This window comes from Pseudophryne corroboree, chromosome 4 (assembly GCF_028390025.1).
Source record: "Pseudophryne corroboree isolate aPseCor3 chromosome 4, aPseCor3.hap2, whole genome shotgun sequence".
NCBI lineage: Eukaryota > Metazoa > Chordata > Amphibia > Anura > Myobatrachidae > Pseudophryne > Pseudophryne corroboree.
In genome coordinates, this window is record NC_086447.1 from 365,181,209 (window position 1) to 365,253,297 (window position 72,089).

At 48.3% G+C, this 72,089-nt stretch overlaps 1 pseudogene; it reads right to left on the minus strand.

The window, feature by feature from the left end:
- Positions 1-32,860: 32,860 nt before the first annotated feature.
- On the minus strand, positions 32,861-32,979 carry LOC134912142 (5S ribosomal RNA; annotated as a pseudogene).
- Positions 32,980-72,089: the final 39,110 nt, after the last annotated feature.

The window sequence follows — 72,089 nt, forward strand, 5'->3', positions numbered from 1 at the left end:
TTGGAGACCTTCATCAAGCACAAAGCATACCTGCTTCGGACTGGTCCAGCTGCTTCACCAAGTGGTTTGAGTGCATGCAACTTTGCATAGACTCCTCTGACGAATACTTTGAAAAAAATAAGAATTTACTCACCGGTAATTCTATTTCTCGTAGTCCGTAGTGGATGCTGGGGACTCCGTAAGGACCATGGGGAATAGACGGCTCCGCAGGAGACTGGGCACATCTAAAGAAAGATTTAGGTCTATCTGGTGTGCACTGGCTCCTCCCCCTATGACCCTCCTCCAAGCCTCAGTTAGGACACTGTGCCCGGAAGAGCTGACACAATAAGGAAGGATTTTGAATCCCGGGTAAGACTCATACCAGCCACACCAATCACACCGTATAACTCGTGATAGGAACCCCGGTTAACAGTATGATAACAACGGAGCCTCTGAACAGATGGCTCGCAATAACAACCCGATTTGTGTAACAATAACTATTTACAAGTATTGCAGACAATCCGCACTTGGGATGGGCGCCCAGCATCCACTACGGACTACGAGAAATAGAATTACCGGTGAGTAAATTCTTATTTTCTCTGACGTCCTAGTGGATGCTGGGGACTCCGTAAGGACCATGGGGATTATACCAAAGCTCCCAAACGGGCGGGAGAGTGCGGACGACTCTGCAACACCGAATGAGAGAACTCCAGGTCCTCCTCAGCCAGGGTATCAAATTTGTAGAATTTTGCAAACGTGTTTGCCCCTGACCAAGTAGCAGCTCGGCAAAGTTGTAAAGCCGAGAACCCTCGGGCAGCCGCCCAAGATGAGCCCACCTTCCTTGTGGAATGGGCTTTTACAGATTGAGGCTGCGGTAGTCCCACCGCAGAATGCGCCAGCTGAATAGTGCTACAAATCCAGCGCGCGATAGTCTGCTTAGAAGCAGGAGCACCCAGTTTGTTGGGTGCATACAGGATAAACAGCGAGTCAGTTTTCCTGACTCCAGCCGTCCTGGAAACATAATTTTTCAGGGCCCTGACTACGTCCAGTAACTTGGAATCCTCCAAGTTCCTAGTAGCCGCAGGCACCACAATAGGCTGGTTGAAGTGAAAACGCTGATACCACCTTCTGGAGAAACTGAGGACGAGTCCTCAACTCTGCCCTATCCATACGGAAAATCAGATAAGGGCTTTTATAGGACAAAGCCGCCAATTCTGACACACGCCTGGCCGAAGCCAGAGCCAACAGCATGACCACTTTCCACGTGAGATATTTCAAATCCACAGTCTTAAGTGGTTCAAACCAATGTGATTTCAGGAACTCCAAAACCACATTGAGATCCCAAGGTGCCACTGGGGGCACAAAAGGAGGCTGAATACGCAGAACTCCTTTGACAAAAGTCTGAACTTCAGGCAGTGAAGCCAGTTCTTTCTGGAAGAAAATCGACAGGGCCGAAATCTGGACCTTAATGGACCCCAATTTGAGGCCCAACGTCACCCCTGCTTGCAGGAAATGCAGGAATCGACCCAGTTGAAATTCCTCCATTGGGGCCTTCCTGGCCTCACACCAAGCAACATATTTCCGCCAAATGCGGTGATAATGTTTTGCAGTGACATCCTTCCTGGCTTTGATCAGGGTAGGGATGACTTCCTCCGGAATGCCCTTTTCTCAGTACCTTGGGAATGAGAGGCAGAGGAGGAAACACATAACCGACTGGTACACCCACGGTGTTACTAGAGCGTCCACAGCGATCGCCTGAGGGTCCCTTGACCTGGCGCAATATCTTTTTAGCTTTTTGTTGAGGCGGGACGCCATCATGTCCACCTGTGGTCTTTCCCACCGGTTTACCAGCATTTGGAAGACTTCTGGATGAAGTCCCCATTCTCCCGGGTGGAGGTCGTGCCTGCTGAGGAAGTCTGCTTCCCAGTTGTCCACTCCCGGAATGAACACTGCTGTCAGTGCTAACACATGATTTTCCGCCCATCGGAGAATCCTTGTGGCTTCTGCCATTGCCCTCTTGCTTCTTGTGCCGCCCTGTCTGTTTACATGGGCGACTGCCGTGATGTTGTCTGATTGGATCAGTACCGGCTGGTTCTGAAGCAGGGGCCTTGCTTGGCTTAGGGCATTGTAAATGGCCCTTAGCTCTAGAATATTTATGTGAAGCGAAATCTCCTGATTTGACCACAGTCCTTGGAAATTTCTTCCCTGTGTGACTGCGCCCCAGCCCCGAAGGCTGGCATCCGTGGTCACCAGGACCCAGTCCTGTATTCCGAATCTGCGGCCCTCTAGTAGATGAGCCCTCTGCAGCCACCACAGCAGCGACACCCTGGTCCTTGCCGACAGGGTTATCCGCTGTTGCATCTGGTGATGGGACCCGGACCATTTGTCCAACAGGTCCCACTGGAAAGTCCTTGCGTGGAACCTTCCGAATGGAATCGCTTCGTACGAAGCTACCATTTTTCCCAGGACTCGTGTGCATTGATGTACCGACACCTGTCCCGGTTTTAGGAGGTCTCTGACTAGAGATGACAACTCCTCGGCTTTTTCCACTGGAAGAAACACTTTTTTCTGGTTTGTGTCCAGAATCATTCCCAGGAACAGAAGACGTGTCGTCTGGACCAGCTGTGACTTTGGAATATTGAGAATCCAGCCGTGCTGTTGTAGCACTTCCCGAGAAAGTGCTACCCCCACTACCAACTGTTCCTTGGACCTCGCCTTTATCAGGAGATCGTCCAAGTACGGGATAATTAAAACTCCCTTCTTGCGAAGGAGTATCATCATTTCGGCCATTACCTTGGTAAAGACCCTCGGTGCCGTGGATAACCCAAACGGCAGCGTCTGGAACTGATAGTGACAGTCCTGTACCACAAATCTGAGGTACTCCTGGTGAGGAGGGTAAATGGGGACATGCAGGTACGCATCCTTGATGTCCAGGGAGACCATGTAATCCCCCTCGTCCAGGCTCGCAATAACCGCCCTGAGCGATTCCATCTTGAACTTGAACCTTTTGATATAAGTGTTCAAGGATTTTAAATTTAAGATGGGTCTCACCGAACCGTCCGGTTTCGGTACCACAAACATTGTGGAATAGTAACCCTTCCCTTGCTGAAGGAGGGGTACCTTGACAATCACTTGCTGTGAATACAGTTTTTGGATAGCCACCAACAATGCCTCCCTGGCAGAGGGAGTTGCTGGTAAGGCAGATTTTAGAAAACGGCGGGGGGGGGGGACGTCTCGAATTCCAGCCTGTACCCCTGAGATACTACTTGAAGGGCCCAGGGATCCACCTGTGAGAGAGCCCACTGTGTGCTGAAATTTCTGAGACGGGCCCCCACCGTACCCGGATCCGCCTGTGAAGCCCCAGCGCCATGCTGTGGACTTACCGGACGCGGGGGAGGACTTTTGCTCTTGGGAACTGGCTGTATGCTGCAGCTTTTTCCCTCTACCTTTGCCTCTCGGCAGAAAGGATGCGCCTCGAGCCCTCTTGTGTTTATGGGTCCGAAAGGACTGTACTTGATAATACGGTGCCTTCTTTTGCTGTGGGGTAGCCTGTGGCAAAAATGTCGATTTCCCAGCCGTATCTGTGGAAACGAGGTCGGAAAGACCATCCCCAAACAGCTCCACCCCCTTATAAGGCAAAACTTCCATGTGCCTTTTTGAATCGGCATCACCTGACCACTGCCGAGTCCATAACCCCCTTCTGGCGGCAATGGACATTGCACTTATTTTTGATGCCAGCCGGCAAATATCCCTCTGTGCATCACGCATGTATAAGACAGCATCCTTTATATGCTCTACTGTCAGCAAAATAGTGTCCCTATCCAGGGTATCAATATTATCCGACAGGGAATCTGACCACGCAGCAGCAGCACTGCACATCCATGCTGATGCAATCGCTGGTCGCAATATAATGCCCGTGTGTGTATTAGAGATGAGCGGGTTCGGTTTCTTTGAATCCGAACCCGCACGAACTTCACTTTTTTTTTCACGGGTCCGAGCGACTCGGATCTTCCCGCCTTGCTCGGTTAACCCGAGCGCGCCCGAACGTCATCATGACGCTGTCGGATTCTCGCGAGACTCGGATTCTATATAAGGAGCCGCGCGTCGCCGCCATTTTCACACGTGCATTGAGATTGATAGGGAGAGGACGTGGCTGGCGTCCTCTCCATTTAGATTAGATTTAGAAGAGAGAGAGAGAGATTGCTGTGATACTGTAGATTAGAAGAGAGTGCAGACAGAGTTTAGTGACTGACGACCACAGTGACCAGTGACCACCAGAGACAGTGCAGTTGTTTGTTTTATTTAATATATCCGTTCTCTGCCTGAAAAAAACGATACACAGTCACACAGTGACTCAGTCTGTGTGCACTGCTCAGCCCAGTGTGCTGCACATCAATGTATTGTATATAAAGCTTATAATTGTGGGGGAGACTGGGGAGCACTGCAGGTTGTTATAGCAGGAGCCAGGAGTACATGATAAATAATATTATATTAAAATTAAACAGTGCACACTTTTGCTGCAGGAGTGCCACTGCCAGTGTGACTAGTGGTGACCAGTGCCTGACCACCAGTATATTAGTAGTATTGTATACTATCTCTTTATCAACCAGTCTATATTAGCAGCAGACACAGTACAGTGCGGTAGTTCACGGCTGTGGCTACCTCTGTGTCGGCACTCGGCAGGCAGTCCGTCCATCCATAATTGTATTATAATATATACCACCTAACCGTGGTTTTTTTTTCATTCTTTATACCGTCGTCATACTAGTTGTTACGAGTATACTACTATCTCTTTATCAACCAGTGTACAGTGCGGTAGTTCACGGCTGTGGCTACCTCTGTGTCGGCACTCGGCAGGCAGTCCGTCCAACCATAATTGTATTATATACCACCTAACCGTGGTTTTTTTTTCATTCTTTATACCGTCGTCATACTAGTTGTTACGAGTATACTACTATCTCTTTATCAACCAGTGTACAGTGCGGTAGTTCACGGCTGTGGCTACCTCTGTGTCGGCACTCGGCAGGCAGTCCGTCCATCCATAATTGTATTATAATATATACCACCTAACCGTGGTTTTTTTTTCATTCTTTATACCGTCGTCATACTAGTTGTTACGAGTATACTACTATCTCTTTATCAACCAGTGTACAGTGCGGTAGTTCACGGCTGTGGCTACCTCTGTGTCGGCACTCGGCAGGCAGTCCGTCCAACCATAATTGTATTATAATATATACCACCTAACCGTGGTTTTTTTTTCATTCTTTATACCGTCGTCATACTAGTTGTTACGAGTATACTACTATCTCTTTATCAACCAGTGTACAGTGCGGTAGTTCACGGCTGTGGCTACCTCTGTGTCGGCACTCGGCAGGCAGTCCGTCCATCCATAATTGTATTATAATATATACCACCTAACCGTGGTTTTTTTTTCATTCTTTATACCGTCGTCATACTAGTTGTTACGAGTATACTACTATCTCTTTATCAACCAGTGTACAGTGCGGTAGTTCACGGCTGTGGCTACCTCTGTGTCGGCACTCGGCAGGCAGTCCGTCCAACCATAATTGTATTATAATATATACCACCTAACCGTGGTTTTTTTTTCATTCTTTATACCGTCGTCATACTAGTTGTTACGAGTATACTACTATCTCTTTATCAACCAGTGTACAGTGCGGTAGTTCACGGCTGTGGCTACCTCTGTGTTGGCACTCGGCAGGCAGTCCGTCCAACCATAATTGTATTATATACCACCTAACCGTGGTTTTTTTTTCATTCTTTATACCGTCGTCATACTAGTTGTTACGAGTATACTACTATCTCTTTATCAACCAGTGTACAGTGCGGTAGTTCACGGCTGTGGCTACCTCTGTGTCGGCACTCGGCAGGCAGTCCGTCCATCCATAATTGTATTATATACCACCTAACCGTGGTTTTTTTATACCACCTAACCGTGGCAGTCCGTCCATGTGCTGATTGGGGAGGGTTTTTTGGAAGGGACATCCTGCGTGACACTGCAGTGCCACTCCTAGATGTGCCCGGTGTTTGTGTCGGCCACTAGGGTCGCTAATCTTACTCACACAGCTACCTCATTGCGCCTCTTTTTTTCTTTGCGTCATGTGCTGTTTGGGGAGGGTTTTTTGGAAGGGACATCCTGCGTGACACTGCAGTGCCACTCCTAGATGTGCCCGGTGTTTGTGTCGGCCACTAGGGTCGCTAATCTTACTCACACAGTCAGCTACCTCATTGCGCCTCTTTTTTTCTTTGCGTCATGTGCTGTTTGGGGAGGGTTTTTTGGAAGGGCCATCCTGCGTGACACTGCAGTGCCACTCCTAGATGGGCCCGGTGTTTGTGTCGGCCACTAGGGTCGCTAATCTTACTCACACAGCTACCTCATTGCGCCTCTTTTTTTCTTTGCGTCATGTGCTGTTTGGGGAGGGTTTTTTGGAAGGGACATCCTGCGTGACACTGCAGTGCCACTCCTAGATGGGCCCGGTGTTTGTGTCGGCCACTAGGGTCGCTTATCTTACTCACACAGCGACCTCGGTGCAAATTTTAGGACTAAAAATAATATTGTGAGGTGTGAGGTATTCAGAATAGACTGAAAATGAGTGTAAATTATGGTTTTTGAGGTTAATAATACTTTGGGATCAAAATGACCCCAAAATTCTATGATTTAAGCTGTTTTTTAGTGTTTTTGGAAAAAAACACCCGAATCCAAAACACACCCGAATCCGACAAAAATAATTCGGTGAGGTTTTGCCAAAACACGTTCGAACCCAAAACACGGCCGCGGAACCGAACCCAAAACCAAAACACAAAACCCGAAAAATTTCAGGCGCTCATCTCTAGTGTGTATATATAGCTTTTAGGGTAGCCTCCTGCTTTCTATCAGCAGGATCCTTTAGGGCGGCCGTATCCGGAGATGGTAGTGCCACCTGTTTTGATAAACGTGTAAGCGCTTTATCTACCCTAGGGGATGTTTCCCAACGTGACCTATCCTCTGGCGGGAAAGGGTACGCTGCCAATAACCGTTTAGAAATTATCAATTTCTTATCGGGGGAAGTCCAGGCTTCCTCACACACCTCGTTTAATTCCTCAGATGCAGGAAAAACACTGGTAGTTTTTTCTCACCGAACATAATACCCTTTTTTGTGGTACCTGGGGTACTATCAGAAATGTGTAATACATTTTTCATTGCCTCAATCATGTAACGGGTGAACCTATTGGAGGGTACACTAGTCTCATCGTCGTCGACACTGGAGTCGGTATCCGTGTCGACATCTGTGTCTGCCATCTGAGGTAGCGGGCGTTTTAAAGCCCCTGATGACATTTGAGACGCTGGAACAGTCACAAGCTGAGTAGCCGGCTGTCCTATGTCGTCCAAACCTTTTATGTAAGGAGCTGACACTGTCACGTAATTCCTTCCATAAGTCCATCCACACAGATGTCGACCCCTCAGGGGGTGACAACACATTTACAGGCATTTGCTCTGCCTCCACATCATTTTCCTCATCATACATGTCGACACAGCGGTACCGACACACAGCACACACACAGGGAATGCTCTGACAGAGGACAGGACCCCACAAAGCCCTTTGGGGAGACAGAGGGAGAGTATGCCAGCACACACCAGAGCGCTATATACCACAGGGATATCACCTATAAAGAGTGTTTTCCCTTATAGCTGCATATATATATATTATACTGCGCCTAAATTTGTGCCCCCCCCCTCTCTTTTTTACCCTTTCTGTAGTGCAGGACTGCAGGGGAGAGCCAGGGAGCGATCCTTCCAGCGGAGCTGTGAGGGAAAATGGCGCCAGTGTGCTGAGGGAGATGGCTCCGCCCCTTTTTCGGCGGGCTTTCTCCCGCTTTTTGTGTTATTCTGGCAGGGGTAATTTACACCTATATAGCCTCTGGGGCTATATATGGTGTCAGTTTTTGCCAGCCAAGGTGTTAATATTGCTGCTCAGGGCGCCCCCCCCAGCGCCCTGCACCCATCAGTGACCGAAGTGTGTGGTGTGCATGAGGAGCAATGGCGCACAGCTGCAGTGCTGTGCGCTACCTTGGAGAAGACAGAAGTCTTCAGCCGCCGATTTTCCGGACCTTCTTGCTTCTGGCTCTGTAAGGGGGACGGCGGCGCGGCTCCGGGAACGGACGACGAGGTCGGGTCCTGTGTGCGATCCCTCTGGAGCTAATGGTGTCCAGTAGCCTAAGAAGCCCAAGCTACCACCACTTAGGTAGGTTCGCTTCTTCTCCCCTTAGTCCCTCGCTGCAGTGAGCCTGTTGCCAGCAGGTCTCACTGTAAAATAAAAAACCTAAACTATACTTTCTTTCTAGGAGCTCAGGAGAGCCCCTAGTGTGCATCCAGCTCGGCCGGGCACAGAAATCTAACTGAGGCTTGGAGGAGGGTCATAGGGGGAGGAGCCAGTGCACACCAGATAGACCTAAATCTTTCTTTAGATGTGCCCAGTCTCCTGCGGAGCCGTCTATTCCCCATGGTCCTTACGGAGTCCCCAGCATCCACTAGGACGTCAGAGAAATTTAATATTCACTTTGTTTGAAAATAAAATACTTTTTGTGCATCTGGAAACTTGTGGCACACCCCTCGTATTAGATGTCTGTTGAATTCATCATAACTGTTCTCGCTGGATAATACTATGATATTTTCTATTAATCGCCAACATTGTTATGATCTGTAAACAGCTCATTAATTCTGCAAGGTGAATCATGTCATTTAATACACCTGTAGTTGATACAGTAAATGTCAGATATAGACATGTCGGCTCCAATGTGCCTATCCTGTCTATTTGGGAGATAAGTGAACATTATTTTCTGTAACTATCAATTCTGAATGCAAATGTATGATGGCTAATTATTTGCATACTTGTTTGCTTTGCAGATTTTATTGCTTTGTTACGGGTGTTACTGCTGCCTAGGGTTTGCCATGATAAACAATACAAATGATAAAAGTTTATTGCATGTAAACTGAATTTGTAGGAATCTATGATCTACAAACTTTATTTGATCCATTTTTGTTTTAAGCAAGATATGAGTTCTTCACGGGTATTTTAACATCTACCACCATTTACCATTATATAGCAATAGAAAATTCAACATTTTCAGTCATAAACTATATGGCAGTATTAATTTAATTGAATTGTGCAATAAAGTTACTGAATTTAATTTTAGAATTATTTTCAGAGAAAATAGTAAAAGTAGGCCCCCATTTATCCAGCCTTAAAGAGTGATAAATAGCGCGGTGATAAAGTACCAACCAATCAGCTCCTATCTGCCATGTTACAGGCTGTTTAAAAAATGACAGTTATGAGCTGATTGGTTGGTACTTTATCACCATGCTATTTATCACTCTCCAAGGCTTGATAAATCTGGGCCCTAGTATTTTAAAAACTATTTCAGTGTACAAGCAGATCACACCTAATTCATATATATATAGTATGGTCTGAGGCAAAGTGAGGCATATGACAGTTTGTATAGTGTATTTTGCCTGAAATAAGGTCTGCACATGCTCAGAAAGTGGGTGCATGCTTATCTAGGCATGCACAATTACTGTATGTCACTCATGCCCTCCTGATGAAGCAGGGAAAATGATACAGAGCAATGAATCCAGAAAGACAGTCTGTATAAATAAAGCAAGTTTTCACCTTACTTCCAATCAATGTTTCATGAAAAATGAAAAATGTGTGTACAGTATCTCTACACTGGTGCTTCTCTGGATAACATGTAATACCAAACAGACCCCCTATGGCATTATGCCTACTCTATGTATCACTTGTAGAAGCACATCAAATAATCTAATGTCTGGGAAACATCAGAGAATCATCAGCAGGCAAGATTTTCTTCAGTCCAAAGAGATGATAGAGTGACTAATCTATGGATCCAGCAGAGGAGCCCAGGGTCAGATGGTCCTGCTTACTGCATTCCGCATACAAGGTCCTATTTCATGCTTTTGATGGTGACTGAGGGGAATTATAGTAGGTGAAGTTTAGTGCCAGGGAGAGGTTTTAGTAAGAGGCATTACAATCAGTGGCGTATTGTGTAAAGGAGTTGTGGTCAGTTAAAAGATTTACAGTGGATGAAGTATGGTGTCATGAAGTGGTGCTGAGTGAGGGGCATGACGGGGTGAGGTATTGGAGTGGTGGTGACTGGTGAGCGAGGGGTGTTACAGAGGGTGAAGTATGAGGTCGGGGATTGATACAAGAGACTGGAATTGCAGGTGGTGAAGTCTGGGGTTGGAGAGTGATGTAAGAGAGAAGATACTGTGGGTGAGATATGAGGCATAATTTTAATTTTTTGAGTAGGGCCCAGCAAAATACAGATCTGCCTCTGTGTGCAACAGATGGCTGGCAGTTGCTGGGTTATCCGTGTAAGAACAGAGCTGCGGGGTGTTTCTGCAATGTGGGGACATACTGTATTTCTCTTGAATATATGAGGGGAATGTTTTTCTGCAGATACCAATGGGGCAGTACAGTATATTGCTCTCCAGTGTGTGGTTCTCAAGAGGAGTTATTTCTCTGTAATATACGTTTGCAAAAATAGTTTATCCCAGGGCAATATAGGTATGTATGAGATGATTACCTATTTGCTGGATACGATTTTGGGTTGGTGAGGTATATAAGCACTTTAGGATTAATAGCACCAATTAATTCAAGTACACCAACATTTTCCTGATATAGTGATATACACTTTATAAATGAGTCTCTGTAATCACACACAGAAAATATAGATCTCAAATAATAAGACTCTGGACACCCATAATTTACGGATATCAGCACAGCAGATTATCAGGGATGAGCAGCTAGAAGAGTTCTGAGTGCTAGATTCACAGCAATGCTGAATGGGTAAATGAACCATATGATAGAACTGTATATATGAGGGTAGGGAAACATATCATCAAACTTGCGTTTGGGTTAACAGACCTGCACTGTATAAAATGTCAGTAATGTAATATGTTTAAAAATAAACCTACAATACAACAAAATAATAATAATTTCAACTTAATAATGTAGTTCTATGTATTTGTGTCTTCAGTAAATAGCCAAATACTGTACTAACACTAACAACAGCTGAGGAAGTGCCCTTTAAAGAAGGCATGTGGGGGCTGTAAATAGTGCCAGTTATTTCACCATTTATTGCTAAAGGCTTTCAGCAACCAATGTATAATGTGTTTGAAAATGTATCAAAATCCCTGGATAGATAGAAATAATTATTATGCATTAGAAATTTGTATCAATATATATAATTTAGTTGAACGTCAGCGCTCTGGATGAGATGGGTATTATGCAGCCATAACATCTTGCTTGTTGTCAACATCAATATTTCTTAATTACATTTTTCCTGTTCTAGAAAGTACCAGTGGCATTTTGAAGGTATACTACTGTGTATTGTTTTATTTTTTTTGCTTTATCAATTATTACTAACACTGTCAGTATGTAAACTCTAATTTGAGTAATAGCAGATTATATAACCATCCCCAATGTATAGTATATTTTCCTGGAAATTGATATAGGTGTAAATATACACCCCTAAAGTGCTTCTAGAACCAACTCTTATAGCATAGGTCTGCAAACTCGTCCTCATTACCCCACACAGTGCATGTTTTGCAGGTAACCCAGCAGGTGCACATGTGTATTAATTATTCACAGACACATTTTAAAAGGTCCGCAGGTGGAGCTAATTATTTCACTTGAGATTCTGTGAGGAGACCTGCAAAACATGCACTGTGTGGGGTCCTGAGGACCGAGTTTGCAGACCTATGCCTTATAGCTTGGACAGCAAGAATGTCTATACAAATACCATGGATTGGTACGTAACTCTAATGGGCCCTACACAGCGCTATGTGCCGCCGAGGTGCCTGACGGACGATACGGCCGACAGACGACCTGGAGGCGGGATGGGGGTGCTGGGGGTAGTGAAGTTTCTTCCTTCCCCTCATCACCCGGCCCCATAGCCCTGCATGCTAATATGGAAGAAATTGTCCATATTGGCTTGCATGTTTAAACGAGCTGGCACCAGAGATGAACGAGCGCAGGGCCGCACATCGTTCATCGTTGGTGCCTACACACTGAAAGATATGAATGATATCTCATTCATTAATGATCAAGATCATTCATATCTTTCTTTTTTTTTTTTTTTTAGATTTTTATTGATTTTTATAAGTATCAAGACAAAAACACAATAAGAAACATCAGGAAGTATACAAAATACACATAAGAAGGGATGTCAAGCAAATATATCAGCATCAAGATACAAAAATCTTAAAGACTTCCCCAGTAAAGAATCATTAGTAATAACCAGAAACTTCCCAAGTTTAGAAATAGATGAGAGTGAGGAAGGTGAAGAGGGGATCAGGGTGAGGAAGAACGAAAAGAATAAGGGGGGGGGGAAGCTTCGGTCGGTCTAGGTTGCTTGTGATAATAAATTAGAGTATAGACAATTAAGGGATCAAAAGATCGTCAATGGTGGCCCTGCGTTAAAGTGTGAAGTCCACGGCGTCCACGTCTTGACAAAAGAATCTGGCGAGTCATGTAATGCAGCTGTAATGCGTTCAAGTTTATACGTAAACCAGACGGCATTAACAGTGGCAGGCAAATTGGGAGGAGTTGTGGATTTCCAGTTTGCCGCTATTTGGCATTTTGCCATGTTCAAAATATGCTTAATCAATCTGAGTTGGAGGCGTGTAGTGCCACGGATAGGGCGGGATAGCAATGAATAGAGGGGTGGATTGGGGATAGTTACTTTCGTGACATCCAAAATTAACTTATGAATTTGTCGCCAGAAGTGGCGGATCAGCGAACAGGACCACCAAACATGCAGCAAGGTTCCCCTGTGCCCACACAGTCTCCAACATCTATCAGAACACGTAGGATAGATAGTGTGTAGTCTAGAAGGCACCAGGTACCATCGATAGTACAATTTATAGGAATTTTCGGCAATACGGACCGATATAGAGCTCTTGGTGATTTCCTGTCTAATATCAGCCCACTCTTCAATGGTTAAAGTTTCCCCAACATCTCTCTCCCAAGCCATTTCATGATTTTCTTTAGGGGGGACATTGTGTGCAATCAGTGCCCGATAAATGCTTGATAACAACCCTTTCGTTGCATAAGGTCCACGACACCAGGATTCAAGGGGAGTTGCTACGGCAAGGTGAGCGGTTTTAGAGACGGAGGAATAGAAATGTCGTATTTGCAGAAACTGGTAGAAAACTGAGTGCGGGAGCGAGAAGCGGGACTGTAGGTCTGCTAAGGAAGGAAATGAAGAAAGAGGAGCTAAATCACGAAAAAAGAGAATATTGTGTATGGTCCAGTGTTTGAATGCCAGATGATCAGTACCCCGGGGGAAATCTAAATTATTCCACAAAGGGGTTAGGTAAGGTGTTTGAGAGCAGAGCTGGTAAAAGCGGGTGCAGTAATCCCAGATCGATAACGAGAAGCGTATCGTAGGTAATAGTGAAGTAGAAGCTGGGCGGGAGCGTGGCGGGCACCACAGAAGGGTAGAAGGTGAGTACACGTTCAGTATGTGGGCTTCAAGGGAAGTCATTATTCTCTGTGTGGGGGGCGAATTCCAGAGAACACAGGTAGCTAAGTGTGTGTCCCGATAATACCGCACAAGATCTGGTACACCTAGACCGCCCGCAGTACGATGTTGCTGGAGTAGTCGCATTTTAACTCTTGGTTTTTTCCCAGACCAAAAGATCGTTCATATCTTTCAGTGTTTTCGCTTAGTGTGTAGGGCCCATAAGTTAACACTCAGTGATATTTAACATTTGCCTGTAGCACTACCAGTGTTGTTTTCAGGGACAGACATCTTCGAAAAAAATTTTTTGAGGCTGGTCTGCTTACAAATGAATGATTCTGCACACCGGTTGGCTCAGTCAGATGGCTTCTTTACTCATCACAAATGTTTTAACAGTACATCTGTTTAAAGCATCAGTTCTGTCGCTCACTGGATCCCAATATTCTTTTATCCTTTCACACACTCCAGAACATTCACACCCAGGTAGTATAGCTGTGTGTAAAACATTTCCTGTACGAACAGCAGGATTCTTAATCCTGTCTACCACTAGACAGTAGATCAATTTAAACATGCATGGGATAGACATAAGGATATCCTTACAAAGTAATAAGGATCAAATAGGGTTTCAGGTAACAATATGGTTAAAAAAGGGACAGACTAGATGACCAAGTGGTTCTTATGTGCCTTCAAATTCTATGTTTCTATGAAGAGAGTGCCCTGATCCATTAGGATTTGCTTTGGAATTCATAGACAAGTTTAGAACAGTAGTAGGTTTTTTGCTATAGTACTTGACTTAATATTCTGAAGAGGGACCGCCTCAGGATATCATATCGCAACGTCAAGAACTACTGAAGATATTGATGTCCTCGTGCCTATTTCTCTAAGGGGCCCACTAGGTCCATAGCAATCTGCTCAAATGGCACTAGGAGGTACAGGAGAATTCAGTAATCTGGTATAGGGGCAATCCACTGACAGACCAGTAAAACCTCTGGAGCACCCGATTCATAGTTTTATCCTCTCCCAAATGCCCTCAGTCCCATAAGGTGTGTATGGGCAGCTACCAATACTAAAGGGACGTGTACCTGTGGCACCAAGTGCTGGTTACCCATTTACTCCTGTACCACCACTACCCCATATAGCAGGTTCCTTTCTCCTATAAATCATGGTTCTCCCTTGGCCAGTCCCACAGCCTTCCAGACTCCATTCAATTTCACTACATATCTCTAGGCATTCTCCAATGCACCATTTAATTGGACTCTAGCAAAGTCTTGCAGTGATACAGTCCTGGACACAGGAGACCAATCTTCTCCAGCTGGCAAAGTTTCTATCTCTCCTCCTCCTTCTCCATCCAGGACTTCTTCCTGTCAGCTCCTGGAATGCAATGCTGGTCTAGTATCAGCCAAAGCCCAATACATATGCTCCAAATATTTCTGCCTCTTTAGCTATCTCCGGTTCTGGGGTATGATTAACAGGATCATGTAGACTTGGACGTTCAGCCAGTAATTTAGTTGCCAGTTTGTCCGGACCGATCTGGTCGAGTATAATTTCCCGGAACAGGGGAAAGACTCATCCCAGAATAAGAGGTTACAGCAACCTTGTTGCTATTACCACTGCCATTTGCTCCATTTGTCCCCTCATGGTAACTGGAAGACAGAAATGGTCATATTCCTTGGTGGTCCTATGAATGCATAGTAATTATACTGGTGGTAGCCGGTCCGTCAGCCCTTCCGGAACTACAGTGCTGGATATCAAAGTGACTTTACTGTCAAAATCCACCAATGTCAACATTACCTGTTGTTGTATCAAGATGGTCACCCGGAATAACAATGGACTACCTGTGGATGAGGACATGGTAAGACAAGCGGGAAACATGGGGCCCAATTGTACCATCAAACAATCCACCGACCTTTGTAATTCTGGACAATTCCTCCAATAGTGAACCGGTGTGCCACACTCAGCACTCTGGAGTCATTTTGTGAATTATTCCAGCATCTGGTCCCGGTTTAGACTGCCTTCCTTCTCTGCTGTCCGAGCCATTTTCTTCAGGGCAAAATACCGATCAATGACAGTCACAAGCTCTTCTGAGGATCTGAGGATCACTTTTCAGGACCTGTTTTTACAGTTCCCAATTTAGGTTTCGCATGCAATGGTCAATTGCCAGGATTTGCAATATTCTGACTGGCAGGTTTTGATTGGGGTCATGCATTATGTGCCCTGGTCTCAATTGCTAGTCCCAAAACCGTTGTGCCTTCCTGGGCTCTGTCACACCTATCAGTGGCAAAATTGCAGTCTTTAGTGGCTGATAATTTGCAGTGTGGTCTTCGGACATATCCACATAGGCATGCTATGCTTCACCCATCAAATAAGGAACCAATTTTGATACCCACTCCTCTGGTGGCCATTTAATCCGAGTTACTGTCCTTTCAAACGACAATAGAAATGTCTCCACATCGTCCCATGGTGTCATCTTTTGATAATGGCAGGACCGTTCTCATCCTGTGTGAGCTCACTGACCTCAGCTCACAACAGCCTATTGTTCTCCACCTGAGCCTAGGTGATGGCTAACATATGGCCCTGCTGTGCCTGCTGCATTAAAGTCCAGAGGATTTTCTACATCCTGCTATCTGAGCCAATGGGTTTGCAAAACTGGACCTCACTTAACATACACCAGCAAGCCAACTTCTGACCCTTGTAAAATCTTAGCTGCCAGTGGCTGCTGCGTGGAACAACAAAACAATAAACCCCCCCCAAAAAATAATTCCTATTTAACTGGATTTACACAGAAACCACTTCTGCCTAGTTGTGTTGTGCACAGGTAATACCCAGACTTAACAAGCAGATGAAAGAGAAGAAGGGAAGAAAGAAAAAACTTTTTATTTTCAATAACCTTTTTTCTGAAAGCTCACAAACAGTTGCTTTTGCTTGCAAATATTCCCATGGTGTAAACACTTATTATCCTTCAAGGACACAGCATAGACTTTACACATTTGTACTTTGCATAACTTTTCCACATGAGCAAACAAACCAATGTTTACTGGCCAGTTAACCCCACTCACCGACCCAGCAACACAGCTGGCAGAAGGATCCTACGAATTGCACCACTTTGTAAGAACCTGCTTTCAAATGAATGACTCTTCACACCAGTTGGCACAGTCAGATGGCTTAATTACTCAACACAAATGTTTTAACAGCATAGTTGTTCACATGAGATGGCTTCCTGACACTGGCTATGAACCAGCAGCCCTACCTGTCATCTGGCTGCTAGTCCACCTCAAAAGCCCCACCCACTGGATCCAACAATCCTTTTATCCTTTCACACACTCCGTAGTAATCATACCAAGGTACGTAGTGAAGCTTTGTGCAAAACCTTTCCTATAATAGTTTGCCAAAAAGTTTGAATCATTCTGATCATTGTTAAACATGTTCATGAACCACAGGGTAAGAGATGGTCCTCCAAGTTGATCCATAACATTTTAACACTTATCTGCGGGTTCAACAATATGTGCTATACATTTTTGGATGTGCAGTGCATAGAGCAGACATAATCTGTGTGGTTGTGAACTGTAATCTCTGACTGCAGTTCTTGTAAATGTCAATGCACAGAATGATATATAAAGAAAAACTGCACACCGAAAAAGTCACCATGTTCACTTCCTTCACAAAATCATTATGGACTCATCAGAGGCTACTGGAGAGCCATGATCTTCTACGACTACAAGAATGCTCTATGACAGCAGGAGAGTTTTCACCAACTGAAAACTGCTTTTGGGGAGGAAGTACCATCCCAAAACACTTTGATTGGTTTGCAGAATTTTTGGCATGCTGTGAGGAAAGCTGCGGTCAACTTGTGTCCACTATCATCGAGGACAATGTTACGGGCAATAGTTGAGTTAAACACCAGGGTGACCATGGCCCAGTTAGAGAAGGAGATAGGCATCTTATCGGGATCTATCTGCATGATACTCCACAAAAAACTTGGCCTGAACAATGTTTCTGCATGCTGGGTACCCCATCAGCTGACTCGTGAGTAGAATAAGGCTCAGGTGACTTAGTTCCGCAACATGCTGGCCAGGTTTGATGGCAGTTGCTCAAACTCTGGGAGATCATTAGTAGTGATGAATCCTGGATCTACAGTTTTTTTTTTTTTTTAAAGAACTGATTTTTATTGAGGTTTTTCATATATATATATAAGAAATATGCGTTTGACAATATGACATCAGCATCATAATGTGACGAACCTTAGAACATAAGGAACGCATGAAAAGTGGATCAATACAAGTATATCTAAGCCAAACATCAATATGCAATAGGAAACAAGAAAATACAGTCAAACATGGGAGGGAAGGGAAGGGGGGATGAAAGATCAGAGCGCTGTCGGCCCATCAAAGGCAGAAACACCACATTATGATGGGGTCATGAACATACAACCAGACATCATTATACTTAGTTCCTAATTAAGTTATTGTAACTAAACTGATATAATATTACATTAATAAAGATGATGACAAGCTAGGCATGTAGAGGATATGAAAAGACAAGAGAGATGATGAAATCTAGAAGATTGACGAGGAGGTAAAGAGAGAGGGATAGGAGTAGGAGAAGAAGGAAGCCAGGTTATCTGGACATTGTCCATTGAGAATTTTCAAAGGCTGCAATTATCGTGGATTGAGTGGTCTGGTCTAGAGTAGCCATATAAGGGCCCCATTTTTTGTAGAACCCCGCAAGGCCAGAGGGACCCGTAAGGAGAGTGGACCTACGATCAAAATACAAATATTGTAACATAGTTTTCAGAATTTCAGCTAAGGAGGGGGTCGATCTAGCAACCCAATGTTTCAGAATTGCTTTTTTGGATACGGTAAATAGCATGGTCAGCATGGGGAAAAGTAGGCTAATCCCTCTCTCCGATCTCCAGATAGAAAAATTAATGCAAAGACAGGCCAGCGGGTCAGGTCTCAATGTCGTATGGAAATGGGTATTTATGAACACAAATAATTTATTCCAAAAGCGTTGGATCCTGGTACAGCTCCAGAGGCAGTGGTAGAAAGAGGCTCTAGCTCCTTTACATTTAGGGCACCTATTAGGGATTGCAGGATCAATGGGTATCTGTTCATAAGGAGGCAAGCATGCTCTATGGATGGATTTTATATGTACCTCCTGTAGGTACGCAGAACTGAGGATTGACATGGTCCGGTGGTGATGGTCTAAGAGGAGGTCACAGGAGGTCACGCTTGGAATGTCTGCTTGCCAGGAGGCAACCAGTCTGGAAATGAATGGCATGGATGGGATATTTACAATGAGTGAGTAAATTTGCTTTAATTTGTAGGGATGGGATTCCCAGTGCTTTAGAATCTTAGCTAGTGGGGAAGAGGGAGACGAGAGGATAGAGTCGAGGCGCAATGAATGGAGATAGTGTCTCACTTGTAGAAACATATAGAAGTGGGAGGACGGAATAGACTACCTGTCTCTTAGTGTTGCAAATTGAGCGATATGGCCACCCGAGTCGAATACTTGTGAAGCAGCGCACAACCCCCTCTCCCGCCATCGGACAAAAAGAGCATTGTGAAGGGAAAGAGGAAAAGAAGGGTTTCCCCAAAGGGATACATAAGAGGAAACAGTGTGGTCAGATTTGAGTTTCCTATGTAATTTCACCCAACTAAAGTAAGTGTCTCGAAATAGGGGGTGTTTCAGGATTGATGGAGGTATGTCAGCTTTTTTGGTGTGTAGAAGGGCGCATGGGGAATAAGGTCGAAAAGCGTCAGTATCTAGAGCCAAGTCAGTATATGTGCTTTTTCCTAAGAGCCAGTCAGCAGCATATCGGAGAAAGATTGTAAGAGAGTAAGAAAGAAAGTCCGGGACTCCCAGTCCACCCATTGACTTGTCCATGACTAGTTTTGCAAAGGCCACTTTTGGTTTCTTCCCATGCCATATAAATCGAGTCATAGACCTGCGCAATGCAGCGCCATCCGCTTCTCTGAGGCTGAATGGAAGAGACTGCATAATATAAAAGATTTTGGGAAATATTACAGATTTAAGGACTGCAATCCTTCCTAGCAATGAGAGCGGTAGGGTAGCCCAACCCTCTAGTTTAGAAAGCACGGCCTTAATGGCCAGGGAGAAATTAATCTCGTAGGTCCGCGAAATATCACGTGTAATATTTACCCCTAGGTATTTAAAGTGAGACTGAGTGATCGTGAAGGGTGATGCCTGGGTAAGAGAAGATAGTGTGAAAGGGGGGACGTATATAGGAAGCAATTCTGATTTTGTGACATTGATCTTATAGCCAGCCTTTTCACCAAAGTCCGAAATCAAACGCAGGATTTCCGGGATTGACGTGAGAGGGTTCGAGACAAATAACAACATGTCGTCAGCGAACAGGGCGACTTTAAGCTCAGTGTTGCCGATAGAGATGCCAGTAAAGGAAGGGGAATGCCTAAGAGCTAATGCTAGGGGTTCTAGAGCGACGGCAAAAAGGAGTGGGGAGAGAAGGCAGCCCTGTCTAGTGCCTTTTTCTATATAGAAGGGGTCTGATAGGAAACCGTTGCAAGAAATTTGAGTGGCCGGGGATGAATATATTGCGCGGATAGCCTCAATAAATGCATCAGGGAATTTAAATCGTGTCAAGGTTGCGTAAAGGTGTGGCCATTCGACGAGGTCGAAGGCCTTTTCCGCGTCCAAGGATATGATGGCATATCCTGAAGAGGACACGTTACCGTGGCAGGAATGCAAGGCCGCTATCACCCTTCTCACGTTGACCACCGAGTGTCTACCTGCAATAAAGCCTGTCTGATCGGGGTGGACAATGTGGGGGAGCATGAGTTTCAGACGATCGGCCAGTATCTTGGCGAGCAACTTGTAATCTAAGTTTAACAAAGATATTGGTCGATAGGAGCCTGGAAGGGATAAATCTCTGCCTGGTTTAGGGAGCAATTTGAGGAGTGCCGAGTTAAAGTGGGGTGGGGGAGTCTTAGCTAGCAATAAGGAGTTGAAAATGTCTACCAGAATGGAGTCGAATTTATGGGAGAGGAGTCTATAGAACTCTCCACTATAGCCGTCAGGACCTGGGGCCTTATTGGGTTTTAATTGTTTGATCGCTGACCGGACTTCAATGATAGTGATCGGGGATAGAAGTTGAGAGGCCATATCATCTGTAAGAGCAGGGTAAGGTAGGGCTTCCCAAAAGAGAGGAGTGTTGGAAGAATTGTCAGCGGGGGTGGGGGGAGGGTGTGTTGGTTGAGAGCAGGATGTCAGGGGATGCGAAGCAGGCGATGGCGGCTGCAAGGTGTTTGGAAGGGTGGATGAGTACAATTGGGAAAAGTAAGACTGCATGATATGTGCAATCTGTTTGTTTGAGGAAGTTAGTGTGCCTTGCTGTGTGCGGAGAGGGTGAACCACTGCAGGTGAAAATGTGCCACGAAGCAAGTTAGAGAGTAAGCGGCCAGACTTGTTCCCGAATTTGTGGAACTTGTAGTGGACAGAAAAAAGGTATTTATTTCCCATTTCGGAAATGTGTTCGTCAAAGTGGGTTTTAGTAAGCAGATATGCTTGCTTAGTGGCTGGTGAAGGTGCTTGAAGGGGGTCAGAAGGGTAATCAAGCTCTGGAAGATGACTTAGAATAGGGAGGGGGGATATATACATTTGCCAGCGTGAGCCTCTTGCCAAGTATATCCACCGAGACCACCACATATCTACCTGTATCGTCAGTAACAACACGGTGAACCTCATGAGCCAGAGTGCGTTTTACCAGGATAACCACTCCTCTTGCCTTGGAACTGTAGGAAGAAGATGCCACTACAGACCAGCCCAGCATTCCTAGTTTTGCAGATTCAGAGGGAGTCAGATGAGTTTCCTGGAGGAATGCCACGTCCACGCCAGACTTTTGTAAGAAAATCAGAATTTTCCTGCATTTCGCCGGAGAGTTGATACCTCCGACGTTCCAGGTTGCGTAGCGTAGACTAGGCATCCCTGCAGGAAACAGGGAGAAAAAGGAACAGCAGCTTAGAGCATAAAGAGACAAAAAGGGGAACTTTTAGTACAACTATGTCAAAGGATATCATACATTCTGGCCAAGCTATACAGGGCAGGACAGCGCCCACAGGAATTTGGGGAGGGTACCAGGCTGTGAGGGAGGGGAGGAGTGTACGGGAGGGGAGGTAGGGAACACAAATAAAAAGAGGCATACAAATGCTAGCATTTGATGCCAGACTTCCAAGCAAAAGCACATAAAGTATCATAACAAAAAGGACATACATCCAGCACAGAGGGGCGTGTCCGCCCCCGATCCTCAAAATGCAGCAAAATACTAACATATAGCTGTATAACTGGGGCCCGTAGGTCCCGGCAGCGCGTTACACATAAGAACATTGAAATATCATGTAATATAGAGAAAATGAGCCACTAAATGCGGAAAAAAGGGTAACGGTATAAACTCAGAAATCCCTAAACAGACATGAAATCATGCAAAACAGGGAGAAAATGAGACAATTTAGAACATGGAGCACAGTCCTTCATTTAGCTGAATCAGAGATGTCTGCATCCTTGGCCTGGGACAGCTCCTGGAGGTAAGCCAAAGCGTCAGGCGGGGTGGAAAAGTCCTTAAATGAGGACCCGTCATAAATGCGAAGCCGGGCAGGATATAGCAGGCCAAATTTGCGCCCTTCAGCGACTAATTGAGAGCAAACAGGGGAAAAGGATTTCCTGGCCCGTGACAATTCAGCGGAGTAGTCTTGAAAAATATGAAGCTTATGTCCTTCCCATGACAAAGATTTAGCTTTGCGAGAGGCCGACCATATCTCCATTTTGTGTAGGTAATTTAAGCAGCGGAACAGGGTAACGCGAGGTCTCGGCCTGTTAGGGGTCGGAGTCGGGCCCACCCTATGGACCCTCTCTATTACCATGTCCTGGCAAACCGCCTCTATGCCTAAAAGCGAGGGTAGAGTGTTGCGGACAAAATGGGCCAAAGCGGGCCCCTTGATAGATTCAGGGAGGCCGACCAGCCTAATATTGTTTCGACGCGATCTGTTCTCAATATCGTCTATCTTGTTCCACAGCTGGTAGGAATCGTTAGTGAGGCGTTTCACGGTGTGTTGCAAATCTCCTATATCATGGGAGGCTACACTGATCTGTTGTTCTGCGTTAGAAACCCTGTGGGTCAGATGTTGCAGCTGACTGGTAATATCAGCCACTGCTTTGGATAGAAGGGGAGTCATGGTAGCTGTAATGGCCGCCACCACCTCTGAGTAAGTCACAGGGGCATCACAGCCTGCACTCATGTGTCCCCCAGGTCCTTCGGCCGCGGTTTTCTTATGCGGGGGGGTGCACTCTCCACTGCAGAGTCTGCCTGCATGGTCCCTGCGGCCCCTTCGCTTCTCCTGGCGTGGAGGCTGCGGCTGCTGCTGCTGCTGGTCCGTCTGGGGCTGCGGGGTCAGCGGCGCTAAAAAGCGGTCCATGTCGGCTGCGGGGGGTGCAAGGTCACTGCGGGAGGGCTCCGGGCGCCAAACGAGGCTTTAAAAGCCTAATAAAAGGTGTCTGTAGAGGAGCGGGGGACGGAGCTCAAAACGGAGCTCAGGTCTCCATGAAGCCGGAACCGGAAGTCGGATCTACAGTTTTGACGCCAAAACTAAACCACAGTCAGCTCAGTGGATCACAGTTGGAGGTGTGCTGACACAGAAGTTCCAACGTGAGCGCATCATGGCCCAGCAGATGGTGGCTGTATTTGAGGCCAAGACTGGTCATGTAGCTACCGTACCACTTGTGCAACAGCGATCTATCACTGGGGACTGGTACACCAACCAATGCCTGCCTCAGGAGCTGGAAAACATTTCCAGGCACCAACCAATAACTTGTGCTCGTGGTGTCCTTCTCCATCGTGACAATGCATCTGCCCACAAGTCCAGGAAAGTGGTGGATTTTCAGGCCCATGAACACATCCAGGAGCTTGGTCATCGGCCGTACAGTCCAGACCTGGCCCAATAAGACTACTCCGTGTTCCAACAACTCATGCTCAAGATGAATGGGATTCATTTTGGAGACCTTCATCAAGCATGTAGAAGACATACCTGCTTTGGACTGGTCCAGTTGCTTCACCAAATGGTTTGAGCGCATGCAACTTTGCATAGACTCCTCTGGCGAATGCTTTGAAAAAATTTAATATTCACTTTGTTTGTAAATAAAATACTTTTTGTGCATCTGGAAACTTGTGGCACACCCCTCGTATTAGATGTCTGTTGAATTCATCATAACTGTTCTTGCTGGATAATACTATGATATTTTCTATTAATTGCCAACATTGTTATGATCTGTAAACAGCTCATTAATTCTGCAAGGTGAATCATGTCATTTAATACACCTGTAGTTGATACAGTAAATGTCAGATATAGACATGTCAACTCCAATGTGCCTATCCTGTCTATTTGGGAGATAAGTGAACATTATTTTCAGTAACTATCAGTTCTGAATGCAAATGTATGATGGCCAATTATTTGCATACTTGTTTGCTTTGCAGATTTTATTGCTTTGTTACGGGTGTTACTGCTGCCTAGGTTTGCCATGATAAACAATACAAATGATAAAAGTTTATTGCATGTAAACTGAGTTTGTAGGAATCTATGATCTACGAACTTTATTTGATCCTCAGAATGACTGCCACCTAGCACCATCTGGTGAGAGATGGCTGATATCCCAGTCTTCTCAGCACAGCATTATGAAATATTTCCATGTTTAGTGGCTCATCTGTAGGGAACGTGGCAATATTACCCTGAATCTGTTCTTTTTAAACCCTCTAAGAAAAACAGGCAATTATAATTTATATGTACAAATAAATGTGCTAAGGATAAGTTTATCCTACCACTTATTCTTGTGTGTAAAAGAGGGCCAAGTTTGTGATTGCTTTTAGTTATCTGGAAGTAATCCAGCAGCTTTTGTTCACTAACCCAAAAGCACTCCTATTTTAGCTTCTAGATTTAAGATGCTCTAAACTAGCAACATTTAGAAAATGAGGCTGCGTAGTGTCTCAAACGTCAGGAGTTCTGCCGTAGTAAAGTTTGCCATCTGATAATATTACAGACATTCAGGTATATCCAATGTTCATGGTGTATCCATAACAGGCATACACCCTGCACCCATTTTGTATACTTACCTCTCCAGAGTCCCACAACAGCGCTGCACACATAGCTGGGAAAATGTTGCAGCCATTTCTCTACTAATTTGCAAATGCGCAGAAATCACCAGGAACATAGCACAAGCACCATATTCCCTGAGACCAATGCATGCGGTTGCTGCACACAGGCCCCTTCCTCTCTTAATTATCCCTGCTCTGAATTGCCCTTCATTTCTCCATCTTGCCCACAGATGGATATCTACACATCAGGTGCCCCCAGAATGCCTGCGCAGACTGAAAAATTGTAGAAGCGGACGCTCTTGTGTAATTTGTGTGCTAATGGGTGGGTTCTTGTGTCTGCAAGTGGAAACTTGTGCTGGATAAGTGTAGAGTAGTATAATATAAAACATAACTTTTATTCCTTACACACACCTCGTGTGAATGGTTTCTCGCTCTGTCCGTCTCATACATTCCCAATTCTTCATAGACAGGCAGCAATCGGAAACTTCCTGATTGTGCTGGATTATAATGAAGCCCCTGGAAAAATTTGTGTTACTCCTCCTGGGACTCTCCATTTATACTCAAACAGGCCCCACTCTCCTCACATGGATGGCTGTCTTGACATTTTTTTTGCAAGGTAATGTTTGTTTCTTATTTCCAAGGTGCTCTCATTGAGTAGAAGTCACTTGAGTGGACTTTGCTCTAATTGCGTTAGGGTCAGTCTTCAGTAAAAGTAGGTCAACAGTAGAAGCCTGATTTTTTTTCTTCTGTTCAGTCATTGATTTGTGTAGTCTTATCAGGTGCTCACTGCATCATTGCACATACATGAACACAGATACGGACCACTTACCAGACTAAATACGTGATTTTCCAATTAATTTCTGTGTACACGGTACTATTAAGTTACTATTCAGTTCAATTAGCTACTATTCACTTCTAATAAAATGATATGATGGCCCCAGGGATCGGAAGCGCTGAGTGTTTCACTGCCGTTTATGCATTCGGGACGCAGCAGCACGCAGCTTCTCCTTCCTGTGTAAGCCTGCCCACATACTCCTGTGTAACTAGCCAGTGGGAGTCTGGGGGCAGGCTTATACAGGTAGGAGAACTGAAGCTGAATGCTAAGTCCTGAGTAGTAGCCATCACACATATAACATGTAATATTAACGGTATGTCTATATGTTATAACCCACTCCCCCGTACTTAATGCTATGTATGGTATGCGCTGAGGGCCAGGGGTAGCAACTGGTAACTACTATCAGCTGGTCAAGTGGAGCTGATGCGCTTACAAAGCTTTGACACTATCTTGCGCGCCACCTCACATATTTCTACTATGTGGGTTATAGAAATTATTCAGATATGATAAAACATGTAGACCTAGGGCCGGATTATATGCAGGGGCGGGTGGGCGGTGGTTCAGGGGCCCCTACACTGTGGCAAACATTGACCTGACCTGGTCCACTCTATAGTGTCTGTCTTCAACCTCCCTAGCGGATTCCGAAGGCCCCCCCCCCCCAGACATAATGCTGGGATTCACAGGTGTATTGGAAAGGTGGGGCGAGGTCTTTTGTATTGAGGTGCCCATCCCAAGCAGAGATCTCTGCTGTAACAGGTAATCCAGTCACTATATCACATCAGCAGGACTTGGAAGAGGAGAGCAGAAGGCCACGCAATGCAGCACCAACGGAGGAAAGGGACGCCAAAATGCCATGGTAAATCCGACAAGCCCAGGAGATGTGTAGAGTCAGATAGGCGACAGTGGCCTCCATGTGCTACCTGGGTATGGGAAACTCACATGGAGAGTCTGCCCTGCAGTGCTGAAAGTGTTGATATCCTGCTGCCTAACCACTGTTAGGCCAGCTCCCGCCGTCGGGCTGGCTACCTACAGTTATTTTTAGATAATAATAAAGTTAATGGAAAGTGATATAATGGGTGAGATCCCCATATTGTCATAATGGCAGCCATATTTTACTTTCATTGATATATTTTACGATAGCTGGGAGCCAGGGTGAGTGTGGAAGAAGGGTGGAGAGCTGTAGTAGGGGCCTCTGATTCACATAGGTGGAGTGTATAGCTCGCTGCCCTTTTCTTTCTCTCTATCACTCTTCCCTGATACTACCTCTCTGTCTCCTGCTCAATCCTCTCTCTCTCTAGCTCCTCTCTCTGCCTCTCTTTCTCTCTCCCTGACACATTTCTTCTATCTCTCTTCCTGACACCCTATCTCTCTCCTGCTCGCTTTCCCAACACCTCTCTCTCTGACCACCTCTCTCTCTCTCTCTCCCCTCTCTTTACTCTTCCTCTCTCTGACACCCCTCTCTCTCTTTTACTCTTCTCTCTCTCTGTCACCTCTCTCGGTTTGTCACCTCTCTTTCCCTCCTCCTCTCTCTCACTGGCACCCCCCCTCTCTCTCTCTCTCTCTCCCTGACACCCTCACCCTCTCTTTCTCTTGCTCCTCTCCCTCTTTCTCGCCTTGACACCCTCTCCCTCTTTCTCTCCCTGACGCCCTCTCATTAGAGAAAGATTTTGCTGTTGCAATCAGGTCTGAATTAAGCCCTTAGTTGCACCGGGCCAAGACTAGCCTTAATCCAGCCCTATGTAGACCTAAGGGTTTATAGAAACCAAATAGGAGATCCTCCTTGGGAGTTTGTCAGGGGCCTCCAATCCTCTACTTACGCCACTGGGCCAATGCCAAATACAACTTTCCGCTATCGGTCCCAATGTTTCCCTAATTATGTAAAAGTAGAAAAAATGCATAATTTTGTTTGGAAAATAGAAGTACAATTTTAGTACTTATGCTCTATGTGGAGAGCTAGAGCTGGAGCGCCATCAACCCCATTGTTGGTCTGGTCCTGGCTGGAGTAGCTGCAGCCATCAGGAGCAGGTAAGTCATCACTGGGCCACTAGGGTGAAAGGTTGACATTCTAACATGTTGACTTTCCCTCACTGTCTTCACAATGATTGTTGATATTATGACTGTTGACATTTTGCACCCAATCACTTACTCTCAACACTAAAATCGTGATCTTGATTTCTGCATTCTGAAAATGCACAGTGGTTTAAAGTTATTATTTTAAATAGCCATTAACCTTAATGTCTGTATGACTATGTTCTTTTGCTGCATTTGTAAAATCTTAGAACACAGATAAAACAATCATTGTGTATCAGAATGGATAAAATATAATTCCCATTAGGCAATTAAACCGTTTGTAAAGAAAGAGCAAATTGTTCCATTGTCATTTTAGAAATTAAAAACTTCTTACTTGTGGTTTAACTCATTGCTGCTGATTTGTACTGGGAAAGACATAGTAAAACTTAAGTGCAATGAAGGCTACAAACTTCATGTAAACACAGTACATTTTTTAGCGTCATAATGAGATTCTCAACCTATGGTACTGCGCATGTACTGTAGTAACCCTTTTTTGCCAGATGGGTGGTTGTGGTGTATTTCTCCATTACACCTTTATCTGTAACAGAGGCAGATCACCTCACAGACTGTAAATGCATGCTGTGCATCATGGGAGATGATGTCATGCTGAGCTGACTCACTTCCTGTTTGTCTCCTGTTACTTCCACTTGGTGTCTATCTCATGCTGAGTAAAGGGTGTGAATCAGTGCGCATGACAGTTTGTGATAGTGTAGACCACTTGGATGAAAAGGGCAAAATATTTATCAAACTGAGAACAAAACATACGAACAAGGTGGCCATAGTCAAAATAGACTCAGGAGCTAAGTGCAATTTCATATCCTACAAACAACTACGTGAAATAGATCCAACTGCATAGATAAACCCACGAGACAAGATCAACTTGATAGCTTATGGTGATCAGATCATCACCACACTGGGTACCACAAAGCTAAAGTTTACCCGTGCTGATTTGCTATTCCACATTGTGGGTCAAACAGTTAAACCACTGCTAGGCCTCCCTGACAGTATGAAGCTAGGCCTTCTCAAATTGGGGCCTGAGGTACACGCAATACAGATGACTATCCCAGAGATAAAAAACTTTCAGGATTTATTTGATTGCAGTACACTTGGCAAGCTTCCTGTTGTGTACCATAGAAGGCTGGATGACTCCATTGTACCTAATGTCTGTGCCCCCAGAGGGTTCCTATTGCAATGAAAGACAAAATCATTAAAGAGATCCACAGAATGACTCAATTGGGTGTCATTGCCCCCATAGAGGAAGCAACACAGTGGGTGTCCGCCATCGTGGCCGCATCAAAAAAGGATGGGACTGTATGTCTTTGTATTGATCCAGTACACTTGAACAAAGCACTGCTGTGTCCATATCACCCTCTCCTCTTCGTCCCTGCTCACCGCTTTCATGACCCTGATAGGGTGGTATGTCTTCCTTCACATGCCCTATGGAATCACTACGGGCAGTGAAGTCTTCCAGCGTTGCATGGAGCAACTGTTTGCAGGCTATCCCTGCAAAATCATCGTCGATGACATCCTGGTGTGGGGCCGTACCAAGGAAGAACATGACCAGCGACTGCACCAGGTACATGAACGGGCCTGTGCTTTGAACCTCAAGCTCAACCCAGACAAGTGAAAGTTTAGAGTTACAGAAGTGGTTTACATGGGCCACATGCTCAAGGCGTCAAACCAAATCCGAATAAAATAACTGCCATCCAGCAAATGCTGGAATGGCTGACCAACAGGCACTGCAGTGCTTCCTGGGGATGACCAACTACCTGTCTAAATTTGTTCCGCAATACAGTGAAACCACAGCGGCTGCTGTTGATCGATTGAAGACCATGCTGACAAATCCACCGGTCCTGCAATACTTCAACGTGCATGATCTGGTAGTCCTCTCTGCTGATGCTTCACAGAGTGGTCTAGGGGCCGTGTGCCTCCAACACCGCAGACCGGTGGCTTTTGCTTCCAGGGCTCTCACTGACACTGAAACCAGGTATTCACAAATTGAGAAAGAACTGATGGCACTGCTGTTCGCCTGCAACCGTTTCCATGACTTCATCTATAGCCGACCATCAGACTCTCATCACCATACTGAAGAAGCCCATCCACTCTGCTTCTTCCTGTATTTAGGGCATGATGCTCAAGCTGCAGCAGTACAACCTGGATGTCATATATAAGCGAGGCAAAGAAATGTACGTTTCTGATGCTCTGTCTCGAGCCTTCCTTTCGACTACTGACATGAACACTGCTGAGGATGACTATGAGGTCATGGCTGTGGAGGTGCTCCCTACCAAGCGGCTGGAAGAGCTGCGTGTTGCTACACTTGTGGATGATCTTTGTCAGCGTCTCTCTGCTGTAATTCTCAATGGCTGGCCACCCTTTGCCAAGGAACTGCTGCACTGCCTTCGCTGCTTCTACTGTATGAGAGATGAGCTCACCGTGTCTGATGGTGTCATCCTGCAGGGTCATCGCTTCATGATTCCGGCTGCCCTTCAGACGTTCTACACCCAGCAGATGCACCAGGGCCATTCCGGCCTGGAGGCTTAGCTTGTGAAACCATGTTCTAGCCCTCCATATACGGTGACATTGACCGTGCTGTCTCATTTTGTGCACCCTGCAATGCCTTGTGTCCACACCTGCCATGGGAGCCCATGCTGCTCCATGACATTCCTGATCTTCTGTGGTCCATTCTTGCGGCTGATCTATTCTAATGGAGGGGGAAGTAGTACCTGGTACTAGTTGACTCCTATTCAGGATGGTTCGAGATAAACTACTTGCCCAGCACCACAAGTCACATGGTCATTGCATAGCTGAAGATACACTTTGCAGCACATGGCACCCCACAGCAGCTGATCACTGATAATGCCATGCAATTCAAGAGTAGAGAGTTCAAGGACTTTGTGAATGCATGGGACTTCCAGCACATCACTAGTAGTCCACACTACCCAAAGTCAAATGGATTGGCAGAGCGTGCAGTCCGCTCTGCAAAGCACCTAATGGAGAAGTGTGCACGAGATGGATCGGACATATACTTGGCACTGTTAAACTTGAGAAACACGCCCCGAGATGGACTTACATCCCCTGCACAGTGCCTATTAGCACGGCGCACCCGCACAGGCATCACAATAGCAAAGCAGCTCCTGCAACCCAGAGTAGAGCCACAGGTATGGGAGAACATCAGCAAGCACTGAATGGCTGCCAAAGTTTCTTATGACAGATCAGCATACCGCCTGCCGCCACTATCTCCAGGCCAGCCTGTCCACATGCAAAGCGAGCAAGGATTTGAAAGAATGGCAGTGGTTCAGCATCCTGCAAGTCATCCAAATAGCTACGTGGTACAGTCTGATAATGCCCTCTATGAACGCAACCGCTGCCATCTGTTAAGAGTACCTGAAGAAAGCTCTACACAGCCTGACTCATCGGTTGCTACCACAGCTGCAACCAATGTCAGTGATGATTCGCATTGCAAGGACAGTCCTTCCTCAGAGACCACTTCTGAAGTAATTTAGCTCTCTGGTGTCACAGCGGACATGCCTATAGGTTCCCAGTGTACCATTACCAATTTGGGCCATGTGTCCAAACCCAACCCAAAGTTCTAAAACTTTATTATATAATGTATTTTCTTTTGTTCACGCCTAACATTGTCAAGTTGTTGCACTTGTTTCATCTATGTTCTGCATCCTTCCAGTTTGAAATGGGGGATGTAAATGCATGCTGTGCATCATGGGAGATGACGTCATGCCGAGGTCACTCACTTCCTGTTTGTCTCCTGTTACTTCCACTTGGTGTCTGGCTCACGCTGAGTAAAGAACTGTATTACATTGATGCTGCAAGTGTCGTCCAGATTTTGTTGTTACACATCTACACAGACAACCTCTGCTCCTGCCTAAAGCACAATGGTTACTGTGGGCCTAGATTACCCCTAACCTCTTTTTGTTTGTACTTGTTGAGCCCGAATTGCTCTGCCATTAAGGGGGAGATGTACTAAGGAGTGAAAAGAGTGGAGACGTGAGCCAGTGGAGAAGTTGTCCATGGCAACCAATCAGCCTCCCTGTATAATTCACTGCTTAGTACATCTCCCCCATGGGCATATCCAGAACTTTGTGGGCCACATAGCAATATTTTGAAGGGGCCCCCATCCCAATGCTTCTATAGAGAGACTTCTCTGTAGCAGTTGTTAATTTTCTGCCCTATAATAGTGCCCTAGTTCATTTTCTGAACCATAGTAGAGCCTAATTTAATGTTATGCCCCATAGTAGTGAAAGAAAGTAGAGTTGATTCTACACAGTATAAATCAAAATGTAATTTCATGGGTAAATTTGAAAATAACATGATTGGGACCAACATATGTATAATGCTTCCTTTTTCAAGGCAATAACTGTGGTTTGTGGTGCACCCTAGAGTCAAAGAAATTATGTATACCTGTATGTACAGAGAGAAATGAAGACTCTTGTGTTGGGGCACTCTTGAATAAATTGTATGAATATAAAATATTGAAACTTTATTGATATTCATTAAAAACCTTTCCTATTGATGGCCGTCTCTTTCATCCAGTTTATAAACTATGGGATATGTCACAGCTGGTCATTGAGTGATTGTAATGTCCTGCAAATCACTGTAGTAGTCAGCTGTAGTTTGTTAGTTCACAAAGTGAAGAAGAAATAATAATAACAATAATAATAATAATAATGATGATGATAATACATCAACTATATTATAGCTAATATATAAAGTAATCACAATCTGGCAAAATATGTATGCAGTTCAAGGGGAGCCTGTATATATAATCGATAAGGTACAAATGACCATCAAAGGCTTATACTGATCTGCATTGATCAAATAATAAATTTTTCACACTCAACATATATAGTACCTGGTAAAGGAAATGTGTATTGTGGTGATGATAACCATAAATACACTGTTGTGTCTTCTAGCCTTTACAAAGTATTAGGTAGAGAAAAAATGAAAGGAAGGAGAGGTGATGAATTCCCTTGGTGCCTACTGTCCCCTATGGCTTCTACTTACCAGCCAGAAGGAAGACAGATTGATTCTGCTTTTACTCTGGAATTTCCTTCATGACCCCTGATGATGTAAACCAGTGCAGGGGGAAAAAATGGGGAGTCCTTTGTGATGAGAGTTCAATGAAAGGAAGGTGTAAGTTAGAATTAATACACTGAGCATGGCACAGAAAATTTACAATGTTATGATGAAATGTATAGATGTGCCCAAAGAACCAGCAGATAATAGTAATAGTAGCTCGCTAAAATAAGAGAATTAGTCCTGACACCTGGCACGGCAAATGACCATGTGATGGGTCCCTATTGATTCTACAGCACCATGTATTCCCTGGTGGTCTCCCAAACAGGTACTGGCAAGGCCCAACACTGTATTGATTCCAAGATTGGATGGGATCAGGCACAACCAGTGTGGTATGGCTGTAGAATTGTGGGAATCCTCTTTAACAGATGTAACATAGAAAGATAGTAGTCTTAAAGCGAGCTAATTAGGCTGGATTAAATGTCTGCCAGAAATAGTAAACAGTAATAATACTGAAATTGAGAAAATAGAGAGTGGGAAGGAGAACCCCAAAATAGTAGCTATACTGCTTTTAGTAATTCAAAGGTGCCCTGGATATGGGGCAATATATGATAGTATCACATAAGGTTATCAATCAAACACAAAATTACACAGTTTAGGTAAATGAAGAAAATTGATAATAATTGAAAAAATTCATGATTTTACCAGCAGTTGAGATTATGAGGAAGTCCACAGATGGACTAGGACCTGAACGCGCGTTTCACCAGTGTGTGGGTTTGTTCACTTGCTACCCATAGTAGTGCCCTAGTTTCTATTATTAATCGTATTAGTGCTTAACTTCACCCTATGTCACATTTCAGAGCTGCCAGTACACATTATGCCGCACAGTACCCCCAATTCACATTATGATATAAAGTGCTCCCCGTTCATATTGTGCCTTATTACAGTGCCCCGGTTCATATTATATAACATTAAAATGCCCTCCAGTTCATTTTATACCACACTACAATGAGCAGGTCCAGGGGCATACCTAGATATACTGCAAGCCCCAAGGAAAAAGTTTGAAAGGACCCCTATGTACTACCCAATGGTGAAAAATGTATATAATACATGTAACTGTGACAGGAAAGGTGGGCCCCTTTCATCTCTGGGCCCCATAGAAGCTGCACTGCCTGCACTTATGGTAGCTACGCTCTTGATATCCCCCTTAATTACAGTTTCTACTACTGCTGCGACTGGCTTTTAGTTTCTAACACTGCCACTTCACCTGCACTGTTCCATTTTGTGACTAGATTGTATTCGAGAAGCTGGATCCTCTCACACACTTGTTAAACATACCTCTTAAGGCTGTAGTACACTACTTACATATCACAAAAAAATATACAGTAATATTCGCTCATTCCCCCTCAATACTGACATACTTTTCCATCCATAACATCTACTTCACCTCAATGAGAAATACGTGACTAAGGGCCTAATTCAAGGTTGATTGCAAAACAACATTTTCCTCTAATGGGCAAAACCATGTGCACTGCAGGTGGTGCAGATATAACAAGTGCAGAGAGAGTTAGGTTTGGGTGGGTTATTTTGTTTCTGTGCAGGCTAAATATTGGCTGCTTTATTTTTACACTGCAATTTAGATTTCAGTTTGAACACACCCCACCCAAATCTAACTCTCTCTGCACATGTTATATCTGCCCCACCTGTAGTGCACACTGCACATGGTTTTGCCCATTGGAGGAAAATGTTGTTTTGCAATCAACCTTGAATTAGGCCCTAAGTACATGTAGTTCAGTCCAGTTTACCTTACTTTCTCCAGAAAGCAGGCTATTTTAAAAAGTAACCAGTCACACGTGAAAATAAAGGAATGGACAACAGAATAGAATCCGTACTTGCCAAAAACTTGCTGTGTTACTGGGCTGGGATCTTGCGGGTGCTCCCTCTTAACGCTAAAACCAGTGGGGGAGCCAGCTTTTGACATGAAGGGGAGCGAAGTTGGAAAGTAGACTCCTCAGGCACAGGTGTTTAAAAATTCAATATCAGCATCTAACTACATTATTTGCATCCAAATAACATAAGTAACTTCCCCTAATATTATATTAATGCCCTCGCAGACACTCGCACTAAAGAAACAGTGTAAAGCAACACAGCCAGAACTCAGGGTTCACCACACAGTAAATAGAGCCTCCACTGATCCCCGTACAGTACACACAGCATCATAGTGGCCACCATACAATACAGAGAGAATTTGTGACTGCAAGTGTGATATGTAGTAAAGCGTACCTGCCGTCTCACGCCTGTCCAGTTGCGGCCTCTCTGGTCGTTCGGTACTTGCTTGTCGCGACGTCGGGCGGAATCTGCGTGGAAAGGCTGCGTAGGACCTGGGCAGAAGGACGGAGATACCCCAGTGCGAACAACCCCCCCCCAGCGTACAAGAATAACTATGGTGGGACACGGTAACAAAGGTTTATTGTGTCAGCTACGTGGCGTGAGTTACTGGGAAGTACGTTCAGCACATTTCGGTAAGACACATTACGTCATAATACATTAGTACTGTATTGAACACTTTTTTGATAGGCACGGTACATTAGAAATAACTACTGCAAGAGATCACATTTGACATATGAATGTAAGAGAATTTCAACATTAAATTAATAAGCCACTGGGTGGCGCTATGAACTCCTATCAGAGTCTCTGACCCTATCTAATGTCCTGAACGGTATGAGTCCACGTAAGGTACGTGATAGCTCCAAAGGATATAGGGGTTGGGGATGATACGGGGTTAAATGTTTAGTAACCAGGCATCAGCAGTCACTGGGAGGGCTGCCCAGTGGATGGGTTGGTGCCGCACATCCGGGTCTAAATGTGGTTTCCCCAGGGGTGAGTGGACGTTATCCCGTAGTGCTGGATGCAGTACGCACAGTATACAAGGTCCCACATGCAACTGTCATAGGGCACCATTACATGGGGGGTCGTTGACGGAGCTTGCTTTAAGCTAGGGGCGTCCCCCTTTTCTCAGATAGTAGGGTAGTGAGCGATGGCCTTCCACTATGGGTGAGAGTGTACAGTCTATACTGGTGGCTGCAGCAACAGCCTCTCTTGCAGAACAGCGAGTTTAGAATAGTGGGGGATATGTGAGTGTACCTGCAGTGTCCTGCCGTCTGCAGCCGTACTCCCGATCACTGCAGCCTCCTCCGTTCTGAGCTGGCGACCTTGGGCTTTCCACAGCGGCTTCTCCTATCCGTCTGGCGGTGCGCTCTGCTTCTCCCGCGCACGCCGTGGCTCTGCTCCCTCAGCGGCGTCGGCTCCCTGCTTTGGCTGGCGGCTTCTGGATCGGCCGCGGCTCTCTTCTCCCTCGCTCACCGGCAGCAGCGGCTCTCGTCCTCTTCAAAGGCGCCTCACGTTGCCGTCGTTCCCTGGCAACCACACCCCTGCACGGGGGGCACAAGACGGCTCTCTCCTTCCGCAGCAGCAGCTGTCCTCCGACCGGCTCTGTCCACGTCCGTCCCCCTTCACCGCGGCTCTGCGCGGGCTCTCAGTCTCCCGCCTTCTCTCTTCGGCGCCAGTCCCGCCTCTCTACTCAGCCTGATCCAACCAGCCAATGCCTGGGGTCTGTCTTTCCGCTCTGTAGAACCCGTCCTTCCTGCCACTGGGTCCTAGTGTCCTCCATGCGGCCGTGGTTGCCTAGCAACCAGGCAGTCCATTAACCCTGTGGGGACCATCGGCCACAATCATCTTTAGCAGGGGCTGGGGGAAGCAGATGCCGGGCATCACATGTTCCCCTTGTGGAAGATTGCGTGTCCTCACGCATTAGGCAACATGTCAAAAGTCAATGTCGCAGTCTTTCAAGGTGCACACAGTAGTAAACAGGAGAACATAACCAAGTTGGATACCAACATACATATCCATTTCTGAACAAACGTATTTACATATCAAATATTAGCTCATTCCCTGTACCTAGAGGGCGGGACGCCCTTTGTGCTGCGTCCCGACCTTCTAATTTCAACCGTGGGGGCTCTGTGCTCACTATAGGTAGTGACTGGGTTGGGTCGACTCTGACCCTCTAAGAGCCCAGTAACCCCGAGGTCTAGGGTGTCATGAGGTGCTGGGCTCAATGCGGGTGGACCACACATAAAGAGTAAGAGCTCCATGGGGTCAAGTAGGGGTACGCCGCCCAGGGATCCCCGCCCCTCTGCCGCTGTTTCTGGTGATACTTCGGAGGTGTACAGTTTGAGTTGTTCTCTGGATACAACACTGACAGGCCCATCTTGACCTCGGCGGATCTCATATGTGAACTGTTCCCCCTCCGGGACGCTGACGACGACATAGGGTGCGTTTTCCCACATAGTGTCCAACTTACTGGTGCGGTGGTTCCGTTTCTTCCAAACGAGGTCGCCCACGTACAGAGGCGTAGAATGGATGGTTGCATTGTAATTCTTCTCTTGGCGATGTCAGACGGTTCCCATCCGCATCTCCACCAGTTCTCTGGCCGCTTCAATTCTCCGCTGATGCTCGCGGACCCAGTCGGTTTGTGGAGTGGCAGGAGACGTTAGCGTGGGGGCAAGTTCTAGGTCTTGAGGCAGTTTACCTTGTCGACCGAACATAAGATAGTATGGTGTGAAACCGGTGGAGGAATGTTCCGCATTATTGTAAAGGTAGACGAGTTCGGGCAGTAAGGTCGGCCAACGGGCGCGGTCTCCGGCTGGTAGGCTTCTGAGCATCCCAATGAGGGTCTGGTTCGCTCTCTCGCACAAACCTTTCCCCTGTGGGTGGTACGCTGTCGTCCTTGCTTTCCGGCAGCCATAATTGGAGCACAGTTCATAAAATAGCTGCGACTCAAAGGCAGGCCCTTGGTCAGTTAGTATGCACTCGGGGTACCCATAGGGTCTGGCAAAGTGTTTCAGGAATAGTTCGGCCGTAGACTTAGCAGTCAAATCTTTTGCAGGAACCGCCACTAAGAGTTTGCTATAGTGGTCGGTCATGGTTAAGGCATAGTTGTGTCCACTGGTGCTGGGCTCTAGTTTTACGTGGTCGAGAGCGACGATTTGCAGCGGGCGGTGACTCTTGATGGGGTGCAAATGGTCCTTCTGATGTGCATCTGGGTGTCTCTTCAGGTTGCAGGGGACACAGTCCCGACACCATCGTTCTACGTCATAATGTAGACCTATCCAGAAGTACCGGGTACGCAAGATGGCTTCTGTTTTTTGTGTACCGAAATGCCCTGACTTGTCGTGGTAGGCGGTGAGTAGGAAATTGGCCTGTTCCCTGGGAACAACTACTTGGTTCACTGTCTGGTGAGTACCGGGTCAATACTAGTACGTACTAAGATGCCCTGTTTCAGGTGAAATTTTCTTAGATGTCGCAGTAGCTTTACCAGTTCCGGATCCGCTTCGGCACGTTGTGCCCAGGTCAGTTGGTAGTTTCTTCGTAGTAGCGTTGTGAGTTCCTTCAGCACTGGATTCTGTCGCTGGATCGCTTCCCAGTCTACAGCAGGGGCTTCGGATAAATCCGATCGCTGTTGGTCCGTGACGACTAATGGGTCTGAGGTGACCGTCCATCTTTTCTTCGAGGCTTTGAAGACAGGGGCTTCTATTTCTTCCTCGACATCCCTTCCTTCCTCCACCACATCGGTGGTGGGTAACCGGGACAGAGCGTCGTTGCCGTTGGACTTCCCACTCCGGTAGGACACAGTGTATTGGAAATTGGCGAGCCGTGATACCCATCGCTGTTCAAGGGCGCCGAGTCGGGCAGTGGACAAGTGCGCCAAGGGGTTGTTGTCTGTCATGATGATAAATGGCGTCGCAGCGAGATAGTGTTTGAATTTTTTTGTGACGGCCCTGACTAAGGCGAGCAGTTCCAATTTGAAAGCACTGTAATTTTCGCAATTCCGTTCTGTCTTGCGTAATCCTCTACTGGCATATGCGATTACTCTCTCGCGCCCATTCTGCACCTGAGACAATACGGCTCCCAATCCACGGTGGCTGGCGTCTGTGCAGACTTGGAACGGCTGCTCGTAATTAGGATAGGCCAATAGCGGGGCTTCCGTCAAGGAGGTCTTCAACTGGTGGAAGGCTCGTTGCTGTTCTTCACCCCACTGCACTGGTGATGATCCCCTCCTTTCGCGGCCAGACTGGCCTCTCAGCAGTTCATGCAACGGAGCTGCCACTTTGGCAAAGTGTTCCACGAAACGTCTGTAATAGCCCACGAACCCGAGCACTTCGGACATCTCTAACGGTCTTCGGCACTGGCCAGTCCCGAACAACTCGGACCTTCTCGGGGTCGGGCATCACGCCTTTTGCGCTGACGACATGGCCTAAGTTCTGGACCTTGGGTTTGAGCAGGTGGCATTTCGTGGGTTTAAGTTTCAGACCACATTTTGTCAGTTGTTGGAACACTTCTTCGAGATGTTGCAAGTGGTCCTCGTAACTCTTCGAGAAAATTATTACGTCATCGAGGTATAGCAAGACCATTTCGAAGTTGTGTTGTCCAAGACAGTGTTCCATGACACGTTGGAATGTGGCAGGCGCGTTACAAAGCCCGAAAGGCATCCTTTCGAATTCGAACAGACCCATCGGTGTCGTGAAGGCCATCTTCGGGGGCCATCTGAATCTGCCAGTATCCACTGGTGAGGTCAAGGGTCGAAAAGTATGCGGCAGTCTTCAGTGCCGTCAAGGACTCTTCTATCCGAGGCAGCGGGTAGGCATCCTTATGAGTAGCCGCATTGAGCTTGCGGTAATCGGCGCAGAAGCGTAGGCTGCCGTCCTTCTTCTTAACGATCACTAACGGAGCTGCCCAGGGACTGTGACTTTCTTTGATAACTCCCGCGTCTTTCATTTCTGCTATCATTTTTCTCACAGGTTGGTACAAGGCTGGGGGAAGGGGTCGGTGTCTCTCCTTAATAGGAGGGGTCGTCCCTGTAGGAATGTGGTGGTACACGTTGTCGGCTACTCAGAAATCAGAAGGGTGTTGGCTAAAAGCTGCTGCATTCTGCTGCACCACTCGTAATACTCCCGCTTTCTGTTCGTTGGGGGTATCTGCTTCGCCGACCTGGATATCGACCCACCATGGGGGTTCTTGACCAGTTGTCGACGGCCCCTCGGTCGCCGTCTCTTGGGCAGCTGTGGTCATACTCTGGCCCACGATGTCTTGGAAGTCAACTGAGCTTATTTTCGCCACCAGGCAGCGCTTGTGCAGTCTAATAGCATAGGGATGCGGGTTCAAGATGCGTACTGGTACTCTCCCGTGTACCACCTTTGCTAGCGTTCTTGCCACCGCGAAGGGTTGTTGACCCTCCGAGTCACAGGGTTCCACCAATCTCGTCCTCCTGGACTGATTCTCGCCCTACACCAAATTACATGTTCGGAGTTTGGCCTCAAGAGGATGGACCGGTGGTCGGCGACTCTGGCCTTCCCCACCTCCCCTCGATGGTTGGTGAATTTCTTCTCCTTCTCCAGCAGGTGCACCGTCTGCTGCAAGGCTCTCCGCTCCACTGGGGCTGCTATCTGCATCTCCTGCCAAAGGGCTTCCACCAGCTCGTCGGGGCAGTTCTTCAAGATATTCATCCCCAGAATGACGGGAGGTAGGTGCATGTTAGGAGCTGTGGTGACAAGGTACCCTTGCCGGGGCAATGTCGCATTTCCAATTTTTGTGTCCGCTTCCCAGTAACCCTGATACGTTATGGGTTGTCCATTGCTGGCCAGCAGATGGAGCCAGGTGGTTGGTGGGGACACAATGGCGGCTTCGTCCCAGTGCTGGAGGAACTCGGTGATCCGGATGGTGGAGACTTGTGACCCAGTATCCAATAGAGCTGGAATTTCAATTCCATTGATGCAGATCTTCAGGTGCGGGCACTCCCCGACGTATCTGGACTATTCTTGGGGCAGTGGCCCACTTACTGGTTCCTCTCCCGAAGGTCGGTCCGTTGCCTCGGGAGTTCTTCGTTTAAAGCGGCCGCAGGGCAGTTCCTTTCAATATGGCCACTCTGTCGACACCTTCTGCATATCGGGCTCCCCTGAGAGTCGAACTGGTCGGTGGGTCTTCGGCCAGATTCTTTTACCACATCCCAGCGAGGACGACTCCGCCCACTTCGTTCTTGACGCCATTCTCGGCGCCTATTTCTATCTTGGTCCCTGTCGAACTCATCCATCCTTCGGTTCATTCGGGAGAGATTCGCCGTCATCTTCGCCAGCTTTTGGTTGAGCATTTCCATAGAATCTGGACTCGGTGAGGCTTGCGCTTGTTGGAGGGCCGTTCCTACTTGAGTTGGTCCGTCAGATTTCCTGAGCGGTGTGGTTTCTATGTAGCTGTCCTCTCGTTCATCTAGAGCCCATATAGTCTTTGCAGCTTCTTGTAGGGCCAGCGCGAAGTCACGCAGTGATTCATCGGGTCTTTGTTTCCTCGCATAAAGGCGGCTCTTCAATTCCGCTATAGTCTGGCAGTCGAATATGGTCACTAGCTTCTTGAAGATGCATTCGACGGTCTTCTTTTCACTGTTTTCCCATGCCTTCACTTCCCGTAGTGCCGAATCTGTCAATTGACCCATCACGATCTCTATTTTCTGTTCTTCATTTAGTGAGTACAGGCGGAACATGGAGTACATCTTGTCTTTAAATTCTTTGAATGTACTCGAACCCGGCACTTGTTTTCCTGCAAACGTTGGTAACCATGGTGCTCCAAAATAGTATGGCATAGTCAACGGTGATGCCGCCATGGTGGTCGTGTTTCCTTGTCCGGGTGACGGTGGTAGCGTCGGATCAGCGGGTACCTGTGGATCCGTCATCTTGCTCGTATCCTGTTCGCGGACGCCAAGTGTGATATGTAGTAAAGCATACCTGCCGTCTCACGCCTGTCCAGTTGCGGCCTCTCTGGTCGTTCGGTTCTTGCTTGTCATGACGTCGGGCAGAATCTGCGTGGAAAGGCTGCGTAGGACCTGGGCAGAAGGACGGAGATACCCCAGTGCGAACAACACCCCCCCCCCCCAAGCGTACAAGAATAACTATGGTGGGACACGGTAACAAAGGTTTATTGTGTCAGCTACGTGGCGTGAGTTACTGGGAAGTATGTTCAGCACATTTCGGTAAGACACATTACGTCATAATACATTAGTACTGTATTGAACACTTTTTTGATAGGCACGGTACATTAGAAATAACTACTGCAAGAGATCACATTTGACATATGAATGTAAGAGAATTTCAACATTAAATTAATAAGCCACTGGGTGGCGCTATGAACTCCTATCAGAGTCTCTGACCCTATCTAACGTCCTGAACGGTATGAGTCCACGTAAGGTACGTGATAGCTCAAAAGGATATAGGGGTTGGGGATGATGCGGGGTTAAATGTTTAGTAACCAGGCATCAGCAGTCACTGGGAGGGATGCCCAGTGGATGGGTTGGTGCCGCACATCCGGGTCTAAATGTGGTTTCCCCAGGGGTGAGTGGATGTTATCCCGTAGTGCTGGATGCAGTACGCACAGTATACAAGGTCCCACATGCAACTGTCATAGGGCACCATTACATGGGGAGTCGTTGACGGAGCTGGCTTGAAGCTAGGGGCGTCCCCCTTTTCTCAGATAGTAGGGTAGTGAGCGATGGCCTTCCACTATGGGTGAGAGTGTACAGTCTATACTGGTGGCTGCAGCAACAGCCTCTCTTGCAGAACAGCGAGTTTAGAATAGTGGGGGATATGTGAGTGTACCTGCAGTGTCCTGCCGTCTGCAGCCGTACTCCCGATCACTGCAGCCTCCTCCGTTCTGAGCTGGCGACCTCAGGCTTTCCACAGCGGCTTCTCCTATCCATCTGGCGGTGCGCTTTGCATCTCCCGCGCACGCCGTGGCTCTGCTCCCTCAGCAGCGTCGGCTCCCTGCTTTGGCTGGCGGCTTCTGGATCGGCCGCGGCTCTCTTCTCCCTCGCTCACCGGCAGCAGCGGCTCTCGTCCTCTTCAAAGGCGCCTCACGTTGCCGTCGTTCCCTGGCAACCACACCCCTGCACGGGGGCACAAGACGGCTCTCTCCTTCCGCAGCAGCAGCTGTCCTCCGACCGGCTCTGTCCACGTCCGTCCCCCTTCACCGCGGCTCTGCGCGGGCTCTCAGTCTCCCGCCTTCTCTCTTCGGCGCCAGTCCCGCCTCTCTACTCAGCCTGATCCAACCAGCCAATGCCAGGGGTCTGTCTTCCCGCTCTGTAGGACCCGTCCTTCCTGCCACTGGGTCCTAGTGTCCTCCATGCGGCCGTGGTTGCCTAGCAACCAGGCAGTCCATTACCCCTGTGGGGACCATCGGCCACAATCATCTTTAGCAGGGGCTGGGGGAAGCAGATGCCAAGCATCAGACAATTTTAAAACCGCCATTCACTATGGAGAGAATTACCACCATGCAAAAAAGAGAGCATTTTTTGCCAGTAACATAAATCATCCCCTCAGTAATAATGGACCCCTCCTCAAGAGTCATTAACTTTTTTAGCATCATCGTAACAACCCATTCAGCATAATTACTTCCTCATTACCCTACTCAGACTAATTTAGAAAAAAATATTCACCTTAATTAGCCCCAATAAAAGCATTTACTCATTCATCTTAACGCCATTGAAGAGTTAACCCATTAACCCATTCAACGTCATAATAAAACCCATACTCATTAACTTCCCTAAACTATGCACATTATTCCTCCTATCCCCACCAGTGTCACATTCTCAGACTGGTACCCAGCACTAAAAAACATATTAGGCAGCTGCTGGACTGTCCTACACTGACTGGTTACCAGGGGAGTTTTAATAAATTAGTGGGCCAGCGATCCCGCTCCTCTTACTGGCAACCCCTCTCATCTCACCAGAACCTCCCTCCTCTCACCAGCAACTCCCTCCTCTCTTAAGTACCCCCTTCTCTTACCAGCACCTCCTTTCAGCAGCATCTTCCCTCCTCTCACCAGCATCCTCATTCTCTCTATTGGCACTGGCGGTCTTAATATTGACAGACAACATCATTATAATGTTGCTTGATTGGATGTCACAACGTTGAGGGTGTCGACCTCTCCAGGGGATGTCACACCTTTCCAGTTTAGACTCAAGTTTAGTGATGTCTATCGAAGGCTGTACCATAGATCGTTGATGGTTCTAAACCATCGGTAGAAAACCATTGATGATTTAGCTAATGATGGCTGAGTGTTGCGCTTGAGCAGAGCTCTACCATTGACCAGTGCTACTGATGTTTTTCTAACATCGGATGCTGTCATTGATGGTACTGCATCAGTGCTACACCATCTATGGCAAACCACTTGCCTTTACCATCAATGGTAAAACCACAATTTCTTGCCACCAAGATAACAGCTATAATTCCTCCAATATCTGCAGTATAATGGATTTTAAAAAGTACAAGTTTTATTTTCCAAAAAGGATAGATTCCTGATAGATTCCTCCATCACTGCTGCTACGCTTAGTTCTGTACACACTTTAATGTCATGCAGACTCTACATGTTTCTTCTCAGGGTAGACCAGCCTTTTGTAGACTGACTTTGAAAAACTTCTTCATACTCTCTCATTTAGGTTTGTAGTTGGACTCATTCCACTCTGTAGACACAGTATCTCCAAAATTGGTGTGGGCAAAGTTTTCTATCTGCATAATTTATTGGGTTTTTGGCTGGCCAGTCTCCCCATAAGCTCAGCATCATGTGGACTTTGGGGAGCTCTGCACTGGCTCCACTCTCTTTTACCTAAATTTGTTTTCACCTTTACTGAGACATAGGAAATATACCCATGTTTGTAAGAGAGGATGCAGTTCTGAGTGTTTGTTACCACCAACTCTCGTGACTGGCACACAGTCTTTCTCAGGGTGATTCTCTGTTTTACTCCTTAATAATAATTTGAAGAAAGTGGTATACTCAATGTTGTCCAATTATAGTGAACTGGAACTTGGGTCTTGATGAAATTAGGTACTTTAACAACAACTGTCTCTATTTTGCTTCCAGACTGACCTGTTTGGGCAAACTTCACAAAAAAACTGTCACAAAAATATAATCCATAGCGTCTCCTAGTTTTGCTCTACCTCTACCACTATAGAGAAGTACTTGATCACTGTCCCTTTTTTAGGGTGACTTTCATTCTTTCATCCCTGAAACTTTTAATGCAAAGTAGTACTCAGATTTTAATGGGGGAATCCCTGCAAGGTACCTTTGTGCGCAGTGTCGGACTGGGGCATAAAGGGAAATGCAGTGATAGGAGCCCATGCTTAGAGGCTTGGCTAACCAGTAGTGCATGTTCTGGGCCCCTTGGTACACACACACACACATATATATATATATATATATATTGTGACAGAACGGTCCCGTACGAAAGCACTCGCCGCTTTCGCGTCCCGTTGGCTGCGCACAGAATGGAAGGTCAAGTCACACGAGGCCTGACCACATAGGGGATTCCCGCTTACCGTCAGTAACCGCTTGTTACTGACTCCACCCACTGCATTGTGGGCGGGTTTATGCTGCCACCACCAAACTCCTAACCTGCCGTGGCGTTTGGAACCACGGTTCTGCTCTGTATGTGCCGACGCACTGCCTTACTACACCTGTGTGGTGCTGACGAATCCCCACTAGCCACTTGCTAGGCCTCTACCGGTAGCTGGCGGAAGGCGGAACTTGGAGACGTTAGGTGCTTCCCTGGACAGCCGGAGGACGGGGCTAGGTTTGGCCTAACCCTGTAGGTCACAAGATGAAGCAATCTTCTTGAGGCAATGATGTTTTATTTGCTCAATAGTTCTAAAGAGAACTCTTCCCTATTGCTAGGGGCAACAGCATACAGTAAGATGTTCCAGCAGAATAAGATGGTACTACTACAACCTGGAGGCTCACAGGCATCCTCTTTTTATCTCAGTTCTACACACAGTACCACAGGGGGGTAAGCCCTCCCTGTCTTCTCCAACCAATCAGGTTATCGCTTAAAATATAAAGAAATACAAGTTACATTTCAAAAGTTAAGAATTAGATAAAGCACATTCCTGCTCCTCTTTATATATAACCAAACCAGTGTGCTTTCCCAAACACAATCTGATTATCATGTTCCTGTCTCTTTCACAAATGTAAATGTAACTTGCATTTCAATTGCATTCACCCTCTCACACATAGACAACGTTCTTATACTGTAAATTAAACATAATCTGCATCACACATAATGCAGCCTAAGAAATGTTACATCAAACTGTTGTTGAATGAAACCCACTAGTTTGCATTTGTAAAACACAATCTGATTAACATGTTCCTGTCTCTCTAACATCTCCATGCAAACCCAGTTCCCACAATATTCAGAGAAGACAGCAACAAATCCTTTCACCTGCATGTGTCTATAAAGTTACACAGAGACACATCTCAATCTCAAAGAAATGGCTTGTCTATACTAGAGATGAGCGGGTTCGGTTTCTCTGAATCCGAACCCGCACGAACTTCATGTTTTTTTTCACGGGTCCGAGCGACTCGGATCTTCCCGCCTTGCTCGGTTAACCCGAGCGCGCCCGAACGTCATCATGACGCTGTCGGATTCTCGCGAGACTCGGATTCTATATAAGGAGCCGCGCGTCGCCGCCATTTTCACACGTGCATTGAGATTGATAGGGAGAGGACGTGGCTGGCGTCCTCTCCATTTAGATTAGAAGAGAGAGAGAGAGAGATTGACCTGATTTACTGGAGCTTAGGAGTACTGTAGAACTGTAGAGAGTGCAGAGTTTACTAGTGACTGACCACAGTGACCACCAGACAGTGCAGTTTTATTTAATATATCCGTTCTCTGCCTGAAAAAAACGATACACAGTGACTCAGTCACATACCATATCTGTGTGCACTGCTCAGCCCAGTGTGCTGCATCATCTATGTATATATCTGACTGTGCTCAGCTCACACATCTTATAATTGTGGGGGAGACTGGGGAGCACTGCAGTGCCAGTTATAGGTTATAGCAGGAGCCAGGAGTACATATTATTATTAAAATTAAACAGTGCACACTTTTGCTGCAGGAGTGCCACTGCCAGTGTGACTGACCAGTGACCTGACCACACTGACCACCAGTATAGTTAGTAGTATAGTATACTATATTGTGATTGCCTGAAAAAGTTAAACACTCGTATCTGACTGTGCTCAGCTCACACATCTTATAATTGTGGGGGAGACTGGGGAGCACTGCAGTGCCAGTTATAGGTTATAGCAGGAGCCAGGAGTACATATTATTATTAAAATTAAACAGTGCACACTTTTGCTGCAGGAGTGCCACTGCCAGTGTGACTGACCAGTGACCTGACCACACTGACCACCAGTATAGTTAGTAGTATAGTATACTATATTGTGATTGCCTGAAAAAGTTAAACACTCGTCGTGTGACTTCACTTGTGTGGTGTTTTTTTTTTTATTCTATAAAAAACTAATTCTGCTGACAGACAGTGTCCAGCAGGTCCGTCATTATATAATATATACCTGTCCGGCTGCAGTAGTGATATATATATATTTTTTATATCATTATTTATCATCCAGTCGCAGCAGACACAGTACGGTAGTTCACGGCTGTAGCTACCTCTGTGTCGGCACTCGGCAGTCCGTCCATAATTGTATACCACCTACCCGTGGTTTTTTTTCTTTCTTCTTTATACATACATACTACTACTACATCTCTTTATCAACCAGTCTATATTAGCAGCAGACACAGTACAGTACGGTAGTCCACGGCTGTAGCTACCTCTGTGTCGGCACTCGGCAGTCCGTCCATAATTGTATACCACCTACCCGTGTTTTTTTTTTCTTTCTTCTTTATACATACATACTACTACTACTACATCTCTTTATCAACCAGTCTATATTAGCAGCAGACACAGTACAGTACGGTAGTCCACGGCTGTAGCTACCTCTGTGTCGGCACTGGGCAGTCCGTCCATAATTGTATACCACCTACCCGTGGTTTTTTTTTCTTTCTTCTTTATACATACATACTACTACTACTACATCTCTTTATCAACCAGTCTATATTAGCAGCAGACACAGTACAGTACGGTAGTCCACGGCTGTAGCTACCTCTGTGTCGGCACTCGGCAGTCCGTCCATAATTGTATACCACCTACCCGTGGTTTTTTTTTCTTTCTTCTTTATACATACATACTACTACTACATCTCTTTATCAACCAGTCTATATTAGCAGCAGACACAGTACAGTACGGTAGTCCACGGCTGTAGCTACCTCTGTGTCGGCACTGGGCAGTCCGTCCATAATTGTATACCACCTACCCGTGGTTTTTTTTCTTTCTTCTTTATACATACATACTACTACTACATCTCTTTATCAACCAGTCTATATTAGCAGCAGACACAGTACAGTACGGTAGTCCATGGCTGTAGCTACCTCTGTGTCGGCACTCGGCAGTCCGTCCATAATTGTATACCACCTACCCGTGGTTTTTTTTTCTTTCTTCTTTATACATACATACTACTACTACATCTCTTTATCAACCAGTCTATATTAGCAGCAGACACAGTACAGTACGGTAGTCCACGGCTGTAGCTACCTCTGTGTCGGCACTCGGCAGTCCATCCATAATTGTATACTAGTATCCATCCATCTCCATTGTTTACCTGAGGTGCCTTTTAGTTGTGCCTATTAAAATATGGAGAACAAAAATGTTGAGGTTCCAAAATTAGGGAAAGATCAAGATCCACTTCCACCTCGTGCTGAAGCTGCTGCCACTAGTCATGGCCGAGACGATGAAATGCCAGCAACGTCGTCTGCCAAGGCCGATGCCCAATGTCATAGTACAGAGCATGTCAAATCCAAAACACCAAATATCAGTAAAAAAAGGACTCCAAAACCTAAAATAAAATTGTCGGAGGAGAAGCGTAAACTTGCCAATATGCCATTTACCACACGGAGTGGCAAGGAACGGCTGAGGCCCTGGCCTATGTTCATGGCTAGTGGTTCAGCTTCACATGAGGATGGAGGCACTCAGCCTCTCGCTAGAAAAATGAAAAGACTCAAGCTGGCAAAAGCAGTAGCACCGCAAAGAACTGTGCGTTCTTCAAAATCCCAAATCCACAAGGAGAGTCCAATTGTGTCGGTTGCGATGCCTGACCTTCCCAACACTGGACGTGAAGAGCATGCGCCTTCCACCATTTGCACGCCCCCTGCAAGTGCTGGAAGGAGCACCCGCAGTCCAGTTCCTGATAGTCAGATTGAAGATGTCAGTGTTGAAGTACACCAGGATGAGGAGGATATGGGTGTTGCTGGCGCTGGGGAGGAAATTGACCAGGAGGATTCTGATGGTGAGGTGGTTTGTTTAAGTCAGGCACCCGGGGAGACACCTGTTGTCCGTGGGAGGAATAGGGCCGTTGACATGCCTGGTGAAAATACCAAAAAAATCAGCTCTTCGGTGTGGAAGTATTTCACCAGAAATGCGGACAACAGGTGTCAAGCCGTGTGTTCCCTTTGTCAAGCTGTAATAAGTAGGGGTAAGGACGTTAACCACCTCGGAACATCCTCCCTTATACGTCACCTGCAGCGCATTCATAATAAGTCAGTGACAAGTTCAAAAACTTGGTCCGACAGCGGAAGCAGTCCACTGACCAGTAAATCCCTTCCTCTTGTAACCAAGCTCACGCAAACCACCCCACCAACTCCCTCAGTGTCAATTTCCTCCTTCCCCAGGAATGCCAATAGTCCTGCAGGCCATGTCACTGGCAATTCTGACGAGTCCTCTCCTGCCTGGGATTCCACCGATGCATCCTTGCATGTAACGCCTACTGCTGCTGGCGCTGCTGTTGTTGCTGCTGGGAGTCGATGGTCATCCCAGAGGGGAAGTCGTAAGCCCACTTGTACTACTTCCAGTAAGCAATTGGCTGTCCAACAGTCCATTGCGAGGAAGATGAAATATCACAGCAGTCATCCTGTTGCAAAGCGGATAACTGAGTCCTTGACAACTATGTTGGTGTTAGACGTGCGTCCGGTATCCGCCGTTAGTTCACAGGGAACTAGACAATTTATTGAGGCAGTGTGCCCCCGTTACCAAATACCATCTAGGTTCCACTTCTGTAGGCAGGCGATACCGAGAATGTACACGGACGTCAGAAAAAGACTCACCAGTGTCTTAAAAAATGCAGTTGTACCCAATGTCCACTTAACCACGGACATGTGGACAAGTGGAGCAGGGCAGGGTCAGGACTATATGACTGTGACAGCCCACTGGGTAGATGTATGGACTCCCGCCGCAAGAACAGCAGCGGCGGCACCAGTAGCAGCATCTCGCAAACGCCAACTCTTTCCTAGGCAGGCTACGCTTTGTATCACCGCTTTCCAGAATACGCACACAGCTGAAAACCTCTTACGACAACTGAGGAAGATCATCGCAGAATGGCTTACCCCAATTGGACTCTCCTGTGGATTTGTGGCATCGGACAACGCCAGCAATATTGTGTGTGCATTAAATATGGGCAAATTCCAGCACGTCCCATGTTTTGCACATACCTTGAATTTGGTGGTGCAGAATTTTTTAAAAAACGACAGGGGCGTGCAAGAGATGCTGTCGGTGGCCAGAAGAATTGCGGGACACTTTCGGCGTACAGGCACCACGTACAGAAGACTGGAGCACCACCAAAAACTACTGAACCTGCCCTGCCATCATCTGAAGCAAGAAGTGGTAACGAGGTGGAATTCAACCCTCTATATGCTTCAGAGGTTGGAGGAGCAGCAAAAGGCCATTCAAGCCTATACAATTGAGCACGATATAGGAGGTGGAATGCACCTGTCTCAAGTGCAGTGGAGAATGATTTCAACGTTGTGCAAGGTTCTGATGCCCTTTGAACTTGCCACACGTGAAGTCAGTTCAGACACTGCCAGCCTGAGTCAGGTCATTCCCCTCATCAGGCTTTTGCAGAAGAAGCTGGAGGCATTGAAGAAGGAGCTAAAAGGGAGCGATTCCGCTAGGCATGTGGGACTTGTGGATGCAGCCCTTAATTCGCTTAACAAGGATTCACGGGTGGTCAATCTGTTGAAATCAGAGCACTACATTTTGGCCACCGTGCTCGATCCTAGATTTAAAACCTACCTTGGATCTCTCTTTCCGGCAGACACAAGTCTGCTGGGGTGCAAAGACCTGCTGGTGACAAAATTGTCAAGTCAAGCGGAACGCGACCTGTCAACATCTCCTCCTTCACATTCTCCCGCAACTGGGGGTGCGAGGAAAAGGCTCAGAATTCCGAGCCCACCCGCTGGCGGTGATGCAGGGCAGTCTGGAGCGACTGCTGATGCTGACATCTGGTCCGGACTGAAGGACCTGACAACGATTACGGACATGTCGTCTACTGTCACTGCATATGATTCTCTCAACATTGAAAGAATGGTGGAGGATTATATGAGTGACCGCATCCAAGTAGGCACGTCACACAGTCCGTACTTATACTGGCAGGAAAAAGAGGCAATTTGGAGGCCCTTGCACAAACTGGCTTTATTCTACCTAAGTTGCCCTCCCACAAGTGTGTACTCCGAAAGAGTGTTTAGTGCCGCCGCTCACCTTGTCAGCAATCGGCGTACGAGGTTACATCCAGAAAATGTGGAGAAGATGATGTTCATTAAAATGAATTATAATCAATTCCTCCGCGGAGACATTGACCAGCAGCAATTGCCTCCACAAAGTACACAGGGAGCTGAGATGGTGGATTCCAGTGGGGACGAATTGATAATCTGTGAGGAGGGGGATGTACACGGTGATATATCGGAGGATGATGATGAGGTGGACATCTTGCCTCTGTAGAGCCAGTTTGTGCAAGGAGAGATTAATTGCTTCTTTTTTGGTGGGGGTCCAAACCAACCCGTCATATCAGTCACAGTCGTGTGGCAGACCCTGTCACTGAAATGATGGGTTGGTTAAAGTGTGCATGTCCTGTTTATACAACATAAGGGTGGGTGGGAGGGCCCAAGGACAATTCCATCTTGCACCTCTTTTTTCTTTTATTTTTCTTTGCGTCATGTGCTGTTTGGGGAGGGTTTTTTGGAAGGGACATCCTGCGTGACACTGCAGTGCCACTCCTAGATGGGCCCGGTGTTTGTGTCGGCCACTAGGGTCGCTAATCTTACTCACACAGCTACCTCATTGCGCCTCTTTTTTTCTTTGCGTCATGTGCTGTTTGGGGAGGGTTTTTTGGAAGGGACATCCTGCGTGACACTGCAGTGCCACTCCTAGATGGGCCAGGTGTTTGTGTCGGGCACTTGGGTCGCTGAGCTTAGTCACACAGCTACCTCATTGCACCTCTTTTTTTCTTTGCGTCATGTGCTGTTTGGGGAGTGTTTTTTGGAAGGGCCATCCTGCGTGACACTGCAGTGCCACTCCTAGATGGGCCAGGTGTTTGTGTCGGCCACTAGGGTCGCTTAGCTTAGTCATCCAGCGACCTCGGTGCAAATTTTAGGACTAAAAATAATATTGTGAGGTGTGAGGTTTTCAGAATAGACTGAAAATGAGTGGAAATTATGGTTTTTGAGGTTAATAATAATATGGGATCAAAATGACCCCCAAATTCTATGATTTAAGCTGTTTTTTAGGGTTTTTTGAAAAAAACACCCGAATCCAAAACACACCCGAATCCGACAAAAAAAATTCGGTGAGGTTTTGCCAAAACGCGGTCGAACCCAAAACACGGCCGCGGAACCGAACCCAAAACCAAAACACAAAACCCGAAAAATTTCAGGCGCTCATCTCTAGTCTATACACCCCTTTCCAGGTGCCAGGGTCATCAGCATCTCAATTCCTAGGTGAGAAGCTTCCAAGCCATTTGTCCACAAACGTAAATGCATTTTAAAACCAACACAGCTTACACATTCCTTCTAAGTGCTGGCATTTGCATGCAATGTAAATGTGCAATCTTACAACTGTGCCTATTGCCTTAAATATAACATTGGTGAAAACACAGTATTAAACATATTTTAAATACCCGGTGCCTAGCACCCACACTACATTTAAAGATGGCAACTAGCGCCAGTGCACAGTTTAAAAGTGGCGCCAAGAGCCCATTGTCCTCCTAATGGCGCCGGGCACTAGGGGTTAACCCCTTCAGTGCCTCGGCGGCCATTTCACGTGTGGCTGGTTAGTCTCTCCGGTCACACTACTCCCCCCCCATTCAAGCGGGTCAACCAGGGACCCATGTCCCAACGATTTGGGTCCTGGTCCCGCAGTCCGTTGGGGTGAAGGGGACGCTACCTGGGGGGTGTAGGCTCCGGCCTAGACAGTTCATCCCTAGTGTAGTGGGCCTCTCTTCGTGGGTGCACAATGTGCAAATAGTCCACCTGAAGTCCAAGTTCAAGGCTCCACCACAAAAGTCTGTCCAATTTCCCCAAGGTAGGTTGCCGCCACCTAACGGGTGGGTGGTAAGTCACCACGGTGGGGGGCTGGTTACAAACAAGTGCCACCCAAGGTGTCCCAATTGTGGCATACCCCACCTCCCACCATAGCAGTTTTCTGCTCAAACAGGCCACAGGGTGCTCCTGCCCATATGGCTCTTTCTGGCTCGGTACTGCTCCCAGTCCGTGCAGTGGCGCAGTAGTTCGTAACACACAGTCCTGGTCAAGAATGTGCGCCATCAGCACTGGAGCGGGTACCAGAGCCTCCTTCAATGACTGGAATGCCAACTCGCAAGCGGGTGCAAAGTCCAGTGACTTGGGAATGCCCTTCCTAGCCATCTCTGTCAAGGGGTTCACTACAGGACTAAAGTCAACGACAACGTGTCCGTAGGGCCTTACAGGTTCTAAGGTCAGTACCGGTCTGGGTCATGTGGGTCGGGGACAGCCTCTGGTTGCCTCCACCCCCTCTGGTTTGGGCCTACCCCTGTCTCCTCCCACATGGTGCCCCAGGCACTGCACCTCCGTCATACCTATCTGGCAACTGTCTGCCCTAACTGTCAGACCTGCCCTCCAATCCTCCGTCGACCTATGACTCGGGAAACCTACCCTGTCACCTAGGCCTACTTCTGCCTCCTCGTCCGCTACCTGTGCCACAGTGATGGCGGCCAGACCACCAGCCTCTGGATCCTGTGTGGCATCCACTACAGGGAGGCTGCGTGTCTTCCCCGATCTACTGCGCACAGGCAGGGGACCTGCTATGTCCACAGCAACTTGCTGCAAGGGTTCTCCTATGGGCAGAGGCCCAGAGACAACACAACCGCTGGAGTGCCCCAGCTGCCAACGCATGGCACCAGCCTTACAGTTGGTCTGGGCGTCATCCGACATTCCAGACCAGGGTAAGCACTGTGTCAGGCACTTCAGGGTACGGTCTATCTCAGGGTTACTGCCCAAAGGGGTTTCGCTGGCAACCGACACTGGTTGCGCAGGAAAGTTCCCTGGGGGACCAGTTGGACACATTCCCTATCTGGTCTATCCCCTCCCACTTTCCTGTCTACCCTGTACCTTAACCCTTCCCGCCAGGTCAAACTTCCTGCCCCAACCCTGTCAAGGCCGCTGCCAGAGTGGCGCCTCATGCCTTTTGGGGATGGGTCAGAGAGTTGAGCCTCCCTAAACTCCTGCCTGTGGCCCTCAATCTCTCCTAAATTGGGACACTCTACAGGGGGATCTAGGTGGGGACTACTAGGGTCAGTCTGGTAGGGGTCAGTCATGGAAAAGTCAGTGTGGTTTCTCATACTCACCGCCGGAGTTGGCAAACCACTTGGGTCAGGAGCATCATTGGGCACCCCCACAGGATCAAACGAGCTGGAACCGACATCCTCTGCATTGCTAGTGGACGTAGGCATACCAGAGGCAAAAGGCATGCTGGGTCGATGTACTGATCTAGCCGCTGTAATCTTTTCCTCTGGGCTGGTTGATGCTGTGATTGGCTGTGCTGGCAGTTGTCTAGCAGCTGTAGTCTTTTCCTCTGGGCTGGGCTGTGCAGGAGTAGCTGATGTCAACGGTGGTTTTGGAACTTGACTCCGGGGAATGGCGCCAACAAACGTAGTGACGATCCCACCACCCAGATCATTTCCTAGGACCACATCAGTTGGGAGACCATCCATGACGGCAACTTCTCGCAACTCTGGTCCAGCTCCCCAGTCCAGGTAGACTCTTGCCATGGGAACCGCTTTCTCTGTTCCTTCAGCCAGGGTGACCGTGGCAGTGCGACCCTGCACTACTGCAGCAGGATCTATAAGGTGGGGGCTCACCACAGTGATTGAGGCCCCAGAGTCTCTTAGGCCTTCCCCCTGCAGGGGTCCCACATGGACCGGCTGCAGGTGCCTCCACATGTTGTGTAGGGGCTGTTTGGCCATGCAGGTGACTCTCTCCGCAGAGTGCACCTGTCTCTCGCCACACTCCATCGGACTGACTGGAGGGGGAACAGTCTCTGTAGGCTCATCTCCTCTCGTCAAACAAGCGATCCGGGCTCCAGCACTCGGATTTGGGGCACGAGTCTGGGGTGCTTGGGATGCAGGACAGTGTTACGCACACCAGTGCTAACAGGAGTATACCGGTGTATGAACAGAGAGGAAAGCAAAGCAAACAAACTCACAGACAGTATAACATAACATACACAGGAGGTGATGGAATAACTAATAAACACAAAGTGAACGGGGAAGCCCAAAGGCTCAGGAATTGGGTGTCTCCCTAGTGTCAGGAATGCTCAGATGTAATAGAGCGGACAATGAAGCGATGTGTAGTGATTTCACATGTGGAGCACCTGAAATGATGTTGCTAAGAGCAACAGAAAAAACCCCAAAGGGTTACCAACTGGTGTGGGAATAAACTCCTTGGTCAGAGATAGAAATATAGACACAAGGAGAGTATCCACAATCCTAACCCCCACTTGCAGGGCACAGGTTCAGCTTACTGCCACTAAACTGACACCTGGACGCCCTGCACAGTGAGGGAGGATTAAGCAAGCAGGTCTGAGAGTACAGCCGCAAACCTGCTGGGTTCACAGAATAGCAAAAGAACCCCAGCAGGTCAAACAACTGACTCCAGTCTTACTGCTAGGTCCGGATTGGCAGAATGAAGTACCGAATCCCAAGGCCTATTCGCAGTAAGCAACAAGTAAATACAAAGTCACACAGTACTAGCTAACTCTCTGGAACTGACTAACAAACAAAGATTCAGCAGCATTTGCCTAGCCTGAGAGGATGGTTTATATAGCAGGTGCTGTCCACGCCCCACTCAGACCTCACAGACTGTGAGCACAAAACCAGCGCCGGATTCCCTGCCGTGCACAGAGCCTGTAACCACTACACAGTAAAAACCCGGACCGGAGTATCAGCTGCGCTCAGGTTAATTCGCTAACACTTGCCTCCCGGTTGCCATGGCGACGTGGCAGCACAGAGCAGGAGATCCTAACAGTACCCCCCCTCTGACGAGGGGTCAAAGAACCCCTACCACCGGGTTTATCGGGGAACTGCGAGAAGAAAGAGCGTATCGGTCTGGGGGCATGAAGATCACAACTGCGCACCCACGACCGCTCCTCCGGGCCATACCCCTTCCAGTGCACCAAAAATGACAGCCGACCCTGAACCATCTTGGAGTCAAGAACCCTTTCAACCACAAACTCCCTCTGACCCCGTATCAGAAGAGGAGAAGGTCTTCCACTGGAAGAAGGATTACTAACCGCCAGTTTTAAAAGGGAACAATGAAATGTTTTATTGATACCCAATGAACGGGGCAGATCTAACTGAAATGCCACCGGATTGATAACCCTGGTGATCTTATAAGGGCCGATGAACCGGGGGCCTAACTTATGAGATGGCTGTCTCAACTTCAAATTCTTGGTGGACAACCAGACGAAGTCTCCTAATTTGAAGCTGCAGGGTCTTCTCCGCTTATCAAAAACCCTTTTGGTCACTAATGACACAGACACAAGGGCTTTCTTCACTTTCCTCCAAATACCCCTAAGGACCGAAACAACAGAGGAACCACCAGGCGTGGAATCCAGGGGGTCAAAAGAATTGGCCTTAGGATGATGCCCATACACACAAAGGAAGGGAGAGATCCCTGTAGCAGAGTGAGCCGCGTTGTTATAGGCAAACTCCACCATGGACAGATGAGCAACCCAGTCAGTATGACACTTGGAGACATAACACCTGAGGAACTGCTCCAAGGACTGGTTCACCCTCTCAGTCTGCCCATTAGACTGTGGATGGTAGCCTGACGACAAGCTCACAGAAATCTGGAGATCAGAACAAAATGCCCTCCAGAATTTGGCCACAAACTGGGATCCACGGTCAGAGACCACATCAAGTGGCAACCCGTGGAGGCGCACAACATGCTGCATAAATAACTCAGACAGGCGTCTGGCCGATGGCAACCCAACCAGTGGAACGAAATGCGCCATCTTCGAAAACCTGTCAACGACAACCCAAATGGCTGTCATCCCCGAGGATTTGGGCAAGTCCACCACAAAATCCATTTAAATGTGGGTCCATGGCTTAGACGGAATAGAGAGTGGATGTAATGGGCCGACAGGAACCCCTCTAGGAGTTTTATTTCGGGCACAAACGTCACATGCCCGAACCCACTGATCCACATCCCTAGCCACCGAGGGCCACCACACCGCTCTAGACAGCAACTCCCGAGTTCTGGCAATACCCGGATGCCCTGCCGACCTCTTGGCATGGAATTCCAGGAACACTCGCTGTCTTAACCTAGGAGGCACAAACAAAAGACCTACCGGAAGGTCTGGAGGAGCCTGCTCCTGTGCTCTAAGGACTAATGACAAGAGGTCCTGGGTAATGCCCACTTTAATACATGATGGGGACACAATGGGCAATGGCTCCTCAGTGGTCTCTTGAACTGGAGCAAAACTCTGCGAGAGCGCATCAGCCTTGATGTTTTTTGACCCAGGGCGATATGTTATCAAAAAATTAAAGCGAGCAAAAAACAAAGCCCATCGTGCCTGCCTGGCATTGAGCCGCTTCGCTGACTCTAAATATGCCAGATTCTTATGGTTGGTGAGAATTGAGACCACAAACTTAGCCCCCTCAAGCCAGTGTCTCCACTCCCCGAGTGCATCCTTTATAGCCAACAATTCCCGGTTACCCACATCATAATTCATCTCGGCAGACGAAAATTTACGGGAAAAGTAAGCACAGGGATGAAGGCGATTATCAGACACCCCCATCTGAGAGAGCACTGCCCCAATACCTATCTCAGAGGCATCCACTTCTAAAACAAAAGGACGCTCTGGATCTGGGTGTCGCAGCACCTTGGCCGAGACAAATGCCCTTTTGAGACGGGCAAAGGCCGCTTTGGCCTCACAAGACCAGTGAGCAACATCCGCCCCTTTCTTAGTGAGTGCCACCAAGGGGGCCACTATAGACGAAAATCCAGCGATAAACTGTCTATAAAAATTCGCAAAGCCCAGAAAACGCTGAAGCGCCTTCAAACTAGTGGGCTGCACCCAATCCAGGACTGCCTGTACCTTAGAACCCTCCATTTGGAAACCTTCTGAGGAGATAATCTACCCTAGAAATGCGATTTGCTGGACTTCAAACTCGCACTTCTCCAGCTTCACCCCAAGCTGGTGGTCTCTGAGTTTCTGGAGGACTAAGCGTACATGCTTCCGATGTTCCTCCAGGGAATGAGAGAAGATTAGGATGTCATCTAGATAAACAACTAAGAATCTATCCAAATATTCCCTGAGCACATCGTTCATGAATTCCTGGAAGACTGCCGGGGCATTAGAGAGCCCAAAAGGCATCACCAAATATTCATAATGCCCTGAGTGGGTATTAAAGGCAGTCTTCCATTCATCCCCCTCTCTTATTCGGATTAGATTGTAAGCACCGCGTAGGTCAATCTTAGAAAAAATGGTGGCAGTACGAAGCTGGTCAAACAAAACCGAAATGAGAGGCAGTGGGTACGAGTTTTTAATCGTGATACGGTTCAATTCCCTGAAGTCGATGCAGGGTCGCAACGAACCGTCCTTTTTACCCACGAAAAAGAACCCCGACCCAACTGGGGACTGTGAGGGTCTGATAAATCCCTTAGCCAAGTTCTCCTGAATGTACTCTGCCATAGCCTGAGTCTCAGGACGTGACAGGGAGTACAACCTGCTCTTGGGAAGCTTAGCATCCGGCAACAAATCAATGGCACAGTCATAGGGGCGATGGGGAGGTAGTACCTCCGCAACTTTTTTGGAGAACACATCCGCAAAATCTGCATAACATCCTGGCAATCCTGGCAAACTTAGCTGCGAGAGCCTGACTGGAAGGCTCAAGCAACTCCTGAAACAATCACTACCCCAACTAAGAATCTCCCCAGAGACCCAGTCAAATTGAGGGTTATGGGCCCTTAACCAGGGTAACCCCAAAACCAATGGGGCAAAAGTACAGACAGTCACATAAAAAGACAATTTTTCAGAGTGTGTGGCTTCAATAAACAAAGGAATTTGGCTGGTGCAGGAGGTGATTTTACCCTGGGACAATGGTTCCCCGTTTAACCCACAGATCTCAATCTCTGATGCCAAAGGTACTGAGGGAACAGAGTGTTCCAGGGCGAATTGATGGTCCATGAAAACCCCATCGACCCCACTGTCAACAAAGGCCTCAGTCTTGACAGTTTGACCGAGGATCTCCAAAGTCACCGGAATGAGAAAAGTCTTTTTGGGAAATTCTGACTTCTGGCCTGACAGGATATTTCCCATCACCCTCAGGCCCTGAAGTTTTCCGGTTTTTCTGGGCATGATACTACAACATGACCTTTATTCCCACAGTACAAACACAAACTCTGCTGTCTCCTCCGTGTCTTCTCACGCGAGGAGAGGCGGGTAGCCCCAATCTGCATAGGCTCCTCGGAATATTCCTCAGAGTCTGAGGTTCCCTTGGGAAAAAAGGAAACTGCGGTCTCCCTTTCAAGCCTACACTCTCTCAGCCGTCTATCCACCCGGATGGATAACTGCATGAGCTGATCTAAGCTATCAGGCGAGGGATATTGTACCAGTTGGTCCTTTATCTGGTCAGAAAGGCCCCTTCGGTACTGGTTTCTCAGGGCTGGGTCATTCCACAGGGTATCATAAGTCAACCTCCGAAACTCCGTACTATAAACCTCAGCTGGCCGTCGACCTTGCTTAAGAACCGTAATCTGAGCCTCGGCTGAAGCCATCTTGTCAGGGTCATCATGCAAAATGCCCAGTGCCGTAAAAAAAGCATCAACACTTTTAAGCGACGGACAGTCAGGCTGTAACCCATATGCCCAGACCTGTGGGTCTCCTTGTAGCAAGGAAATCACCATGCCCACCCGCTGAATCTCCGACCCAGAAGACTGGGGCCTAAGCCTGAAATATAGCTTACAGCTCTCCTTGAAACAAAAGAACTGCGAGCGATCTCCAGAAAAACGATCCGGGAGATTTACTTTCGGCTCCTTAACCCCTGAACTTGCTGCTGCTGCTGCGGGAGCTCCGCTAGCGTCCTGCGGGGTTTTCATTTTAATGGACATCTCATTAAATTGTCGAGTCAGGACCTGCACCTGATCGACCACCTGTTGCAAAGTATTTTGAGGGGTATGCTCCATATTCCCACAAAATTTCAACAGGAGTAGGGCTGCTGAATATGTTACGCACACCAGTGCTAACAGGAGTATACCGGTGTATGAACAGAGAGGGAAGCAAAGCAAATGAACTCACAGACAGTATAACATAACATACACAGGAGGTGATGGAATAACTAATAAACACAAAGTGAACGGGGAAGCCCAAAGGCTCAGGAATTGGGTGTCTCCCTAGTGTCAGGAATGCTCAGATGTAATAGAGCGGACAATGAAGCGATGTGTAGTGATTTCACATGTGGAGCACCTGAAATGATGTTGCTAAGAGCAACAGAAAAAACCCCAAAGGGTTACCAACGGGTGTGGGAATAAACTCCTTGGTCAGAGATAGAAATATAGACACAAGGAGAGTATCCACAATCCTAACCCCCACTTGCAGGGCACAGGTTCAGCTTACTGCCACTAAACTGACACCTGGACGCCCTGCACAGTGAGGGAGGATTAAGCAAGCAGGTCTGAGAGTACAGCCGCAAACCTGCTGGGTTCACAGAATAGCAAAAGAACCCCAGCAGGTCAAACAACTGACTCCAGTCTTACTGCTAGGTCCGGATTGGCAGAATGAAGTACCGAATCCCAAGGCCTATTCGCAGTAAGCAACAAGTAAATACAAAGTCACACAGTACTAGCTAACTCTCTGGAACTGACTAACAAACAAAGATTCAGCAGCATTTGCCTAGCCTGAGAGGATGGTTTATATAGCAGGTGCTGTCCACGCCCCACTCAGACCTCACAGACTGTGAGCACAAAACCAGCGCCGGATTCACTGCCGTGCACAGAGCCTGTAACCACTACACAGTAAAAACCCGGACCGGAGTATCAGCTGCGCTCAGGTTACTTCGCTAACACTTGCCTCCCGGTTGCCATGGAGACGTGGCAGCACAGAGCAGGAGATCCTAACAGACAGTTCATCCTCAGATGTCCGATTTTCCCACAGCCGTAGCACTTCTTCTCCAGTCGTGGCACTGATGATCTCTGATCAGTTGCAGGGACGCTGCGGAGCGGTTGCTGGCCAAGAGCACCCGGGTTGGAAGATGCTTGTCTTTGGGGGTGATGAGCTGAAGAGGGGGGTCCCCTTGGTGGTGCAGTCTTCTGGAGCTGGCTGCTGGCTGGGCGCTTCTGCCCCTGTGGCCGAATTGCCACATATTTGTCGGCTAACTGGGCAGCCATCTTTATGCTGGGTGGCTCCCGATCTAGCACCCACTCCTTCACTTCTGGTGCGCACAGATCAGGTCGATCAGTGCGTCCCATGTAGTGGCTTCAGAATCTTTCACCCACTTCACCACGTACTGCCGCAGCTGGGTGGCGAACTGCCCATGGGTGCTGCTAGGATTCTTGGGCAAGTCTCTGAACTTCTTCCTGTAAGACTCTGGAGTGATGAAGAATCGCTGGAGGAGGGCCTTCGCAACTTCGTCGTAGTTCCCATAGTCCTCCGTGGCCACTCCTCGATAGGCCTCCAAGGCCTCTCCATGCAGAGTGGGCACAAGGTGTCTCACCCACCCTGACTTGGGTAGATCGTGTAGTTTACAAGTCCTTTCAAAAACTTGCAAATGTCCATCAATGTCCCCATCACTGTCTGCAAACTTGGCAAACTGAACTCGTCCTGATCTGTGTACAACAGCTGACAACGGCTCCCGGGGTACCACGGCTGGTGATGCCCGCTCCGCATGCCACATCTGGATGACAAGCATGCGTTCTTGCTCCGTTGCCCTTTCCCCCAATTCCACTAGCCGATCCGCTAGGGTATCCGGGCCGCCCCCCCCTGGGACGTTGGGATCCTGGCCCTGCTAGGGATTGCTGGGAAACATTGCTGCTGTGAGAGAGGGCGGGGCTTGTGGGTCTCACCGGTTCCTTACGAAGGTCCACTGTTGGGCCGTCCTCTGCGATGCTGACGCTGTCAGTGCTTTCCACCTCCGCCCGATGGGACTCCTCCAAGCTCTTGAGCGCCGCCTTCATGACGCTTCTGGACGCGTTGGAAGGGATATCCACACCCTTCTCCTGGCACACGATCTCCAGATCATCCTTGGACATTCCGCTGAATTCCGCCATCTTGTGCGTTCTCCTGCGCTGCAGTTACTCCTCTCCTGAGTAACTCGGCTTCTCCAATCGGGTGATGAAAAGCCGCCTGGGAATATCCCACCGCTATGCCACCAATTTCTGTGACAGGACGGTCCCGTACGAAAGCACTCGCCGCTTTCGCGTCCCGTTGGCTGCGCACAGAATGAAAGGTCAAGTCACACGAGGCCTGACCACATAGGGGATTCCCGCTTACCGTCAGTAACCGCTTGTTACTGACTCCACCCACTGCATTGTGAGCGGGTTTATGCTGCCATCACCAAACTCCTAACCTGCCGTGGCGTTTGGAACCACGGTTCTGCTCTGTATGTGCCGACGCACTGCCTTACCACACCTGTGTGGTGCTGACGAATCCCCACTAGCCACTTGCTAGGCCTCTACCGGTAGCTGGCGAAAGGCGGAACTTGGAGACGTTAGGTGCTTCCCTGGACAGCCGGAGGACGGGGCTAGGTTTGGCCTAACCCTGTAGGTCACAAGATGAAGCAATCTTCTTGAGGCAATGATGTTTTATTTGCTCAATAGTTCTAAAGAGAACTCTTCCCTATTGCTAGGGGCAACAGCATACAGTAAGATGTTCCAGCAGAATAAGATGGTACTACTACAACCTGGAGGCTCACAGGCATCCTCTTTTTATCTCAGTTCTACACACAGTACCACAGGGGGGTAAGCCCTCCCTGTCTTCTCCAACCAATCAGGTTATCGCAGAAAATATAAAGAAATACAAGTTACATTTCAAAAGTTAAGAATTAGATAAAGCACATTCCTGCTCCTCTTCATATATAACCAAACCAGTGTGCTTTCCCAAACACAATCTGATTATCATGTTCCTGTCTCTTTCACAAATGTAAATGTAACTTGCATTTCAATTGCATTCACCCTCTCACACATAGACAACGTTCTTATACTGTAAATTAAACATAATCTGCATCACACATAATGCAGCCTAAGAAATGTTACATCAAACTGTTGTTGAATGAAACCCACTAGTTTGCATTTGTAAAACACAGGCCCTCATTCCGAGTTGTTCGCTCGGTAAAAATCTTCGCATCGCAGCGATTTTCCGCTTAATGCGCATGCGCAATGTTCGCACTGCGACTGCGCCAAGTAAATTTGCTATGCACTTAGTAATTTTACTCACGGCTTTTTCATCGTTCTGGCGATCGTAATGTGATTGACAGGAAATGGGTGTTACTAGGCGGAAACAGGCCGTTTCATGGGCGTGTGGGAAAAAACGCTACCGTTTCCGGAAAAAACGCTGGAGTGGCCGGAGAAACGGAGGAGTGTCTGGGCGAACGCTGGGTGTGTTTGTGACGTCAAACCAGGAACGACAAGCACTGAACTGATCGCAGATGCCGAGTAAGTCTGGAGCTACTCAGAAACTGCTACGAGGTGTGTAATCGCAATATTGCGAATACATCGTTCGCAATTTTAAGATGCTAAGATTCACTCCCAGTAGGCGGCGGCTTAGCATGAGCAAATCTGCTAAAATCCGCTTGCGAGCGAACAACTCGGAATGACCTCCACAATCTGATTAACATGTTCCTGTCTCTCTAACATCTCCATGCAAACCCAGTTCACACAATGGGGGTCATTCCGAGTTGTTCGCTCGGTAAAAATCTTCGCATCGCAGCGATTTTCCGCTTAGTGCGCATGCGCAATGTTCGCACTGCGACTGCGCCAAGTAAATTTGCTATGCAGTTAGGAATTTTACTCACGGCTTTTTCATCGTTCTGGCGATCGTAATGTGATTGACAGGAAGTGGGTGTTACTGGGCGGAAACAGGCCGTTTTATGGGCGTGTGGGAAAAAACGCTACCGTTTCCGGAAAAAACGCAGGAGTGGCTGGAGAAACGGGGGAGTGTCTGGGCGAACGCTGGGTGTGTTTGTGACGTCAAACCAGGAAGGACAAGCACTGAACTGATCGCAGATGCCGAGTAAGTCTGGAGCTACTCAGAAACTGCTACGAGGTGTGTAATCGCAATATTGCGAATACATCGTTCGCAATTTTAAGAAACTAAGATTCACTCCCAGTAGGCGGCGGCTTAGCGTGAGCAAATCTGCAAAAATCAGCTTGCGAGCGAACAACTCGGAATGACCCCCAATATTCAGAGAAGACAGCAACAAATCCTTTCACCTGCATGTGTCTATAAAGTTACACAGAGACACATCTCAATCTCAAAGAAATGGCTTGTCTATACACCCCTTTCCAGGTGCCAGGGTCATCAGCATCTCAATTCCTAGGTGAGAAGCTTCCAAGCCATTTGTCCACAAACGTAAATGCATTTTAAAACCAACACAGCTTACACATTCCTTCTAAGTGCTGGCATTTGCATGCAATGTAAATGTGCAATCTTACAACTGTGCCTATTGCCTTAAATATAACATTGGTGAAAACACAGTATTAAACATATTTTAAATACCCGGTGCCTAGCACCCACACTACATTTAAAGATGGCAACTAGCGCCAGTGCACAGTTTAAAAGTGGCGCCAAGAGCCCATTGTCCTCCTAATGGCGCCGGGCACTAGGGGTTAACCCCTTCAGTGCCGCGGCGGCCATTTCACGTGTGGCTGGTTAGTCTCTCCGGTCACATCTCCTATATATTTGCCCAACTCTGTGAGTCTGTGCCTGGCCGTAACGCTGGGCGGAGTCACAGGCACAGATCTGGCCAGGAACAGTCCCCTCCCCATCTCCGCCCAGTCCCCTCCCTATCTCCGCCCAGTCCCCTGTCTCCCATCTCCCCGTACACTTTCTGGTGACAGAGCAGCCGCTGACTGTGAGCGGAACTCACACTACCCGCCCCACAGACTAGCGGCTGCTGCAGAGTTCAGGGGGACATGCTTACACGGACAGCCGCACTCGCTCCCCCTCCCACCCGCGGCAACCACCCGCATCTGCCCCCCACCCGCGGCACTCCCGCCCTCTCCCCCTCCCGCAGCACCAACATCCGCGGCACTCCCGCTCAGAGGCGTCACTTACTGTTATAACACCCGCTGCGGTCGCGGGTGAAAAGGGGGCGTGGCTTCGCGGCAGGGGGCGTGGCTTCGCGTCCCTACCCCCGTTTTCGGCACATTGTGGGTCGGGGGATACGGCCTTCACCCGGACACTGCTGAATCTGCAGTGCTGGCTTCTGCGCTGTGACAGGAGCCGGGTTGCAGCATCCAGTTACTGTCACTGAGCAGGAGCCGGCACTTTGGTGTCACCCCTCAGAGTGTAACCCCCGGGTGCGGGCCGCACCCACGTTTTGGCGCCACTGCTCCTACCCCCTCCCCCACCCGTAGCACAAACACCCGCCGCATCCACCCACCACCCGCGGCACTCACGCCCCCTCCCCCGCCCAGAGCACCAACACCCGCGGCAACCAACCGCATTCGCCCCCCACCCGCGGCACTCCCACCCTCTCCCCCACCCGCAGCACCAACACCCGCGCCACCTACCCGCGGCACCCACCGTATCCACCCACCACCCGTGGCACTCCACCCCCTCCCCCACCCGCAGCACCAACACCCGCTGTCCCCCCTGCGGCACCCAACGCATCCCCCACATCCGCTCCCACCCGCGGCACCTACCCGCGGCACCCACTGCATCCACCCACCACCCGTGGCACTCCACCCCCACCCGCAGCACCAACACCCGCACCACCCATGGCACTCTGCCCCCTCCCCCACCCACAGCACCAACACCCGCTGCCCCCCCCTGCGGCACCCAACGCATCCCCCACATCTGCTCCCACCCGCGGCACTCCCGCCCACACCCGTAGCTCCCACACCTGCAGCACCCTCCGCACCTACTCCACCCGCTGCAACCCTGCCCCTCCCCCATACCCACCTCTCCCCCCCGCTGCACCCTTCACCCAACCCGCACCACCACCGCATCTGCCCCTCCTGCACCCTCCCCAACCCTCGGAAACCCAGCAGCTGCTTCCCACCACCCAACTGCACCACCACTGCTCCAGCCCCTGCCCCCCCTCCGCACTTGTCCCCCCACCCATGGCACCACGCCCCCACCCCCAGCACCCCCCCTCCCCCATCCACGGTATTCCCACACCAGCTTCTCCCACACCCACATCACCCCTGCTCCCAACCCCCCACCCATGGCACCCCCGCCCCTCTCCTACGCACAGCACTCCTGCTCCCGCACCCCCACCCCTCTCCTACCTGTAGCACCCGCCCCTGCAACCGTGGCACACTCAAACCCCCCCCCCCCAAATGCACCACACCGGCAAACCGCCCCCTCCTCCACCCTTGGCACCCCCCCACTCCACCCCCATACCCACCTCTCCCCCCGCTACACCCCTGCATACTCCACCCCGCACCACCAACGCATCTGCCCCTCCTGCACCCACCCCTCCCCCATCCGCAACACCCCTGCTCCTGCACCCCCTCCCCCACCCACGCCACACCCCCAACCCTCGGAACCCCCGCAGCCGCCTTCCTCCCCCCGTCCGCACCACCACTGCACCCGCTACAGCCCCCCCACACCTGTCCCCCACCCATGGCACAACGCCCCCATGCCCAGAACCCCCCCCCCCCCTCCCCTACCCACGGCACTCCTACACCAGCTTCTCCCACAGCCCCCCCAACCCTCCCAAACCCACATCACCCCTGCTCCCAACTCCCTACCCATGGCACCCCGACCCTCCACTACGCACAGCACCCCTGCTCCCGCACCCCCACCCCTCCCCTCCCCTACCTGCAGCACCACCCCACCCACCCCTGCAACCATAGCACCCTCACCCCCACCCACCCCCAACCGCACCACCCCGGCTAACTGCCTCCTCCCCCACCCGCGGCACCCCGCCCCTTCCCCACTCCACCCCCATACCCACCTCTCCCCCGCTACACCCCTCCACCAAACCCGCACCACCACCACCGCATTTGCCCCTCCTGCACCCGCTCCTCCCCCATCCGCAACACCCCTGCTCCCGCACCCACTCCCCCACCTGCGCCAACCCTCGGAAACCCCCGCAGCCGCCTCCCACACCCCAACCGCAGCACTACTGCACCCGTCCCTGCCCCCGCACCTGTCCCCACACCCATGGCACCACACTCCCACCCGCAGCCCCCCACTCCCCCACCCACGGCACTCCCACACCAGCTTCTTCCACAACCCCTCCCACACCCATATCACCCCTGCTCCCAACCCTCCACCCATGGCACCCCGCCCCTCCCCTACGCACAGGACCCCTGCTCCCCCACCCCCATCCCTCCCCTTCCTGCAGCACCACCCGCCCCCGCAACCGTGGCACCCTCACACCCACTCAACCGCACCACCCCACCAAATAGCCCCCTCCCCCACTCACAGCACCCCTGCACCCGCCCCTCCCCCCCCCAACACCCACGCACCTGCCCCTCCACCACCCGCAACACCACCACAGCCGGCCCTCCCCAACTGCATTAACCCCGCACCAGCCCATTGTGTATAAGTGGCGCTGCTACCTGTGCACACTGTGTGTATAAGCGGCTCTGCTACCTGTGGGCACTGTGTGTATAAGCGGCTTTGCTACCTGTGGGTATTGTGTGTATACGCCGCTCTGCTACCTGTGGGCATTGTGTATACACGTGGCTCTGCTACCTGTGCCCATTGTGTGTATAAGCACCTCTGCTACCTGTGGGCACTGTGTATAAGCGCCTCTGCTACCTGGGGGTATTGTGTGTATAAGCGGCTCTGCTAGCTGTGGGCACTGTGTGTATAAGCGGCTCTGCCCCCTGTGGGTATTGTGTGTATAAGCGGTTCTGCTACCTGTGGGTCATGTGTGTACATGTGGCTCTGCTACCTGTGCCCATTGTGTGTATAAGCGCCTCTGCTACCTGTGGGCACTGTGTGTATAAGCGCCTCTGCTACCTGGGGGTATTGTGTGTATAAGCGGCTCTGCTACCTGTGGGCACTGTGTGTATAAGCGCTTCTGCCCCCTGTGGGTATTGTGTGTATAAGCGGTTCTGCTACCTGTGGGTAATGTGTGTATAAGCGGCTCTGCTACCTGTGGGTATTGTGTGTATAAGCGGTTCTGCTACCTGTGGGTATTGTGTGTATAAGCGGCTCTGCTACCTGTGGCCACTGTGTGTATAAACGGCTCTGCTACCTGTGGGTATTGAGTGTATAAGCGGCTCTGCTACCTGTGGCCATTGTGTGTATAAGCGGCTCTGCTACCTGTGGGTATTGTGTGAATAAGCGGCTCTGCTACCTGTGGCCACTGTGTGTATAAGCGGCTCTGCTACCTGTAGGTATTGAGTGTATAAGCGGCTCTGCTACCTGTGGCCATTGTGTGTATAAGCGGCTCTGCTACCTGTGGCCATTGTGTGTATAAGCGGCTCTGCTACTTGTGGGCACTGTGTGTATAAGTGGCTCTGCTACGTGTGGGTATTGTGTTTGTATAAGCGCCTCTGCTACCTGTGGGCACTGTGTATATAAGCGCCTCTGCTACCTGGGGGTATTGTGTGTATAAGCGGCTCTGCTACCTGTGGGCACTGTGTGTATAAGCGCCTCTGCCCCCTGTGGGTAATGTGTGTATAAGCGTCTCTGCTACCTGTGGGTATTGTGTGTATAAGCGGTTCTGCTACCTGTGGGTATTGTGTGTATAAGCGGCTCTGCTACCTGTGGCCATAGTGTGTATAAGTGGCTCTGCTACCTGTAGCCACTGTGTGTATAAGCGCCTCTGCTACCTGTGGGTATTGTGTGTATAAGCGGCTCTGCTACCTGTGGGTATTGTGTGTATAAGCGGCTCTGCTATCTGTGGCCATTGTGTGTATAAGCGGCTCTGCTACCTGTGGCCACAGCACCTTGGTATCTTATCTACAGTGCATTGCTGTTACTCATCTGGTACTTCATAATGCAGACACTAGCAGTATATACTACACTATGTTATTCATTGTGCCCTGCGGCCACTCTGCACGCCCTCACAAAGGCCTACGCCCCATTGACAATCGCACGCCCTCCCCCCTTACAATATTTACCCACTGCCATAAAAAAAAAATCAGGTAATACTCCATGTAATAACAATTATAGCACAGCTGAAGCCCGTGCAGGGGATAATGGGTCGTAGCCTCTTGCAACTGTATTTTCTCTCTAACCCCTTGCCTCTCTTTATCCTCTCCCTACCACCCTGACTCTCCCTATCCTTTACCGATCGCACAGCGTGTCTGTACATTCCCTTTCTCCCCCCCTACGCCTCTCTATCTTATCTCAACCGGACACCATTTCTGTATGCCCTCTATACTGCCCTGCGTTTCTGATTCTGTTATCTACCGCCCTGCGTACGTTCAAAGCCGTACAGAGGTTAACGGGGCGTAGCCCCTAACGACGGTGTGAAGAGCGCCCGTAGGGCGCGATGAATCACCTAGTATATATATATATATATATATATATATATATCAAATACTGCTAGTGCATGCATGATAATGTTCCAGATTGACAACACTGTAGAAAGTAGTGATAGGAGCCCATGCTTAGAGGCTTGGCTAACCAGTAGTGCATGTTCTGGGCCCCTTGGTACATATATATATATATATATATATATATATATATCAAATACTGCTAGTGCATGCATGATAATGTTCCAGATTAATAGCACTGTAGAAAGTACACCATAGTCCTGTGCAGTATAATGTAGCATATGCATAATGTGTGATTCAGGTGCAAAATCTGATCCCCAGAAGAGGGGGGGGGGGGGGGGGGGGGGTCCCCAGGCAGTAGGGCCCACCGGTGGTTTTCCCTGTACCCCTGTGGGCCAGTCCGACCCTGTATGTGGGGTTTAAGTATCCCAAGATGAGAGATGAGAGTAACTTTAAGGTTTTACTACTCCATCTATCTTGAATTTTGCAGCTTCCTGCTGTGTTGTCAAGTCAGTTATCATCTATTAATGCTTGCATACTAAATGAGATCATTTGTATGTCTCACCCTTAGTTTGAAACTGATATCCAGGGGTGTATCTAGGGGTCTGAGCGCCCCAGGCAAAGTAAGGGACTGTCACCCCCCCATATTTGAAAGCTCCCTGACTTCAAATATCTGTCATTAACTGAATATCAATGCAAATGTCCTTGCAACAGCAGAGAGATGATTCCAGTGTGCAAATACAGACCGCAAGGCCCTGAGATTGGTGGCTGCTCCTCGCCTGTCCTGCTGCAAACTTGGCTGCCACTGCTAATGTGGACATACCATCCACTGGGCCCCAGGCATGGGGGGGAGGGGGGTGTAACAGGCCAGCAGCCCCCAGCCAGCGCACATTAACCTTTTGCTGCCTATAAATAAAAAACACACTGAAAATATTAAATATGTAAGCTGCTGGTACCTGGTGCACATCGCAGGCTCCCAGACAACACTCTCAGCATGGTCAGGTCACTAATAACATTGGTGGTTGGTCCTCTTGCACCTATTGGATGCTCCGAGTCCTAGCTGCTGATTGGTTGGCGCAGCCATCAGTCATCAGAAAGTGAGGGAACTAGATTTGGTGCCAGCTGATTGGCTGCCACTGCCATCAATCATGCAAGCAGAGAGGAAGGATAAGCTATTGGATGGCTCACTCAGAACTGTCTCTGGAAATGTAAGGGGGCCGGGCCGTGCGACTGTGCTGTGGCCATATAGATTTTGCAGCGATGCTACTGCTAATGCCGTCGCTCAGCCTGGTTAGCACACAATAAATGATGTGAAATATGGCTGCAAAGGCAACGGACAGCGAAAGGAACTGTGTCCGGCACCACACCGCATCACAATAAAGAAAACTCTGCATAAACCACAGCTCCCAGCAGCCCTTGCTTCTGTGAACTCCAGCAGCAAAGGCTGCTGGGAGCTGTAGTTTATGCAGAGTTTTCTTTATTGTAATGCGATGCGGTGCCGTACCCCGGCGCCACTTACCGTGGCTGCCGCTGCTGTCCGCCGTGGTTGTTCCTGGAAGGGGGAGGAAATGCCAAGGGAAGGGGGACAATAGTGCTGCCTCTACAAAGTGTATCTACCCGCTTCCCATGGGTGGCACCGTCTGGTGGCGCTCCTCCTTGGCTGGCGCCCCTGGTGAGTGCCATCCTGGCCAATGGGTGGATACGCCGCTGCTGGTATCACTCTATGAGCTGTATTCTCTGTATTTTCTCTTGAATAGTCTTCCCAAAAAGTGTCCTCTTGGAAGACTCGCTGGACCCCACTTACTATCATTCCACATGGCCTTTGGGGCCACACACGCCAAAGATACAGTATCTTGTGTGTGTGAGACAATAAATTACTCACTCCTCATAAGTGATATTAAATTAGGCATATACTGTACATGGAGTATTTCCCTTTGATACATTATACCTGCATGCACACACATACATCTTACAGGGAATCCGCAGACATAAGAGGTTACTTGGCATACTTTAAATATATACACTTTAAGGCTATTTGTTAAATGACAGTGAAGTTGTTATATTGATCAGTGGTTAGATTTCCCAAGCTGTGGTTTTAGCTGGAAGCTTTACAGCCTCATCCGTTAATTGTTTTTTGTTTATTATTTAAAAAAAATGTTGTCAAGCTTCACTGGAAGCATCTTATTGCCTGCGTGACACATGCGTGCACTGCTCAATTTTCATTGGCAAACTTATTATCTTATAATGACCAGTTATTTATGAAGCGCTTTTGATGCATAAAGCAAGCCACAAATAATATGACAGCAGACAGAGTGGGGGGGGGGGGGTGACCCCCCCCCACCCCCCCCGGTATCACCCCAGTACACTGACTAATACCTGTAACAACACTTGAACCTATCTGGTAATAGAATTTCAGAGAATTGGTTACATGCGTTTGCAATGACATGTTTAGCTGCTGAGCTGTTTCAAGGCTTCTCTGATATCAGCAGTGCTAACACTACATAAAAGCAGTGGCCACATAGGGCCATGTGCTTTGTCTACAGTAAGGCCTCATGATAAAGGCTCATACAAAAGCGCATCCAGACTGAGGGCTAGCTTACCTGAGA